The 53,674-nt window shown below is 47.5% G+C and overlaps 2 protein-coding genes and 1 non-coding gene across 5 annotated transcripts in view; all 3 read right to left on the reverse strand.

Annotated features, from left to right (window-relative positions):
- Crhr2 (corticotropin releasing hormone receptor 2) overlaps positions 1 to 1,812 on the reverse strand; it is a 44,772-nt gene extending 42,960 nt beyond the window's left edge. For all 3 annotated transcript variants that reach the window (XM_031381984.1, XM_031381983.1, XM_031381987.1), the window contains exons 1-2: positions 1,751 to 1,812; positions 1,574 to 1,661 (exon numbers count right to left, since the gene is read on the reverse strand). In XM_031381984.1, the coding sequence (XP_031237844.1) occupies positions 1,574 to 1,661; positions 1,751 to 1,782 (120 nt within the window). In that variant the 5' untranslated portion in view covers positions 1,783 to 1,812. The remainder of the gene's footprint in view (positions 1 to 1,573; positions 1,662 to 1,750) is intronic.
- Positions 1,813 to 17,917: 16,105 nt separating this feature from the next.
- On the reverse strand, positions 17,918 to 18,017 carry LOC116100215. Its single transcript, XR_004122537.1, has one exon. It is a non-coding gene; the product is annotated as a small nucleolar RNA U13 (small nucleolar RNA).
- Positions 18,018 to 40,698: 22,681 nt separating this feature from the next.
- Inmt (indolethylamine N-methyltransferase) lies at positions 40,699 to 45,122 on the reverse strand. Its single transcript, XM_031380850.1, has 3 exons — positions 44,914 to 45,122; positions 43,452 to 43,659; positions 40,699 to 41,348 (listed from the first exon to the last, which is right to left on the reverse strand). The coding sequence occupies exons 1-3, from the start codon at positions 45,068 to 45,070 to the stop codon at positions 40,919 to 40,921; spliced, it is 795 nt and encodes a 264-aa protein (XP_031236710.1). The 5' UTR covers positions 45,071 to 45,122; the 3' UTR covers positions 40,699 to 40,918.
- Between the last annotated feature and the right edge of the window lie 8,552 nt (positions 45,123 to 53,674).

The following is a 53,674-nucleotide window of genomic DNA, read 5'->3' on the forward strand; positions in this document are numbered from 1 at the left end:
ACGATGCTGATCTGTCTCCTTCCACCAGAATCCTCTACTTCCTGCTGGGGTCTCTCACACCTTTTTAATCTCTTTCTGCAGACCCAATTTACAAAGGTTATAACACAGCTGTTTCTTTGCTCCTCTTCCCTCCAGGGCCCTTTCTGCCTGGGAATCCACCAGGGCAGACACCCAGGGTGGGCTTGCACAGCCGTGTCCTTACTCTGTGGTAAATGAGAGTGCAGCGAGCCACATGCTCCCTCTGCATTTCCTCCACACTGCTGCCTGCCTCTGAGTTCCCATTTCCCTGGGGACTGAAATCTCAGAATAGTTGGCTGAGCACCCAGAAATCAATCCTATTACCAAGAAGGCCCAGGGCTCGGAAGGTTGAGCTTGGGGGTGAGAAAGATGAAGGTATATTTACTCTCCAGCTGCTGATAAGCTGAGTATCTTTGGGCAAGGTACTAATTTCTGTCTCAGGCTGGGGACCTTGGAGAAGGCAGAGATAGGCCTGGCTGGTCCTGAAGGATGTTGAGTCTCACGACCCCTACCTCAGTCTGGTACCCACCTCCTGGTCTTAGCCGGGCCTCAGGGAGGACAGGAGTCTCATGTCCTCACACCTGGCACCCACAACTAGAGTTTTCTCCACGAAAGCACCGTGTCTTGAGGCTTGACATGTGCCATCTCAGCTCTTCTTCAGGATGACCCTGTTGAGGGACTATCCTCCTTTTCCTGATGAGGTAACTGAGGCTGGGTAAGTTTGAGGAACCTGTCCAAGCTGGCAAAAACCATCGTGCTTCAGATAGCAGATGTTCACTGTGTCTGGAATGGCTGTCTAATGAATCAGTCCTGGCACATCTGGGGATACTGAAGTTTAAGATGCTATCTCTGAGGTTACTCCAGGGCTCTGTCTCTTGGGATGATTTGAATGTAGTTTGTCATGAGAAGTGTGGTCTTAGGAAGGTTACCTTGCTCTCTGGGCCTGTTTCCTCTCATGTAAAATGAAAAGACAGTTGACAGTTGATTGGTTCCACACCTGCTTTTGGAGACCACCCTTTTTTCAGATCTCTCTCTCTCTCTCTCTCTCTCTCTTTCTCTCTCTAGCTGCCCGCGCTCCTCCATACCAACTCCTCAGAGAGACTTTGCTTCTCCTGACCCTCTCTGCTCATGGCTCAATTGATACTGGGGATTAGTAGAGGTGGAGACAGGCAGTGGTGGGTGAGGGGAGCTCTCTCGTGATCTGTTGGGGAAAGGGTGAAGAGAGCTGTGGTGGAAGGAGCTATGAGGGGAGGGGAGGCTTAACAGCAGAGCATTTCCAGAGAATTGTTAGAATATTGCTAACCATGAAGGACAGTCCTGCACAGGATGGTGTCACCTCAGAGCCCAATGCCCATCCTCACAGGACTTCCTCTCTTATCTTAATTGGTGTTAGTCTCCTTGCTTCTTCTCCTGTCCCATCTAGGTATGAGACTCTGTCTCATTTTCAGAGATGTTGATCCCTAGTGCTACCCAGCCACCAAGTCATGACACTCCCCTCCTTCCCTCTGTCAGAGCTGGGAGCTCCCATTCTGATGCCCCCAGCACACCCACTTACCTGGAGCAGTGGGAGCAGAGAAAATAGGCAGAGGAGAAGCTGTGCACTGGGAAGAGAGCCTGGGGTCCCCATGGGACACCAGATCCTGCTGCTCAGGGATAGGGACCAGAAGCGGCCGATTCAGAAGGAGGTCTGTCCAGCCCCTCCCCCAGGCCTGTCCTACCCTGCCCGACCTACCAGCCAAGGTAAAGCCCTGGGCACCAGGGCATTCTTCACCCGCCTCCCCCAGGGTGGCAGTGACACCACCCCACAGATGGCCGCCTCCAGGTTATTTATAGCTGGTTCTGGGCAGCAACTTCTGCAGGCGGCCAGGGGACAAACTCCAGTTCCCAGAGCAGGGCTTAATGTGCATGGTCTTCCCGCCAGCATTGCTGTGGCTATAGTTCCTCAGAGTCAGGAGCCACGAATAGAGAGGCAAGATGGCCCCGAGGATTCATGGGGGTGGGGCGGGTTGGCTGTGACCACCTGGACGTCCTGTTTGAGAGGTCTCAGTTACCCAAGTTGAGATCTGCATGTTGGTATAGCACATATGGGAGAGGCCTGGACAAAGGGGATGTGGGTGTGATCCAATCATGTACAACCTTTCTGTACATTTGAAATTATATCAAAACAACAGCAACAACAAGAAAACCAAAACAGTGAGAGCATGTGGGGGAGGGGAACTCCAAGGGATTTGAACTCTAAAGTTGGGATCCAGATTCAGAGTCCTAGAACCAGGTGGGGCTGAGCATCCCTGCTCTCGATGGTGACAGGGATGGTGACAGGTGCAGATCTTGGGAGCACACAGGCATTGCTCCTGACAAATGGGCCTATTGTTGCAGGGGTTAAAAGCTTAAGCAGTGGCTGTCCCCTGGCTTTGAGGGGAAGGCATTCTAGGAATGTGATTAAGAGGGCCAGGCTTTGCCTGGAGATACAGCCCTACAGTAGAGGCTGTGGAGAACACAAAAGCTCCATTTCCTTTGGTCTTTCTGCCCAGAATAATATGCCTAGCCTTCCGGGGTCTCTCCTTCATCTTTCTGAGCAGCTTTCTCCCCTGCTCCTGCTGGGCCTCCATCTCTTTTTCTACAATCTCAGGGCCTCAGTAAGAACAGCCAAGGCTCACCAATAGGACCTGTTCTCTGATTTCCCTGCCTGGATGAGTATGGTCTTCCCCTCCTGTCTCCTCTTCGCCTTTCTCTCCTTTCTGGCACAAAACTTGGCCCTATGGTTGGTGTGGTGAATAGGTTTGGCCCCCATAGATTCATGAGTTTAAATGCTTGGCCTACTAGGAGGTGTGGCTTTTTTTTTTTTTTTTTTAAGAGGAAATGTGTCATTGTGGAGGAGGGATTTTGAGGTCTAAAATGCTCAAGCTACACTCAGTGTGAAACCAATCCAGCCTCCTTCTGGCTACCTTCAGATCAAGATGTAGAATTCTCTGCTTCTCCAGCACCATGTCTGCCTGCACTCTGCTGTGCTTCCTACCATAATGATAATGAGCTAAGCCTCTAAAACTATAAGCCAGCCCCAATTAAATGCCTTCCTTTATACCAGTTGCCCTGGTCATGATATCTCTTCATGGCTATAAAACCCTAGCTAAGACAGTTGGTACCAGGGAAATCTTCAAGGGAAACGCTGAGGAAGAACAGTGCAGATTTCCTGTTTATTTTGGAGATGACAAGGGGTAGGGGAGGGAACTTCTTTCCCAAGTCCTAGGCAGGAAGTGGCTTTATTGGACTCAGGCAAATGGCCCTGATCAGACAGGGCTCTTGTGAGAGGAAAGGGCTCAAGAATGCTTGGAGATGTAGGATCCCAGACAGTTGACTGGACCGGCAGGAGAGTGTGCAGTTTTGTTGAGTCCTCTTTGTGGAGCATGCCTGGTACCTATCTCCCAGTGGGTGCCAAGGTCAAAGAGGGTGTCTTCAGAACAAACACCACAGCCTGCAAGGGAAGGGAAAGAAGGGAAGGGAAGGGAAGAGAAGGGGAGGGGAGGGGAGGGAAGGTGAGGGCAGGGAAGGGAAGGGAAGGGAAGGGAAGGAAAGGAAAGGGAAGGGAAGGTGAGGGAAGGTGAGGGAAGAGAAGGGAAGGGAAGGAAAGGGAAGGAAAGGGAAGGGAAGGAGAAAGGAGGGAGTGGTGTGGAGAGAAAAGGTGAGCAAGAAAAGAAAAGAGATGAAGGGGATTGTAGGAGCTCTGGACAGTTCCTGGGGTGGGTTTGGGACTTTCTGGGGCAGGTGCTACAAGTACACTTTGAAGAGCTTAGGAGAATGGAAAAGGAAAGACCTCCCGTCAGTTGGAGGATTCAAGGTGAGCAATAGGCAGGAGATGGGCCAGGACAGATGACTAGAGCATAGCCAGAGTCTAGCTGAGGTTAGAATGGTGTGGGTCTAGAGAGTGAAAGACAGGCTGATGTTGATATTCAACACACTTTCCATCCTGGCAGGTTTGCCTGGGTTGCCTGGCCACCATGACACAATGCTACATGCAGGGTGGATCTGAGGGCTGGGGAATCTGAGGCATGGTTGCCATCGCTGTCAGTCTCAGGGAGAAAATTCTTGATTTGTAGATGGCGGCCTTCCTGTGTCTTCTCATGTCCTGCTCTTCTTCTAAGAGAAAGAGCCTTCTCTTGGGGCCACATCTGCATAGCTTCAACTAACCTGAAAACCTCCCAAAGGCTCCACTTCAAAACCATTTGGAATAGGGCCAATCCTTGAATATGGGGAAGGGGCATACACATTTAATCCTTAGAAGTGCTACTCTCTTGGCTTTCCTGCATTTCCAAACGCATGTCCATACCCAGCCTGGAGCCCTACTTGAAGAACTGCATTCAAAAAACTAGATTTCCTTTTTCTTAAGACCAGATCGAATGCCCAAGTATCCAGCAGTTTGTGCCTCCAGGGACAGCCCTAGAATCACTGGCTAATAAGAGGTCCTTTGTCTTGAGGTGTCATTGATTCTCCAGAGCTCCCTAAGGCTGGAGCTTTGACTATGGTTTTTCTGTTGGTTGTCCTGCATCATCTCTTCTCTCTCTCTCTCTCTCTCTCTCCTTCTCTCTCTCATCTTTTTAATACAATTACATCATTTCCCCTTTCTCCATCCTTCCTCCCCTCCAAATCCTACCACATACCTCATCTTGCTCTCCTTCAGAATCATGGCCTCTTTCCCCATTAATTGTTACATACATATATGTACGTATATATACATCCTTAAATATGTAAGCACAACCTGTATAATGTTATTTTTTAACTTTTTATTGATTCTTTGTGAATTTCACATCATGTACCCCAGCCCTGCTCTTCTCCCTCTCATCTCATATCTGCCCTTCATCCTTGCAACCTCCCCCCAAAATAAAACATACACACACACACACACACACACACACACACACACACCAAGGCATAAAGACATCTCATGGAAGCTGTAGTATGTCACAGTGTGTCCCACAGTATATCCCTCTGTGCACACATCTTCACTTGCAAATGTTCATTGCAATGAGTCATTGGTCTGGATGGAGATCTCTGCCTTCTGTGACACCATCAATACAGGATCCTCACCAGGCCTCCTCCAGGTTATCCTGTTGTTGTCCTGTGTCATAGAGTTCCTGCAGCTTTGATTCAGCAGGCCTGGCCCTTTCTGGAGTCCTAAAGGTTCACAGATGATATAGATTTTGGGGTGGGCCAAGTCAGAGTCCCGGATCTGGGCCTGAGTAGTAGCTGAGCCAGCCAGCATGTCAGCTCTCCTTTATCGACACCACCAGGGTAAGCTCTCCAGCACTGCTCTAGCTAGGTGACCCAATGACACCATCAGCATAAGGCAGGGTCAGATCTCCTGCTTTCACAGCCTTGGGGCTAGCTTTCTCAACTACTGCAGGTGTGGGAGTAGGGTAGGAAGGAGCATGCCCCTCACACCCATGCCACTTCACAGCAAGCCAGTGGCAGGGCCAGCTCTTCAGCACTCCACCCTTGAGCTTACCAGCACCCCTGCTACCGTTAGCTCTGCACCTGTGACACTCCATGGCAGACAAATGGCAATGTTAGTTCTCCCACACTCACATCTTGGAGCTGGCTCACCTATACCATCAACAGCAGGGCCAGCTCCACTGTGTTGCCTAGACAAGGCTCAGGGCACACTCTCCCAAGTGCTGTTACTAGTGAGAAATGCGGCTGGCCAGCTCTGCAGAGCGCTGCAGCCAGTGAGGGGCGGCGGGACCAGTTCTGGACATCCATGTGCTCCCCAGAAGCTGCCGGACCAAGGATGTCCCCATGTTCTCTAGTGGTAACATGAGCCACAAAATTAATGCTGACTCCTCCCACTGTGTAGCTGTGGACCCAGATATAGCCCTCAGTGACAGCTTGGGCTGGGACCTCACCATGGATCCTGGTGGCAGGGTTGGCCACTCACAATAGGCTACTCCTCTCCACACTCCATTTCCTTCTCTCTTCACAATGCTCAAGTCTCCAGTTCCATCTCTCTTCACAATGCTCAAGCTGCGCCACTTCTCTTTTTCTCCCATCTGACCCACATACTTGCACACTGTGGTGGCTCCTACTTCAGGCTGGCCACATGGCTGGTGGGGCCCCACGTAACATCCTCCGTCTGCAAAGTATGGCATGGAGGCAATTGGGTGTCTATGGCCCCCCTATGCATTGCACTGGAAGGCAGGTCTGTAAGTGGGATTCAATCTGCTGGTCTCTGTCTTCCTCCCATCCTGCTCTGCATGCTGGCATAAGCCAACCCCAAGTAATGTTGTCCTTTATAAAAGTTGCCTTGGTCATGGTGTCTCTTCACAGCAATGAAACCCTAACTAAGACAGAAGTTGGTACCAGGAGTGGGGTATTGTTGTGATAGGCCTGACCACACTTTTGTTTGGAGGAATGTGAATTTTGAGACTTTGGATTTGGAAAGCAGTGGAATTCTTTAAGATTAGCCTAATGGGCCATCCTAGTAGGAATATGGAAGACATTTGTGCTGAAGGTTATTTTTTGCTGTGGAAGCCTGGTTCAAAAGGTTTCAGATGAGAAGAATGTTAGTATGTGGACTTGAGACTGTTTTGTGATATCTTGGTAAAGAATATGACTGCTTTTGCCCTTGTCTGAAGAGTCTACCTAAGGCTAAAGTGAAGAGATTTAGATTAGTTGCTTTAGCAAAGGAAATCTCAAAACAGCCTGGTATAAATTCTGTTGTGTGGTTACTACAGTAAATTCTTATGAAGAGCATTCTGATGAAAATGAGCAAGCTGAGAAAGGAAAAATACAAAATGTATGATTCAATTATTAAATGGGCACCAGGAAGTAGAATGGAGCTAAATCATATCTTCAAGGAGATAAAGAGATTAAGCTAATGTTGACCTCAGGGGAAGATCCTACCTAGCTAAGCTTATTGTTTATGGATTTGCAGTTGAACAAAGGATAATTGTATCATGTTAGGTGCTATTATGATCTGATTATTGTTTTCATTTGGACATAAGGAGATATGATTGTATGTCAAATTGAGAAGGGATGGATTGTGATGCCTACTCTTGGTTTCAACTTAACTATATTTGGAACCAACTACATCAGTATAGGAAGGCATATGAGTGATCTAGATCTTGAGGCTGGAGGACACAGGCGTCTTGAGGGATAGTGGCCTTGAAAAGCTTAGGTCTAGGCATGGTGGTACAGGCCTTTAATCCCAGGAGACAGAGACAAACAGATCTCTGAGTTCAAGGCCAACCTGGTACAGAGCAAGTTCCAGGTAAAGAAAAGCTTAGGTCCAAATATGGTGGTATGTATCTTTAATCCTAGCACGCAGGAGATAGAGGCATGCAGATCTCTGAGTTCTAGGTCAATCTATAGAGCAAGTTCCAGGACAGCCAAGTTTAGGGATGAATCAGAGACCTACTAATTATCACATTCAGGAATTCCATAAAAGTACTAAACTGAAAACTATATAGGACATATGCAGAGGACTTAGTAAAGACCCCTGTAGACCCTCTGATTACTACTTCAGTCTCTATGAGTCCATATGAGCTTTGATAATTTGTTTTAGCGGGTCTTGTCTTCCTGGTGTCCTCTGTCCCCACTGGTCCTCCATTCCTTCGACCTCCTCTTCTGTGGGGTTTCCTGACCTCTGAGGATTGGAGTTTGATAGAGACATCTCCTTTAACGTTGTGTGTTCCAAGGACTCTCTGTATAATGTACCTCTGTAGGTCTCTATATTTGTTCCCATCCGTTGCATGATGAAGTCTCTCTTTTCAGAGGTCTAAAGTTTTCCTTGTAGAGATCCTCCACTTCTTTGGTTTATTCCTAGGTATTTAATTTCTTTGAGGCCACTGTGAATGATGACTCCTCTTACCTGCCTTTCTTGGAAGCACCCCCTTTACATATCACTGCATGAGAATGCTTGTTTCTGATCTGGAGAATGGTTCCAGGGAACCTGTGTGGTCAGAAAGCAGAAAGGTCTGGGTTTGATGTGTGTAGAATGTGCTAAAATGAAACAAGTCATAGCAGTAGCAAACAAACAACCATGCACTTTCAAGGTTCTCCTGACTGGTCTTAGCCACATTGTCTCAACTTTCTTCATAAAGCAAAGCAGCAAAAAATGAGTAGTGTAGGAGAGGAGGGGTGGAGAGGTGGACTGAGATCTGTGCTCTAGAGAGAAAATGTTAGAATAGGGGCCAGGACTAAAGTCACTTGTAAGGTGCAAAAAGGGGTAGATAGATGCCTGTGGACAGTGCATGTGAGTGAGCATTGATCTTCACTAGCCCTCATGTTTAAAGAAGACTTCTTGATACTCAGTAGCTTGCAGTGGGAGAACTTGGGGAACCAGGAAGAAGCAGTACACTATGCTCATCATGGTGGACACAAGGCCAGCAGAGGATGGAAGTAGGAGGCTGGACTCCATATTGTTTTGTCCCAGAGTGGTGCCTTCCTGGAAGTTCTCCATTACAATTCTTTTCTTAAGATTATTCTCATAAAGATCCTGCAGTGATTTGACTGTATCTCCATCCCAACTTGATGTGTGGAGTTTGGTACTGAAGGTGGCAGTATGGAGACTGGGAGGTGATCAGGTCAGAAAGGGGTAGGCTGATCCATGAGTGGATTTCTGGGCTGGTATTCTTGGTCAGAGGTGGCCTCATTATTATGAACTATTTGACCCTCATGTGATGCCCTCTGCCATGTAATGGTGCCACTGCCAGGCTCCAGTACTTCCCAGACTGTGGAGCTGTTAGTACAATAAACTTCCATCCCTCATCAATTACCCAGACTCAAGTCTTTCTGTTATAGCAATGGAGAGTGGACCAAGACAGGGCTGTTGCAGTAAATCTCCAACCCAAATATGCCCTGGCAATGAAAACACAACTCAATTAATATGAATGCATGCTGTACGCCTAGATTGGGCAGATTTACCACTACACTACCATCTTCCCCATTTATAAGACCCCTTATAACTTGCGGTTTCTCCAGGCCACATGATTCTGCTACGCTTTCCTTCTACCTCCTCCTCTGTCTTTCCTTTTCTCCCAAAACCTTCAGCTCCACCTTTCCCCCCTTCTCTGCACAATCACTGGCTCTCACCGGCCTTTATTTTATCAGTTAAGGTGGGAAGAAGGTTTACAGGAAATCACCTGAGTGCTGATTCATTCCTCCTTTGCAACCCCTCACAGGAGAATGGAATTAACATCAAATATAATTAGCCCCAGGGCTATCTGAAACGCAGGACCTTTTTTTTTCTTCTTCGTCTTCTTTCTTTTCCTCCTCTTTCCCTCTTCCTCATTTTTTCTCCTCATCCTTTTTTCTTCCTCCTTCTCTTCTTCCTCCTCCTTCTCCTTGAGACTGAGCTTTTCCACATAAGCAACTCGGACTGGCTTCAATGTCACAGCCCTCCTGCCCTCCTTAGCCTTCCAAGTGCTGTCTGGTTGTACTCTATGCCCAGCTTAGACAGCTGTTTCTTTCCTTTTCTCCTGTGATATTCTAACACCGCAGATACACTATGTATCTGGCATGCAGTTAGGTTTTGGAGGGGCATGGCCATTATAAATTCTAAGGGCCTCCCGCCTCCCAAGAGCCCATGCTCCTCACTGGGAATGCATATTCTTTTCCAGCCATGTCATCTGACTGGTAGAGGGCTTGCCGTGGTCCTCTCAGAGCACTGATGGGCTGGGATCAGGGAAATGGCTTTCCTCCACCATCCACAATTGGTGAATAGGCAGATGGACAGCTGATCTGATCTGAACTAGTCCCCCCACCCCCACCGATGAGGTCCTGCCTTGGGACTCCAAAGAGAGTGCATTCCCCTCCCCTCCCACACAGAACCAGGGGTTGTGTTACTAATTCGTCAATGTGGATCTCCACACATAGGCCAGAAGAGAAGATAGTGAGGGGGCCATGTGGCTTTCGAATCTCTGGTTTCCTGCTTCTCCCTCAGTGAGGGAACTTTCCAATGAGTTTTCCTGTCTCTGGGGGTAGTTTTGTATATGTTTTAGCTGCCTATCCCCCAGGGAATCCTGAACAATGCAGGGGAATGCTTGGAGAATCCAGTGTACTTGGCTTCCAGGAAGATGTTACCGTACACTGTCCCCAAGCCTTGGAACCCGAGCTTTTAGGATATCACGGGATTTCTGTTAAGAAGACATGGCTGGGTCATTGTATGTAACTGTGGAAGAAAAAGATGGTTTTGAAAACTGGGGGTGGGGCTTCAGGAATTTGGGTAGCACATGCCTTGGAGCAGGGGTTTGGGTAGAGGACAGTATTCAGGACATCTTCAGCTTCAGGGTGGCCTTAGGTTGAAGGTAGTGCCTGAAGTGAAGGAGGGAGACCAGGCTGGTTGGCAGCTCTGGCAGGACATCAGACAGCCCTCCCTATTCAGCCACTTAGGCTTAGGAAAGGCAGGGCCTGTGATAGCCAGAAGCCCCGCCTGCCCTTAAGACACCACACTGGTTCACCTCTTCTCTAGGACCAAGCATCACAGCAGGGTAAGTCACACAGAGGGAGTCCTCCTCACCTTGTCCCCCACCTGCTGCCAGGCAGCATACATGGCTCTATGAAGTGGTTATGCTAGTGGGTGTCACACAAATTTAACATCACATGCAGGTGTTTTGCTGTGAAATTTCAGACATAATTCTATAGCACTGATGACAGAATAGGTATTGATTTTGCTCATTTTTACTTTTATTTTTTTCCCCAAAGATTCTACGGAATATTACCCTCTCTTTCCCCAGACTCCAGTTCAGGCACACCGGCTCTAAACATGAGTTATGGTGCAATTCTGCCAACATCTGTCTTGAAGATGAACCAATCACTGTTTTTGATTAATAGCAATCGATTCAACCTTGGCAGAGGTGTGTACCGGCTCAGAAAGAAGCCTTAGACTTCAGGCCTGGGAACAGCTGCAGGGCTTGTGTTTTCTGGACTGGTTTGTACTCTGGTCTTGGAGTGGCACTCAAGCCTGACTCCAGTTGTCATGTTTGTGGTTTCACAGTTGTCCCCATGTCCCATGTGTAGGCTCCTCCCAGGAGCAGTGCCCAAAGGCAGGGCTTGGCAAAAGCCTGTGGAAGGGATTCCAAGGGCAGTGCAGGACAGGTCGCTACTGGCTCCTGGGAGGAGGTGGTCTGTCCAGGGCCTTCAGGATCCTCTCTGCGGGGACTGCCTCTGCCCCTGTTCCACTGGCTATTGTGATGCTCAGTTTGTTCCTCTCCCCCCCTTTTCTACTTCAGTCCCTTCACCTATAGAGTAAGAAAGGAATATGTCTCCTGGAGGGTACCAAGAGGAGCAGGATGGAACCTGTGCTAAGAAATGTGAAGGAATATAGTTAGTTATGGTCACCTGTTACTTCATGGTGGGAGCATACTCAGAGATGTGTGACAAGGTGACTTTATTGTTGTACAAACATGACAAAGTATGCTAAATTGGCTACAGTGCCTCTAGGGATACACTGGTATGTACGTGGTCCCTACTTGACTGAAACATTAATACGTGTGCAGGGCTATCCCTTTTTTTCTTTTCACAACAATACACACTAGAAACTACTATGCTCAAGACTGCATAGGAAGTATGGCCATGGGTGCCTGGAACAGAATATGTCCTTAGCACATGTTTGCTGAGTCCTGAATGCATGGGCGTCTCAAGGCAAGAGGCATGAGATAGTAAGGGACAGAGGGACTGCAGGGGGACATCACACAGTAGGCCTCTGCTCCCACCTCTTCTAGACTCCTGCAGGAGATTAGACAGTGGAAGACAGCCACAATTGGAATTTTTTTTTAAAAAAGATTTATTTATTTTATGTATATGAGCACACGAGTGTACACACACACACACACACACACACACACACACACAAATGTATGTCTATGGTGTTTTCATGCATTCCAGAAGAGGGCATCAGATCCCTTTACAGATGGTTGTGAGCCACCATGTGCTTGCTGTGAATTGAACTCAGGACCTCTGGAAGAGCAGCCAGTGCTCTTAACCACTGAGCCATCTCTCCAGCCCCCCCAACATTGGAACTTAATACTAATTTATTTATTGAATAACTCTTAAGTGAAGGGTGCAGGGAGAACAAGAAGACACTGCCTGTTACAGCTTGGTGGGGTCACAAGTTACCAGACTAAAAGCAGAATAAGAATAAGAATAAGAATAAGAATAAGAATAAGAATAAGAAGAAGAAGAAGAAGAAGAAGAAGAAGAAGAAGAAGAAGAAGAAGAAGAAGAAGGAGGAGGAGGAGGAGGAGGAGGAGAAGAAGAAGAAGAAAAAGAAGAAGAAGAAGAAGAAGAAGAAGAAGAAGAAGAAGAAGAAGAAGAAGAAGAAGAAGAAGAAGAAGAAGAAGAAGAAGAAGAAGTGAGAGTGATCACCAGGCAGTGGATCAGGAAGTGGGGAGCAGCTGCATGGATCTGCTCCTTGAAGGTGAGGGAGGGCAGTGGGAGGGATGTTGTGATGGAAGAATGGACCCCTGGGGTCAATGGAAAAGGCCAAGACTGGTTTGCCTGAGAGAGATCTCTCTCCTAGAAGGGAGGGCACAGCTGCCTTTGTCAGCTTGATCCAGTAAATCAAAATGCCACTGAGCTTAAACCACAAACATTTAGCTCTCAGTTTTAGAACTAAGAAGGCCAAGATGAAGGTTCCAGCAGATCCTGGCTCTGGACCTACATCTTGATTTGTAGACTGTTCCTCTTGTGTCTTCACATGTAGACAAGCCATAAAGTGCCCATTAAAGGCATTGAACTTCTTGTGAGGATACCATCTATGTGGTATCTTTATCTTCTGGACATTCTGCCTGTAATTCCATTGTGTTGGTAGTTAGAATTTCTACATGTAGACTGTGGCAGGGGGGTTGGTACACATTCAATCCAAAATATTGGTGAAGTGGGTAGTAGACAGAGCCAAGTCCATGAGGCATGTAGCAGTATAAGGCAGTCTTGCTGAGGTCTTGGATTTGGAAGGATATGGCCAAACTGGAATTATAGGAACACGGTGGAGTGTGGCCAGGCTGGGATCAGCTAGAGGCAAGGAGACTCTTTTGAGCCTTGTAAATTAGTATTGCTGTACACTGAATCCTTATCGAGTTGTAACTCCTCAGGAGGCATGAGCTGGAAGGGTCCTTCACAGCCATGCAGTCCTCTCACTGGCTTAGGCTCTTAGCATTTGTGAGTCAGATTGTTCTTGCTGTGTGGTGACTTACTGGGCCTTGGACTTGGGGTCCCCAGAGGGCAGGAACCTGAGACATCAGATTAGCAGAAGTGGGAGTCCTGTGTAGCTGCCAGGGCCTCAGTTTGGTCTTTATTGGGAAAACACCAGACCCAGTGCTTGGGAGCACTTCTGAAAGCTGTTGATTAAAGACTACCTGCAGGCAGTATCCTCCTGGCAAGGCAGGGGGCTGCCTTTTCTAACAGAGTTGCCTGTGTTTAGAAAGCTGCATTCTCCTTGTACTACATGAAGACAAGAAGAGTGTCGTAGGAAACCATGCTGTGGGTTAAATGTACCCCCAAAAGTTCATGCGTTGGAAACTTAATTATGCTGGCTAGTTTTCATGTCAGCTTGACACAAGCTAGGGTCATCTAGAAACAAGGGATCTTAATTGGGGAAAATGCCTTCATAGGATTGGCCTGCAGGCAAGTCTGCAGGGCATTTTCTTGACTGATAATTGAGGTGGGAAGGCTCGGCTTACTGAGAGTGGTACCAGCCCTTGGCAGGTGTGGCTGGGTGCTACCTGAAGCAGACTTAGGAAGTCTTGATGGACAAGCCAACAAGTAGCTTTCCCTAAGGCCTCTGGATCAGTTTCTGCCTCCAGGTTCCTACCTTGACCTGTCTGGATGATGGACACACAGCTGTAAAATGAAATAAACCCTTAAGGTGCTTTTGGCCATAGTGTTCTATCACAGCAATAGAAATACTTGCCAAGGCAATACACAACTGTATGTGTTTATGGTATCTGGAGGGCAGCCTTTGGGAAGTCATTAGAGTTAGGTCATGAGGATAAGCAGTCCCTCCTTGTTGGGACTGGAGGCTTTATGAGAAGAAGAGAGATCTGAGCTTACAAGTTCCCTCACTTTCTCGCATGCAGTGCCCTCTGTATATGAACACAGACGAAAGTCTCTCAGCCTTGGACACTCCGGTTGCCAGAGCCAAGAAATGTCAGTGATCATCATTAATTGCCCAGTCTGGTGTTGAGATGATAGGAGCTAGCATGGCACATCAGTGTGTTGTTCTGGTAGCCGGCGAGACTAAGTAGGGTGGAGGCATAAGGCCAGCAGCTTGGGAGGCTTGTCCCCTGCCTTTTCCACTTGGCCTAGAGCATGGGCCTGAATGAAGGATTCCAATTCATTGAACAGCTTATTTTCTGGAAACCCCGGGAAAGTGACTCCACACATGGAGGCCTCACGTTTGTCAGCTGTCCAATGCCTGCCTTGTAGTATCCTGTGTCCTGGAAGAAGCAGAAGAATTTGGGGTTATTAAGGCTCTGACCTCCAATTCCAGTGTCCTTCTCATTTTCACTCAGCCATACTCTAGCTAGGGGCTAGCTGATGGCCTCTTAGATCCATGGAGCATCACCATGCTCCACAGGCTGGTGGAAGTTGCACTTCACTCCCTTGACCTGAGCCCCCTGCCAGGAAAGAAGAGTGGAATACCCTTCCTTGCACTCTGCTCCCCTCTTCTCCTAGCCCTTAGAATTCTTGAAATAAGACAAATGTACATTTAAGCACATTTAAGGGGTAGGGATGTTATGAGAGGTGGAGCTAATGCATCCTGACACACCTTGCCTACCTTCCCAAGGCAGGCACAAGCATCAACAATGCTGAAGTCAGCCAGGGACAGAGCTCAAAGAAAGGCCTGAGCAGACGGAACACTGTGCCTACACTACATCCAGCCTTCCAAGGTGTGGCTCATGCAAGGGGACTGCCATCCTTGCTTTATGAAGATTTTTTCTCGTAGCTTCTCCCATTTGAGGCTCTTGGAGTGTGGCGGAGACTGTTCTCAAGTTGTGAGCATGCTATCCTGCCTCCCAGGGGAGGGTCAGAGCATCACAAATTCCAGGAAGTCTGTTCTCATGGCCACCTCTGAGCAGAGTTTCAGCTTCTTGATCCCACGTGTATCTCTTCTCTTTGGCTTATATAAGCCTGCACACGGAACCCTCACAACTCCTCAGCCGCAAACAGAGTGCAGCCACTCTTCCTACGCGAAAACTTAGCTATAATCTGAAGGAAGCCGAGCTCCTAGCTTCACTTCATCCCGTGGGAGCTCCACGAACGGGAACTTGAGGTCCTGCAAGTAAATGGGTGATAAGAGAGACAAAGAGACATGGCACCAGGAGAGGTTCTCATCGAGGTGCAACTTTACTTAGTGAACACGGAACATATATACCAGATAAGCACAGGCATGCATTTTACATTCAGGTGAGAACAGACATTCGGCAGGATCAAAGCTAAAACTCTAACACAAAGGATTCCAGGACGGATAGAGAGATCAAAGGTTCACGGCTTCCTAGGGACCTGGTAACTGGTCCTTGAATCATTTACATAGGCTCCAAACCCCCAGCGAGCTAAGTCTCTGGTTTCGGATTTGAGTTCTTTCAAGAACACAGCAGGGCCACCACAATAATCTGTCCTCTTCCTGTTGACTCAATGTCCCATTTCTCCTCACAGACTCCACATTTAGTGTTACCAGTTGGAGATGGGACTGGATGGCTAATTTCAGTAAGTGAGGCTCATGTGTCTATCAATAAACTCTGGACTGTGGAAACCTCCTCACAGGTCCAGTATTTGAACACTTGATCCCTGGCTGATGATTTTGTTTTGGGAGACTATGGAACCTCTGGGGTAGGAAGTATAATGGTAGAGTTGAGTCAGTGGGGCTGGACTTTGAGGAACATAGCTGAGCCCTGATTCTTCTAGACCCACTTCTAGTCTGAACTCTGCTTTGAGCTAAGCTCTGTTTCCTGACCAAGCATTCTGCTTCCTGATTTGTCAAGATGTGAACTAACTGGGCCATGCCCACACATTGTGCTGTAACCCTTAACCATTTGAATTCAAATAACCCTTGTTTAAAATTTTCTTTTAAAGAATTATTTATTTCTTTTAGGTATATGAGTACTCTGCTGCTGTCTTCAGACACACCAGAAGAGGATATCAGATTCCATTACAGATGGTTGTGAGCCACCATGTGGTTGCTGGGAATTGAACTCAGGACCTCTAGAAGAGCAATCAGTGCTCTTAACTGCTGAGCCATCTCTCCAGCCCCCCTTGTTTAAGTTTCTTGTCAGCTACTTGTCAGCTAATACTATCAATGACTTTTTTCATTGCACTTTTAAGGTTTTTTGTCTCAAAATTTAATTTAATTTATTATATATTTTAATATAGATTATTTTGTTTAAAGATGAAAAATAAAAAAAAACCTTTAGAGGGAGAAATTGGTTATTGCTTGATTTGCAGTTTTTCCTCAGCTCCTAGGTGGGAAGGGCTTGGCCAGACGTTTAATAATGGCTCTCAGGGAGAGGCCTACAGGCCTCCTGAGCCTTAGGCCTGGGTAGTTCCTCACCCCAGCTGGGAACTCTGGGGGGTGAGTATTTCCAGGGAAAGTGAGACCAGTGTGTTGATTCTGAACTTGGAGAAGGGAGTACCTGGCTTTTCAGCAGTGCCTGGTGGGAGAGGGGATGCTGGGAAGGCAGAGCAGGAGCAGAGGTCACACAGGAGCTATAGTTATGTGTCTGTGGAACCCTGGCAGGTATCTGAGAATGGTGGAGATCAAGCCTGGGAGATGCTCTGGGGATGGAGTATAGCCACATGCATCCCAGTGTGCGGGCGCAGCTCAGCTCAGGGTCATGTAGGAGGATATGCTAGGACAGGAGGAGAAGCAAAAGGAGCCAGGCTGTGTTCTCAGAGATGCTGGCTTCCCTGTCATCATACAACAGCTGGGCTGGTCAACAGAGGTTACGATCCTGGAACAGTCAGGCATGGATCCCAGGGGATCCTTAGGATGGATGTGATTGGGCTGAGAGAAGGGGGAGTCATCTTGCTGCTTTGTGTCCCGGAAGGCCACCACAACACCATTTTTAGAAACTGGTATGTTTAGTGGGGAAGTGAAATCCCACACTGCTCCATGACTTCTGCATTTCTGAACATCCGGCTTTGTGAGTTATCTGGAGTAGGTGTAGTAATGGCTGGTGAACACAAAGCCTTCTTGCTGGATATGATGCTAGTCCCTGTAGCCATGAAGCCACCTGTGTCTGTGGGTCCTACCTCTATGGACTCAACCAGGATCAGGTCAGTAATATCCACAAAGGGAGCCCCAGCACCAGAAAAAAACAAAATGACAAAAACTGCACCTGTCCTGAGTGTGCCCGGACTTTTATTCTTGTTATCATCCCTCACAGAACAGTGTAACAGCTACTTACGGAACATGCAGTGTCCTTTATAAGTAATCCAAAGATGATTTGAAGTACACAGTAGGATGTGCATGGGTTATATGTAAATACTGTGCCATTTTATGTGAGGCACCTGAAATCCCGTGGAATTTGGTATTCACAGAGGTCCTGGATTCAGTCTTCCTTGCAACTGGAGGGTTACTGCACTGCATGAATTTCTATATTCCTCATACCACCCAGGGAAGAAAGCACAGAGAGATTAGGCACTGGATCGAAGGTTACAGAGCCCATGCATGGTGGCCTTAGGAGTTGAAGCCCAGAAGTTGTGGGCCAGGAATTGGTGCTCTAAAACAGCATGCTTTGGTGTCATTAGAAGCAGCAACCTTGCTTCCCGGGGCTTGCTATGAAATGCGAGCATCAACCCTCCCTGCCCAGCACTCTTGCTGACCTGCCCCCCTCGCTGTACTTACTGAACACTGTGAAGGGAGAATCAGAATCTTACCCAGTGGCACAGCTTTGTCTTTTCACTGAGTCCACAGCAGCCGAGTAACGTGCAGGGATTGTAACGGGGCAGGAGGAACCACACCTCACAATAGACTGAAAACCCAATCAGCATGCTTAGGAACCTCAAAGGATCTAGCTTTTTTTCTTTCCTTAAAAAAGGCACAATGCTCTTGCCCCAAGCCTGGAGCCATTGATTCAGCAATAATAGGACATATTGTGCTGCAAACAGCTTCTCCTTGTACAATCGCAGAATGTTCTCTTTGGCAGGTATAAAGAATATTGACAAAAGAGATTCAAATAGTCCTGTGTTCCCACCCCCGATGGCTTCTGAGAAAAAGAGGAAATTGGTTTTGAACGTAGCATAAATACCATCACATGTGTTCCCAAATACTGATTCTGCGTGATGATTTTTGTCACAAGCACATAGTAGGTCTCAATAGAAGCTGATTGGAGCTGTATTGCCTATGAGCATTCTGGCTGCTTTTTAGCTCAACCTCAAGCGGGTGACTTCAGTCCTCTGGGTCACAATTCCCCCGTGTAGAGTGGAGCTGGTAATATTGTCTATCACAACACAGTGATCGCGTCCAAATAAACCTGTTACAAGTTAAAAACACAAAGCCAGCATGCCTGATCTAGTACACTTACCTAGCTTAGCAACATGTGTTGTGATGTAGCTATTTTCCTCTGTGACTGTGGAGATGGCCAACAACTGCAGTTCCTGCTACTGCCCAGTGTCCCAAGGCACTGGGACACCAATAGCTAGGTTTTGAAAGAGCCTGCCTCAATAGTGAAAGCAAGACATCTAATTACATCTGTGCTTTTTTTTTTTTTTTTTTTTTTTTTTTGTATCATCATGAAGCCTTAGAACGAGCAGAGCCATCCACAGATGGGTAGGGGCTTTATCTACTTTGTTGGCTGGCATTAAGAATTTCATGTGGTAATTCAGGTTTGGTGGTCAGATTGATGGCTGGCCCAAGTCTGCAGCTGGTATGGCAGGCTATCAGTGGGAAAGTGAGGGGAAATGCCTGGAATAGAAGAGGTTGCTCTGGGAAGCGGCTTCTGATGGTCTGAGCTAGAAAAAGCATTGGCCTTTCTTCAATGTTTACACAAGTAATGGAAGCCTAGCGATACTTGGCAAAGTACCAGTGTGTGCATGTGGAAGTCAGAGGACACCTTCTGGGAGCCATTTATTTCCTTCCAACGTGAAGGTCCCAGGGATAGGACTCAGGCTGTCAGGTTTGGCAGTGAGCACTTTTCCCTGTGGAGTCATCTTGCTAGCCTGTGAGTACTTATTGAAGGCCGGCTTAGGTGTATCTGACTGGACAGCTGGACTGCTGTGGTCATTTCTGCAGATTCATTTCTTTCTGCAAGGCTGTGACCCAGGCACAGGTCTGAAGGTCATGGACTCCATAGCTGCTTCTGGGAAAAAAGGCACTTCCATCCCAAGTTAGCAAGCTTGGCTCAGAGGTGCCAGGGTGCATTGTAAGGGAGAGACAGTAGCCATCCATATACTAATTACGCTTCTGAGTGTGCCTGCTTAACCTGGGGCCTCAGGTTCTCACTATGGCTCCTGACCCACTCATTAGTGCCTGAGTTCATAGTCCTATGCATTTGCAGATCTTCAGAATGGCAATGATGACTCTGTGGGAACGAGAATCTTTCTGCCCTCTTCCCAGAGTGGGACAGTGGCTCCAAGAGAAATATTTGCCTCTTGGCTAGTTAGGTATAGACCTAAAAAGAGACCCAGCATTGCTGAATTTCTAGCCAGGAATCTAACCACAGGGAAATAGTGCCCCTAAAAAAAGCCTCTGCTGGGGGCCCTGCTTCAAAATGTTTCAGAAAATCCTCCAACCCTGGCCCTTGTCCAGGACAGTGTCTAATGCCCACCCAGATCCGGTGGCTGTGGGTAGGAAAGGGAAGGAGCTGGCTTGCCGGGGGCAGGGGGGGACGGGGTAAATATTGCTTGTCCTTGTCAGCCTTGTGATAGACCTGAGGATAAAGTAGAGGAGCTAGCCATCCAAAGAGGACGTCTGAAGACACTGCTGGCACGTGAACTTCAGTTAGTACTCTGTAAAAATGTACAGAAGTTAAAAGTAAGCCTGAATCTAATGAATGGGAACTTATTTTGTGTAGACCTATGCATTGTTTCTTTTTTTTCTAGAAATCCTTTGTGTGTGTGTGTGTGTGTGTGGTGTGTGCATGCACGCATACATCTCAGAAACACTGACAGTTACTTAACAATAGAGACTAATAAGGGATCAGGGTCACAGCTCAGTGGTAAGGCTTGCTATGTGTGAGGCTCTGAGTTTAGTTCCCAGCCCTATAAAAACAAACACACAAAGAAAGGGAGAAAATTCTAAAAAGCAAAAACTAAAACTGATCCTTCACTTGGATGAATTTTAGGTGCTCAGCTTCTAGGTCCCCTCTGTTGAGATTTGGATATAGGCATTCCAGGACGCTGAGTGGCTTCCCTGGTCCTAAGAACCCACAGACTAGCAGCATGTACACACGTTGGCCCACTTCAGAGTCTCTAATCAGAAACCCTAGAATGGAGTGACACTTTGAATGTCCCTAATGTCCCCTGATGAGTGCGAGTTTGGGAACTCTTACCCCATACCAAGTTCTGTAAGTCCTGTTTCCTCTCCCAGCATTATATCCTGGCCCAGTGCTAGTCAATACTGGTCAACGCTGGTGAATGCTGGTCAGTGCTGGTCAGTGCTGGTCAATGCTGGTCAGTGCTAGTCAATGCTGGTCGATGCTGGTCAGTGCTGGTCAGTGATGGTCAGTGCTGGTCAATGCTGGTCAGTGCTGTTCAATGCTGGTCAATGCTGGTCAATGCTGGTCAATCCAGTGAGCATCTAGCAGCACAGACAACCATCCAACTACTTCAACTCTCTGCCCTCTGCATCCTCCCTCCCCTCTCCAGGCAAGTGAGCTTCCACCAGAGAGACTCTCCCCTTTCATCTCTGAGAAGACCGCTTCTCCTTCTTTCTTTCTCTGTGGTAAGGAATCCACAAAAGCTTCTAAACTTTAGAGTCTAAAGGTCTGTCCCAATTTGCTGCTCATCCATTCATTTTTCTCTTATCAGTTGAACTTGGAAGACAAAGGTGAAGAGAAGGTGCAGATAAAGTGACATAGGTTTGTGGGAGTGGGCCATCAGCACCTTCCACATCTCACCCCTGGCTTTGCCTCTTAGCTAGACTCCAGAATAAGTCATTTCTCTGCAACTTTCTCTGCAATGGGCAAAGCTTTTTAAAGCCTTTTAGCCATAATGGCTTTGACTTGCAAAGAAGGGCTGGTGCTGAGGCAGAGGCCCTTAGTGAGCTTACAGTGTTATTAGGTGGATATGATGGGTGGGTGTTCTGAAGACATAGAATGCATACTGTGCATAAGATGGATATGAAGTCTGTGTGGCAGGGAGGTGTGTGTGTGTGTGTGTGTGTGTGTGTGTGAGTGTGTGTGTGTATGCAATAATGGACACTCCCCAAGTCCTACATCTCTCATGCCCTGTATCCTAGATGCCTAGCCTCTCAGGCACAACAAACAGGACTTTTCAGTAATTCCAGCAAATAAAACTTGGAGAAGCCAGCCAGGCTAGAATGCTCTCTGAAGTCACCTGATTTCTTTGGGCCAGAAATTCCTGGGGCAGCTGCCTAGCTGCTGGATACTCAGTTTGTGCTTAGCGGGCTTCTCCTCTTCAGGCAATCATATTCCACAGACCTTAGGAGGGAAGACCCCTCTTCCACAGTCCTCCCGTGAGGACTGGTGCCCTTACAGATCGGCCCAGTCCTATGTTGTTCCGGTGTTCTCTCAGCCAGCACTCTCCTCATCTGTCCCTACCAACTTAGAAGCCCACAATTCCTTTTGTAAAATTATTATGTTTTTGTTTTTGTTTTTGTTTTTTTCGAGACAGGGTTTCTCTGTGTAGCCCTGACTGTCCTGGAGCTCACTCTGTAGACCAGGCTGGACTCAAACTCAGAAATCTGCCTGCCTCTGCCTCCCAAGTGCTGGGATTAAAGGTGTGTGTCACCACCACCCAGCTGTAAAATTATTTTTAACAACACAAGAAATACACAATACATTGTTATTACTAAGAAGTCAAAATATAAGAAGCAAATGTTTCCCTTGGTCCAAATATGCGCTGGCCCACTAGAGAACACTTCCCCTGCCCAAGGAATACACTCTATTTATTCTTGTGAGTTTTTTTTATTTTAACCACCATAACATTTGCATTTTCATCTTAAGTTTTGTATTTCATGTTTGTGGAGCTGTTTACATAAATAACATAGTGGGAAAATGCCCCTTTCACTTAGCAGTACATCTTAGAGACTTCTTTGTCTTGTTACGTGTGTCATCTGTTGGACCATAAAAAGCAGGCTGTGTTCTTGGTTGAGCATGGCTTACTCAGGAGACCCAGTAGAGAATTCTACAGGGGACAGAACAGTAAAGCCATGGCCCCAGACATAAGAGGCTGACACCAGGAGCTCTCACTCCATTATCCTGTGGCTAGACAATGCCCCAAACTCCCAGCATTCTACCTCCACAGTCACCTGACCACAGCCAGGTATGCACTGCTCCATAGTTACCTGGGAACAGCAAGGTAGTCCAGCCCACTATAAAAGGAGCTGTTTGATCCCCTCCTCTCTCTCTCTCAGCCTCTTATTCTTGTCTTTACTCTCACCTCTTGTTCCCTCTCTCCCTTTCCCCCTCCTTCCCCCTCCCCCTCTCTACATGACCATGGCCAGCCTCTACTTTTCTATCTCCTCTCTCTCTCTCTCTCTCTCTCTCTCTCTCTCTCTCTCTCTCTCTCTCTCTCTCTCTTAAAGTAAAATGCCTTAAGACCATGGACTGCCTTCTTTTATCTAGACTCTCAGTGTTGGGGCAATGGATTCCAGCTCCAGCCGTGAGACCAGACCAAGGATTCACACCTCATGCTTGCGCCAGAACCACTGGGCACCCTTCCCCTGCCTGCACCTTTGCACCTTTTCTCCCTTCGGCCCTGGAGCCCAGGGACCACCCAGGGTTGTTCCCTCTCCACTCCCTGTGGACTGGGATAGTGGCTCATGACAGCCAGACACCCACCCAGGTGGTGTGGAGAGTGAGTCCGCCTGCCCAGAGCTCTGGTGGGATGTGGGTTTCCCTGTCCCCACCCCCTTTATTTCCCTGCTGCCCAGTGGCAGCACCCAACACAAATCCATGTCCTGGACTAAGAACAGCATAAGATGCTGGTTATTCTAGCAGCTGTCTTGAACAGCAAGGCAGGAAGGTCCTGCCTATTCAGGTATTTGTGTATGATTTATTTATTTATTAAGGCAGGCTCTTGCTATTTAGCCCAGGCTGCTCCTGAGCAGTTTATGTAGTTCATGCTGATCTCAAACTTGGGATCTCCTAGCTCAGCCTCCAAAGAAATGGAATTAAGTTGGATTCAGTTTGTTTCACCCTAACGGAACCTAATTCCTGTGCCACCGAGTCTGGCTTGATGCTCCTTCCTCTTTAGGAGATCCGTTGAAGACTTCCTGTGCTTCCTTCGCTGCTATAGGGATACCACAGAGAATATTTTTGCACACATCTTTTTGTGTATGTACCACATCTGAATATTTCCTTAGGGCATGAACTCCAAAGTAGAATTGCAGCATTGAAGGATACACACATTTTATATTTTCATAGAGAGTGCTAACTAGTCTTCCTTTCGAATTGCTTGCTCTCTGGCTTCTGAGACCCCAGTACACCCCACCCTTGTCTATGGCCGTTGTTATTCATCTTCACTTTCCAATCTGGGAGCAGGAAGGTGGATCTGATTCTTGCTCTGATTTGCATTTCCCTGATTACTCGGGAGATGGTGCATATTTTCATAGCTATTAGCCGCTGTTAGGTGACTGCTCATTGCACAAGCTCCATAAAGGTATTGACAAGAGGAGAAGAGTAGCGTGTCTCTGTGCAGATTGTTCCACGAAGTTCCAGCACTGGGCTAGTTTGTGGATACTGATGGGGTACAGTTGAGGGGGTTAGCTATAATGTAGGGAATGATACAGGGTTCCCAGGAAGAGAGACCAGGTTGGGCCTAGAACCCAGTGGTTGTGTGTAGAGAGGATTGCCTCTCTCTTTGGATTCAGTTTGTTTCACCCTAACTGAACCTAATTCCTATTTACTGCTCCCTAACAAGGCATCTAAGACATAGCTGCAAACACAATGACAGCCACCTATTCATCAGTGTGTCTGAAGTCTGTGGAGGGATCAGTGGAGACAGTTCAGCTGCCAATGGACGACTCTATGAGTTGTCTTCCATGGCCGAGACATTCAAGAAAGAGTGTTTTTTCACATGTTTGCAGAATGGACTGGGATGGCTGGGCCAGCTGAGGCCTGGGTGGGAACCTCTCTAGTACCTTCTCCACATAACTCCACTCAGGCTTCCTCAGAGCATGGAAGTCTCAGGAAAGTGACATTTCTTATAGAGCAGCTAGATCCCTTAGGGCATAAAGTAGAAGTGTATTAGGTCTTCCTAATGTTCAAGCTTGGAAGTCGCAGAAATCCCACCATGCCTCACTTCACTGGTTGAGTCAGTCTCAGGACCAGAAGAGGGGAAGTGGATTCCATTTCTTGGGGGAAATGGTTGGGAGGCACTTTTGCAAAAAGCCCATGGGGGCTGGGAGCCACAGTCTACATATAGTGGAAATCCCTCCACAACCAATGGAGCAAAAGGAGGAAAGTGTATTATAAGCATATGGGTGTCTTAGAGAACCATAGGTCAGGAAATGCAGCCATGGAAAGGTCTGGAATAGGAAGATCCATCAGTAACCCAGTTTGCATCTCACTGGCCCCCTCTTGCTCTTCTTCTTTCTCTTCCTGCTTGACAACAGAAGCACTTGGAAGAGCAAAATCCTGGACTCCATTCTGGAAAGTGGGGTGGGGTCAGAGACACAGAGACAGAGAGACAGAGAGACAGACAGAGAGGCAGAAAGACAGAAAGACAGAATGAGAGAGAGGGAAGGAGGGAGGGATGGAGGAAGGGGAGGACAGGAAGAGAGACCTGGCTCCCAGAACACTCCAAAGACCCAGAATGCTCCCCATAAACCCCATCTGTCTTAGCAGTTCCACTGCCTCCCAGTAGTAGCATGGTTTGCTGGTTTGCTTTTCCAAGTATTCAGTGAGCTTGTCCCAGAGAAGCGCCTTAATTCTCAAATTCGTAGCCATGGCAAGTTTTTCTGAATCTCAATTCAAACCCCAAATGTACCCAAGCCTGAACCAGTTGTTCCCTTAGTGAAGAAAAGGAGGCTCAGAGATGTGGAAAGTGTTGTCAAAAATCCTGCACAGACAAGGAAGAGAGCCCAGTCTCAAGCTTAGGTGCTCATCAGACTCCTGAGCCAATGCTTTCTCTAGGCTTCCCTTTGGAGGGCAGGCCTGTGAACAGGTTCTACCTTTGGTTGGATGCCTTTCTCCTTCCAACTGTTATCATTGGAATTTTGGAGCCAGGCAGCATGGCCCAGCAGGTCACATGATGCACCATTTATTCATCGGTAATTCTTTGTGGAAGGTCTACTCTGCTCAGATTCTGTCACAGCACACAGACCAGAAGCTATGAAACTCACTGCTGTCCTAGACCTAGGCTTTGCTGTGGGAGGCAGGCAATAAGCAAAGATGAGTAAGTCAAGCACACAATGAGTCATGTGCAGGTGCTGTTGGGTGAAAGGATGCAAGGAAGCAAGATTAGAGTATAAGGATGTTGTGTTAAAATATCCTGACAAAAAGCAACTTAGGAGAGAGAGGGTTTATTTTATTTTATAATTCCATGCCATCATTATGGGAAAGTCAGTGTCAGAATCTTGAAGCAGGTAATCACATCTCTTCCACAGTCAAGAGCATCACAAAGTGAGCTCAGACATGTTTACTTGTTTGCTTGTTTGTGCTCAGATCAGTTTCTCTATTCTAATACAATTCAGGACCCCTTTCCTAGGGAATAGTGCTGCCCATAGTGGGCTGGGTCTTTCCACATCAATTAACTTAAAACCATACTCCATAGACATGCCCTCATGTTAATTCAATGTAGACCTTATTAAGACTATTTTCTCAAGTGGTTACAGATTGCATCAGTTTGACAATTAAAGCTAACTATTACATATTAGGATGGTACAATTTCAGAGGGGAAGAAGGCCTTTCTTGAAGGAGACATTCAAGCAAAGATTTACAAACCTTCATGATAAAGTAAAATGAGGGGTGAAAATGAGATTCTCTGGGGAGAAGCCTGCCAGAGAGTGGGTTCCAAGGGTCTGGATGAAAACTATGTTTAGTATGGTCAGGCAGAGAAAGGGGGAAGGGGAAGGAAGGGGAGGGGAGAGAGAAAGAGAGAGAGAGAGAGAGAGAGAGAGAGAGAGAGAGAGAGAGAGAAAGGAAGGAAGAGGAAGAGGAGAAGGAGAGAAGAGATGAGAAGGCAGAAGATGGGGCAATAAGGAAATGAGGCCTTAAGGGCCACTGTAAGAGCACTTGCTTTTATACTGAGATGTGGCAACTTAAGAGGAGGAAGTTATCATTGTTATATTACTATTACTAACAAAGAAAACTGTGTAGGAAGCAATGTGAAATGAAATTATTACTAGTAACTTTAATTCTTTCTGATTACTAAGCACTTGTTAGTATTAAGCACTTGTAATCGTATAGTTACCTCTTGAGTTTGTACATTATTCTCATAAGGAAATTCAGACTCAGGGTAGTTTAGTAACTTTTACAAGGTCACACAGCAATAAAGTAATTGTGGTGATTTGAATGAAAAATGTACCTCCATAGACTCAAGTATTTAAATATTTGGTCCTCAGTTGGTAGTTCAGTGAGCTTACAAAGCCTTTAGGAGATGTAGACTTACTAGAGGAAGTACATCACTGAGGGGGGCGGATTTAAGGATTCATAGCTTCGCCCCACTTTTTCTCTTTCTCTCTGCTTCCTGTGTGCAGATGAAATGTGATCTCTCTGTCTCCTGACTGAAGGCTGACTTACGCTTCTGCCAGTGGGCCGTTCTTCCCTGCCTTGCTGGACTCTGTTTCTCTGGAGCAGTAAGCCAAAATAAATCCTTTCTTCACAAAGTTTCCTTTGGCCATGATATTTCATCACAGCAACAGAAAAGTAATGAATAGCCATCGAATAGGAATTTGAATAGGAGTTCAGGCAGACTGAACCCTAAGGAGAAGAGAAGGATACCAAGGAGACTCAAGATCCAGGCACCAAGGGTTACCTTGGAATTTCCGAGGCTCTTCCATTCTTGTCTGTTTACTGCAGTGCTGGGGGTTGAACCAAGGGTCTTACAACATGTAAAGCAAGTGCTCTACTGCTGAATGACATCCCAACCTAAATTCTACGTTTTAAATTTTGTTACATATGTACATGCAGCCCATTTAAATTTAATATCATTCAAAATAATTTCAAGTTGTAGAAAAGCTGGCTCTCACTCAGGTTAATCGATCAGTATCATTTTGTCATATTTAAAGTATCGATCATTCTCTCTGTGTATCTCACATCTATATGCTATATATTTTTATACCTTGGATACTTCAGGGTTTAAAATAGCTTCTAACAGCTGTTGCTATGTAGCCCAAGTTGTCCTTGAACTCTTATGCTCCTGCCTCTGCCTGCAGAGGGCTGGGATTGCAAAGCCTGTGCTAACAGGTTTGGCAAGGCTGTCTGTGGCAATGACTGAAGCTAGTAATTACAACTGTAACACCAACATTACCATTGGCTCATCTGTGTGTCCTGTATTCATCAGTTGTCCCAAGAGTGCACTTTCTGTCAGCTTGTCTCTTGCCTGTGCTCAGACATTTAGTTGTCATGCCATTTTAATCAGGGCTGTTGTAACTTGGCATTCTCTACTCTGCCATGACCAATGCTTTAGCTCAGCTGCAAGCATTATTCTGGAGAAACTCCCACCATTTGGAGCAGTCTGATACTTCCTTGTGACTGGATTGAGCAAGAATATTATAAGGTCGAGCAATGTGGTGGTGGTGCATGCCTTTAATCCCAAAATTTTCGAGGCAGAGGCAGGTAGATCCCTGTGAGTTCAAGGCCAGCCTTGTCTACCGAGCAAGTTCCAGATGGCCAAGGCTACACAGAGAAACCCTGTCTTAAACACCTCCCCCCACAAAAGAAAGACTATTATAAGTCCAATGTACTCTTGAGGTCAAGGACTTTAGGAAATGGAGGAGGCTCACACAAGAGGACTTGAATTTGCTGGCCAGTGTTGGATCTACTCCATACCCATATACTCATTCATCTATCTGGGATATGCTTGTTGGCTGGGGGTGTATTCAGTGGCCAAACACTTGCCTAGCATGGAAGATACCCTACGTTCAATCCGAATCCTGCAAAAAAGAAAAGTATTTGTTGGACATTGGCTATTAATCACACAGTGTTGGTAATTTCTAGAACATGTCCCTGAGATGTGAGGAAATCAAACACCCTACCCCCTCTTTTCCTGGGCCCTCAGAGGATGGCATTATTTGTCAGTGGGATCTTTGTGATGTGAGGCATAGATATTCTTGCATTATTAGGGTGGATCGTGTAAGAGACAAATATAAAGCAGAGACACGGCAGGGGTGGGACATGTAGGGAGGGCAGGGAAAGTCATGTAGAGGTGGGGAAGAGGCTGAAATAATGACCCTACAAGCTGGTAGGAGATGGGCATCTGCCTTCTTAAAATAGGCTGAAAGTGATTATTGCCAACAGAAACCACTTAAATGTTGATCTTCAAAAATGGCCACTTGCCTGGCTTTCCCATGTGCAGAAAGCCACATGATTCTTCATGGGGGGTTACCCTCATATACTAATGCTAAAATAACCTTCATTACCGGAGCCTGAGAAGCGTTGCTGCCGCTAACCCTAAGGACAGACTCTTGACACGAACTTTACCCTTCATCAACTTCTACAGTCTCCACCATGTCTCAGAAAGTTCTCTGGGATTCATGATCCAAGAGCAGAGAGCAATCCTTTCTGCCATTCTTTCCCAAAAAGGTTTGCTGCTCCTTTTCTAGCCCACTTCAGTGGTGTATATCAGCCATCACATTTTAGAGTCCGCTCATAGGGTGAGGAGCTACCCTGCTTTTTCATGGTTGCTAAGCCTTTATACTGACTTGGATTCTAGATTCAGCTGAAGAGCCTACATAAGCAGTAAGGGCCATGAGAGGCAGAAGCCAAGGCCCTGCAGATGCCTTTACTCTGGAGCCTGCCCAGTTAACACCCCACTCTGTTAAGCTATCTGGTTTGGTTTGTTCCTGGAGCCTCAAGATACTACACACCGATGACGGGAACAGGACCCTCTGTCATTGGCTCTGTAGCAAATCTCTGAATTCCACCAGTGTTTCTTTACTTTCCATGCAGTCAAGGTAACTGGTATCTTGCCTAACTCAAGGGAGTTAACAGACAAAAGGAAGTGCTTGGTACTTTGTATGGCATCTCATGATTGACAGCTGTGACCACTACAGCCTAATTTTGTCAGCTAATGAGTCTCTGATAATCTTTCCCCAGACAGGAATCTGGGGTTTATTCTATCTGATCAAGGCCCCAGATCCATGGGGGCATGCAGCAGGCATGGGAGTCTAGAAAGTTCTCTCTCTGCAAACACATAAGAAGGGGATAAACATACCTCTGTAGCATCCTGTCTCAGTAGGCCTAAACCAATACCAGTCTATGTTGTCATGCTGACCTGAGGATCCTAGTGGTCCTGTTTGCCTGGGCACTCCTCACTAAAAATCTAGGGTAAAAGGCAGTTTGGGCTACTGAGTTGGGAGGTCCCAGAAACCCTGGAGCCTTTGTGTTGGCTGTGTCCTTGCCCTGGAACTAATACACACACACACACACACACACACACACACACACACACACACACACACACACACTTTTGACTCCATATGTTTATACCTTTGCCAGGACACTATGGGGAACATTGTTGTTGACAAGGTGTGACCTGTGGCTTCACAGCAGGTTAATCTGTCCCTACTAGTCAGCAAGCAGGCAGGTGAAACTAGGTTGCTGCACCCATGATCTTTGAGGCCCCAGTTTATCTCCTGGCTCCTTAAGGTAGTGGCAATAGTGCCCTGTTCATGTGCCGGCCTGGAAAAGAGGGGATGTGCCATCCAAGGCCTCTCACAGGCTTTACCAAAAGGATCTTACCAGAAGGGTTCCTAAGAAAAATATTACCAAAGGACAATAAATGCTAGTCTTCGATTACAGTTTCCCTGCTGCCCGGAAGCAGGGCTCAGCTGGAATCCATGGATATTTTTAGGTTGCATAATGCAGCTCTACCTTGAATTTGCATAGCCATTTTCCCCCCTATTGAAGCCCTGTCATTTCAACCCGCTGAATGCCAGTACATTTTGCTGCAATGCAAATCTGCCAAAATCATCTTCCAATTTCGTAAATGGTAAACTGAGGCTCTGAGAGGTAAATCAGTGGGTCAGGAAAGCTGGAAAGACAGAGGAGTCCCAATATGCAATGCTCTCTCAGCAGCTTGTCCCAGCTATCGGTGATGGAAGGGGGCCTAATTCTTGGCTAATCTCTTTTGCCTCCACTGCATGGATAAGCTGAAGCCACTCTGAGCAGAGCAGGGAGCCTGCCCCAGTGCATGGATGATGCCCAGGGCCTGGCTGTGCTATATTAGCATAACCATAGCATTCAGTTTTCTGGCAGCTCCCCTGGCCTGTAGCTTGAGTCATGTAAATTGTTAGATTTGGTTTTAATTTATTTGCTGATGAATATCCCTCTCCAGAGGCTGGGAGGTGGGACAGCAAGTCTCTTTTTAATTATTTGGGGGTATTATTTCTAAAGCCCTTTGAGCCAGGCTGGGACCAGAGGAAGCTTCTGCCTCTCTAGCGAATGCCCAGGTTCCTCTACCACTGTGTGCCCGATAAATCACCCAAGAGCCAGGCTGAGCCCACTGGCTCTCTCCCAGTCCTCCCCTCCTCTTTTGCACCTGCTTCTCTTGCCTCAGATAAAAGAGCTGATGGGCCCCTCTGCCTGCAGGCCTGGGTGGGATGGGAGTAGGGGGTGAAGTTGCCCACCGAGGAGCAGTACCCCTGGGGACACAGCTTTCTAGTCACCTGCATCAACTTGATATCTTGACCATGTCATCCCTCAGCTGAAGTGTCTTCAGTGGCTTTTAACTCTCCCAGAGTAAGATGATGAGCCTTGCAGCAACACACAGGGCTGTGCATGAACACATCCTACTGTCCCCCAAATCCCGCCCCCTTCATTCTACTCTCAGGCATTAATCTGCCAGATGCTATTTCAGTGACCTCAGGGCTCTTGCACTGGCCATTGGCCATTCTCCCAATGATACTTTGCTAGATACTTCTTGAACTTCTTTTTTCCTCTCCTTCCTCAAAGATCGCTTCATAGAGATACTCTCCAGCCATACTGGGCACTCCTTACACTTGCTCCCCTCTATTCCTATGCATTGTTTTATGGAAGGACAACTGCTTTGCTGGGAGAATCCACTTTCTTCCTGTTCCAGGTCTAGACAGCCCACGGCCGCCAGTTGACTAACGCAGGGCTGTAGAAGCTTTGAGATACGTCCTTTGCTCATATGGGGTTCTTGTGACACTGAGTAAATTGGTATTCTAATTATGATTAATGAGATCATGCTTTGACAGCACCAACTCCATCTTGAACTTCTAACCAAAGCTCTAACCAAGCCAAATGGGTCACCCTGACAACTGGCTAACAGCCACATTGACAACTGGGCATCCATATAGAATGACACTGTTGGTACCTGAGCCTTTCCTCTGAAATGGACATGCAAAAGCTCAGACAATACTTTCTATGACTATACACACAAACACCATCAGACTGAGTGTCCACTGTGACCTGGCTCCAGTGATCTTCTTTGTCTCTATCCTTGCCGCCATGGCGGCACTCTTACTCACATGAATCACCTTGAAGGGTGGTCTCTTGGGCCATTTTGGCAGTTTCCTTTATGGGCTCAAACTGTTATTTTCCTTGCTAGTGTTCTGTTCTCAGGTGACTTTTTACCACCTGTTTTGTCTGGCATTTTTCATCTACTCCTGTTTTATTTTTGCTTCTTCCGGTTTTATGTGCAGTGCAATAAGCCAGTTCAGTTAGAAACCGTCTTTGCCTGGCCTGGCTCTCATCCAATTAAGGGGTGAGAGGAGCTTCGTCTTTTGGAGAAAATCATTCTTAAGGTTACTAGATTGGGGAGCAGGATACCCTAGTAGGTGCAGTGTGACAGAAGGTTTCAAGGCAGAATATGTGTGTAGCCAGTGCCCAGAGCTCCAGAACCGACCAGGCTGAGTAAAGATGGTTCCTCCCACTCCCTTGCCTGTTCTAGGGCAAATCCTCAAAACCTCATCTCTGCTCTGCTTCCAGGAACTGACAAACCCACAGGACTTACGATCAGTAACAGCAGCTTGTCTCACACCCCTCAACTACCCTTTGTCTTATTGTGTGTCCTACTTAAGACCCGCCAACTACTCCTTTGGTTTTGTTTCTTCTAACAGAGATGTCTCACCTGGTTTGTTCCCGGTGTTCAATGCCTGCAAACAATAGGTCTCCTACAGAGAACATGTTTTGTGATTCACCATTTACTATTTGTGCAGCAAGTGTTGCTGTACTGTGAGTTTTGTAGAAAGCCTGGGCTGGGCTCCAGTAGAGATAGGAGAGAGACAGGAAAGAAGGCTGGTGGGGACCAGCATCAGGAGAAGAAACAGGAGGACTCAGCTGAGAAGCAGCTAAGAGGGCAGGGGCCTAGGATGGCTGGTATGCTGAATGATCCTGACGCTGTGGTACCACTCCTCTGGGGGTAGTCATGAGTAGATGGCTCATGTGCTCTGTGCACAGGACAGAGTGGCCAGCAAGGTGGATCCTAGGGGCTGTACAGACAGACATACTGACAGGAACTTCAGCTCTGTCTCATGGATATCAGCACGGACCCTCAAGTCTCCATCTTTGTGGCGAGCAGGGGAGAGCTCCCCTGGGGATGGGGTGTATATGGGAAAGACTTCTTCCAGGAAGTGTGTGTCCTAGCACAGAGCCCTTCCTAGAGCTGGTGGCTTCACTCCTGGGGCCATCAGATCCATTTTGTGGCAAGTTCTTCATGCTGTAAAAACACAGGACAGTTTATCAAAAAGGTTGCCACTATGATGCTGGTGGTGACAGCAATTGGAGTCCTCCAAAGCAAGAGGGTGTTTTCCTAGAAGGGAGGGAAGACAGGTTCCTAGAGCAGAGCTCTGACAGGCCCAGGAATGAAGTCACCTGCCCCATTGAGGACCCTGTGCCAGGCCACACACTTCCCAGATGAATCTTGTGCTAAATACACCCCAGCGCCAGGGGAGCTCTCCTCTGCTCATCACTAGAGATGCAGACTCCAGGCTCTGTGCCTCCATGAGACAGAGCCAGAGTCCCTTTCAGTCTGTCTGTTGATGAAGATTGTGCAGCCCCTGGGATCCACCTTGTTGGCCTCTCTGCCCTGGGCGCAGAGCACATGAGGCACCTAATTTCATCATCTATTCATTCCCTTTGGCAGCCAGACACAGATAGGATGGAAGCCCAGGCTAACCCTTACTTACCCAAGACAGGACCTTAAGTTCTCTGAGCTCCACTTTATGCATCTGCAAAATGTAGGGTATGGTTGGTAATCTTGGTTGTTAATTTTACTACATCTGGGATCGACTAAAACCCAAGCAACTGGGCATGCCTGTGAGCAGTTTTCTTTATTGGATCATTTGAAGTGGAAAGACCTACCCTAAACCTGAGCCACATCTTCCAGTGGGAGCCCACATAAACGATATAAGGGAAGGAAGCTTTTGCTTTTTTGCCTGCTCGCTCTCACAGTTACTGGAAAGTTTATCTAGCCTGATGCTAAGGGTTTTTTGTTTGTTTGTTTGTTTTTGTTTTTACTAGTATTAGAACCTTCATCTTTGGGATATATTCTAAAGATTAGCAGAAACATCTAGCCTCAAGAACAGTAACAACAACTGAATTTGTAGCCTTTCCATTGGGAGACAGCTAATCACTGGACAAGCCAGACCACAGTCTATAGTAAAAGCCACTCTGATAAATCCTAAGCTGAGAATGGTGGTACGTGCCTTTATACCCAGTACTTGGGAGGCAGAAGAAGGTGGGTCTCAGAATTCAAGGCCACTCTGGTCTACTAGAGGGAGTTCTAGGACAGCCAGCATTGCACAAAGAAACCCTGTCTTAAAAAGCCAAAATGAATGAACGAATGAATGAATAAATAAATAAATCTTCATATTAGTGTGTGTGTGTGTGTGTGTGTGTGTGTGTGTGTGTATGTGTGTGTGTTTATATATAGTATGGTGGTTTGAATGAAAAAGATCCCACATAAATTCATATATTTAGTCAGCACTTAGTCACCAGGAAATAGGACTGTCTGAAAGCTTTAGAAGGATCAGGAAGTGTGTCCTTATTGGAGGAAGTGTATCACTAAGGATGGACTCTGGAGTTTCAAAAGCCCATGCCAGGTCCAGTGTTTCCTTCTCTGCTGGCTGCCTTTGGATCAGGATGCAAAGCTCTCAGCTCTTGCTCCAGTATCATGTATGCTGTCATGTTCCCTGCTTTGATGGTCATGGACTACCCTCTGAAACTGTAAGCAAGCCCCTAGTTAAAGGCTTTCTTTTGTAAGTGTTGCCTTGGTCATGGTGTCTCTTTACAACAATAGAACAGTGACTAAGACATATAATCATTCTGTCAGTTCTTTTCCTCTAGAGAACCCTGACTAATATGGGGGTTATTTTAATTACTCTGCAATTATTTATTGCACACCTAGTCTATGTGGCTTGGGAGCACAACCTCACACAGTGACTATTTATGTACTCATGGAGGCCATGCATAAGCCTTCCAAGCAGCTAATCCCTGCCCTATGCTTGCTTTCTGAAGTGCATGGCCTTGGGGAGAAGTGGTGAGCCCACAGGAGGACCTTGATAAATTCTCTTTTGCAAACCTGTCCCTTGAAACAGGGAAGCTATCAACAAGAGAAGAATGGATACAGAGAATGTGGTATGTTTGTTTGTAGGAAAATAGTGTAACCGGACATAATAATATTAAGACAATTATACCACTTTCAGAAAGACAAAACACCATGCTTTGCTCATAAGCTCCGCTGGTTGGTTTTAATGTTAGCTTGAAACAAACTAGGGTTACCTAGAAAAGGAAACCTCATTCAAGGTATAGCCTCCAGTCAGATTGGCCTGTGAGTGTATCTGCTGAACGTTGTCTTGATTTTTGACTTATGTCAGAGGTGGGGGCTTGGGGGGTAGCCTACCATGGGCAGTATCATCCCTAGGCAGGTTGACCTAGGCTGTATAAGAAAGGAAGATGAATATGAGTCTGGAGGTGGCTTTCCTCCAGGTTCCTGCCTCTGCTTCTGCCTAAGTCCCTGTTCTGACTTCCCTCAGTGACTGACTGTGATCAGGATGTGTAAACCAAAGGAAGCCTTTCCTCACCAAGTTGCTTTTGGTCATAATGTTAATCATGGCAACAGAAGCTTAACTGAAACATATGAGGTATCTAGATTTTATATCAGAATGTTGAATTATGTATGAAGATAGAAATGAAACTGTTTAGGAGAACAAAGGGAACTAATGAGAGAAGGCAAAGGGGGGGGGGAATATGCTCAGTGTATCATATGCTTTGTGTGGCAATGCCTCACACACCACAGTAAAATGCACAGAGAATCTATACAGTGAGAGAAAACAGAGAGGTGTAGAGTCAAGTAAAGAGGCAGAGACCCAGCTCCAAAAGGAGACGAAAGACCCAAAATGACAGCACCAGGTAACGGCACAGCTTGAAGGATGATGTCCTGCCTCTTCCTACAGTTTGTTTCTGATGAAGCCCAGGTTTTCTAGCTGCCTGCCTATATTCTTTCCTTGGTAGAACTTGGGAAACTGAGGCCAACAAGTACCCAGGTCTAACTCACCACTGGGCTGATCTCTGGCCTTCCCAACTTTTGCACCATTGTCAGGTTATGGTTCATGCCCCAGATGACTGCAACTTCCTTTGCCACCTAGAACCTTAGGGCGAGAGTCAAGACACACTCCTGAGTTCAGAAGAGCTGCTTGAGCCCAGAGCCTGGAATGGGAAAGGAAACTTAGCACTCATCCAAGGCTGGTATGTAGATGCACCTCAGATGCTGAAATCAGATTCTAGAACCCAGGCTTCCTGGCTGCTGACCCAGTCCTTCACTGCGCCTGTGCGGGACGCTGCTTTTCCTGTATGCCCCCAGCACAGATGAATATAGTGGGCACTGTCAGTAGTCCCTTACTCCTGAAGACATTTGGATTCCCTACACAGCTGCCTGTCCTTCCAAGGATCTGTGTGTGGGTTCATTTGCCTGGAAGCCAAATGTCTGGACTCTCTAACATCTTCTAGAAACTGCTTTCTTGCTGCTTGACTGGTCTGTGGTTTTAAAGGAAAGCCATGACTTCTGAAATCAAAAGACACAGTAGTCCTGGGGGTGAGGCTGAACACAGCAGAAAAGGTTGCTTACATCCATCCCTCTCTGATCCCAAAGTTATTACAAACTAAAAGGTACAACCTTCTTCCAACACACAGGGAAGTCAGTTTCCAGTCTAACAACAGTGAGTATAACGGAGTTCTCACTTAATTACACAAGGGACTTGCTCTGTTTGCAACACTGTGGTGGAAGGAATCTCAGTGGGCTGATCATGGCAGCGTGAATCATTATAAGGTTTTTCAGGTAATGTTCACCCTAGGAGGTCCCCACCAGTTCTGGCCACTATACTCTTATCTACCTACCTATGCTTGGGCCTCTGCTGCCTCAAAGTACCTCTTGTAACCTTCTTAGGCTTCTGGATCTTGCCTACTGGCTCTCACCCTCTAAGAGGCATGAGAGTCCCAGTCTCCACTTCATCCAACCCTCATCACCTAGTCCCTCTACACTGTGCTCAGTCTCAGCTGACAGCCCTGGAAGCTAGCAAGTCGGTACATAGCAGTTCTACCCACCCCTCTTGCCTTTGACCACAGCCCCTGACAGGGCTGCCTGCCCCTTTCCAGCCTTCAACACCTCACTTAGCTGGTGACACTTGATTCCCCACCAGCCAATAGGACTCTCCCAGACTCTTATTTTTTTTTTTTCTGAGACAGGGTTTCTCTGTGTAGCCCTGGCTGTCCTGGAATTCACTCTGTAGACCAGGCTGGCCTCGAACTCAGAAATCTGCCTGCCTCTGCCTCCCGAGTGCTGGGATTAAAGGTGTGCACCACTGCCCAGCTCTCCTAGACTCTTGCAGTGGGTGGATTCCTTTTCTTTTTGCCAGGGGCAGCCAACCACCACACGATTGCAGCTCCATTCCCAACACAGGAATACTGAACTTTAGATCACAGAGAGGCTCGGCAGTGATCTTTGGACCAGTTCCTATTGAATACTGGCCTGTAGGAGTCTTTATCTTCACCCAGACAGGAAGTGGCTCATCTTCTGGATCCATACCTCATGGTGATGGGGGATCTCTTTAGGACACAGCCTTCCCTAGCCTCTCCCTAGGCATCCTTGCTACTGAAGGTCTCATTTGATACTATCCTTCCTTGCACCTAGTCTTCATGACCCTGCCTAGAAATGATTCTTGAGCTTGGGGCCCCATGCTCCTCAGAAACCTGATACTGGTCCTGGTCAAGGAGAGGGCTGCTGGCAGGTGGTCTGCCACCTAGGGAAGGGTTCCAGGTACATCTTTCCCATAGCCCTTTGCTCAGACTGCAGCGGCCCGATATGCTCTGAGCCCCAGGGAGCCTGCATTTCTCCACTGAGTCAGAGCTCAGTGCCTGTGTGGTCTTTAGTGTTTGTCAACTTAACAAAGGCTAGAGTCACCTGAGAAGAATAACCCTCCATGAAAAAAATGTCCCCATCAGACTGGCTGATAGACCTGACTGATGTGGGATGGTCCAGCCCACTATGGGTGGTACCATCCCTGGGCAGGTGATCTTGAGTGGTACAAGAAAGCAGGCCAAGCAAGCCACGGGAGAAAAGCCAGTAAGCCTCATTCCTCCATGACTTCTGCTCTAGTCTCTGCTTTCTGGTTCCTGCACTGACTTCCCTTCATGGTAGACTATAAACTGTCAGCTGAACTACATCCTGTCCTCCCCAAGTTGCTTTGGGTCCTGGCAACTTATTGCAGCTATAGAAATCAAACTAAGACACCCTGAGAGCAGAGTTTAGTTCCTTTTCTGGAGCTTCCCAGCACCACCAGGTACCTGGGAAAGGAGTTACCCTACCGTCTTCCTCATTTCTGCTGTCCCCAGAAGACTCTGAAAGCAGATTGCTTGCTGGTCTGCTCTACAAAGGTTTTATTTGGAGAAACTCAACCAAGACTCCCCGTTAGCTAGTTGGATTCTCAGACTCTGCTGCCTGGATTGCCCTGCGTTGTCTCTGGACACTCCCCCTCCCCTTCTCTTGCCTGCAGGCAAATGGGAAGAGGAGCACAGTGTCACACCCTACCTGTCATACCCTACCTGTCATACCCTACATGCTGTGTTTACTGATGGTGCCAATGGCCGGTGCAGACACTGAGACAGGGGCCCAAACCCTCCTGCTTGGTGCTGCCAACTTCAAGACACCCCACCCACCAGTCATCCTATATCCCCAGCCCTACTGGACTTGCCCCAACTCAAGCCTCAGCTTCCTCTCCAGCTGTCTCCAGGCCTAGATGTACTGAGTCTGGGACCACACAGACAAGGAGTCGGTCCTGATTTCAGAGTGACCTGGCCCATTGAAAGTTGTTTTTCTTTTTGTTGTTTGTTTCTTCTTTGCCTGAAAGGGCAGGAAAAATATACTTCAGGATGTCAAAAAGTTGAGCAAACAAATCTCTCTCCTAAAAAAACCCGCCAGAATTCTGCTGATGCTCTGCCCTACACTGCCTTCTCATGGCCATATGGAATCATTGCAGCCTCACGTTGCTGTAGCTCTAAAGCAAGGAACAGAGACCTTGCCACAGGAAGAAGGACTCCCTTGTTGTTGCTCTTTAACCTAAATCTCGGGATTACCCCTCACACAGAATGACACCCCAGATGCAAATAGTATGTAAACACAAAGAGGGTTTTATCCTTCACAAGTCCAGCATGATGTGTTTATAAAAAGATAAAGGGAGGAAGGATATACATAATGGAGGTGTGGTGAGGTATGGGGGAAGGGGAATGCCTCAGCAGGCCCATGCCAAGGCATCCCTTCCCCCTAAAGACCAGCCACATGACAGTATAGTATAGAATAGAGTTTATTCAGGGCATAGGGAGGGGAGTTAAGAGGTGGTAGAGGCAGAGAAAAGCAGAGAGAGAGAGAGAGTAGAGAAGGAGAGGCCAGCCATGAACACGTGGAGAGAGAGGGAAAGGAATAGGGAAGGGAGGGGACAGGGAGCAAGAAGGAAAGAGCCCAAAAGAGTGAGAGAACAAGAGAGGGAGGAGGGGGCAAGCAGCCCCTTTTATAGCGGGTCAGGCCTACCTGGCTGTTGCCAGGTAACTGTGGGGTGGAGTTTAGACAGAATGCTAACACGGCCTGCTGGGATCTCCCATTACCAACCAAATGAGCTTCCAGGCCTGATTTCAAGCACATTAGGGAATTCCAGGGTAGGTAACCTCTATGTTAATTTGTTGAGTCCATCTCTATGAACATTCTGTTACCAGTGGGGGCTCGAAACTTGCTGAGGAAGTAGCTGAAGAAGTCTGGGAACTGCTGCTGACCCATTATTCTTACCTCAGGCAGCTTCTGAGGCTTGGACTTACCTGAAATTGCTCAGTTCTTGGAAACAGAGATTTAGGCCTAGTCTCCTTAGCTGCCCATTTGAAGCCTGTCATGGAATCAGCCTGGCCTTCTCACTTTTTTTTTTTTCAGATTTATTTATTGTATGTGAAGACACTGTCACTGTCTCAGACACACCAGAAGAGGGCATCAGATCCCATTACAGATGGTCTGAGCCACCATATGGTTGCTGGGAATTGAACTCAGGACCTCTGGAAGAGCAGTCAGTGCTCTTAACCGCTGAGCCCTCTCTCCAGTCTTCCACGTGGTTCTTATTGCCAGTCTCTAGTTCCAACGCATCTCCTTCAGTGTTTTGCTTCTCTCTGCTTCTCCCAAGTCTCTGCCTACCCTTTCTTTCTTTCTTTCTTTCTTTCTTTCTTTCTTTCTTTCTTTCTTTCTTTCTTTCTTTCTTTCTTTCTTTCTGCCCCAGCTCCAACTCTTTATTGTGCAAAAAGCCACACTCCTTACTCAACTAGTAGGCTAGGGAAAGTCACCTTCCCCATGGAAGCTGGTACAGGTGAGAAAGTGACATTCACATATCCTGCTAACCGGTTATTGCTGGCTTTAAATAACCGTCAAAAACACAAGCACACATTTCTTCATAGCTGGGAAATCCAGTATTTCTGGGTCACCCGAACAGTCTTCCACTCCTGTCATAGAAAGGCCCGGGAACCTGGAAGCTGTCCACTCCAGCTAGCACCTTGTACACATTGGCATCCCTTTTCTGAACCAGGGCATGGTGACCAGACTAACTGTGGTTGGCACCTGCAAGTCTGCTGAAGCTGCTGAGACAAGAGACCCTCAAGAGCTGCCTTTGGCCACTGTGAGGGAAGCTGGTAGGCCTGGCTAGCTCCCTCAGTAGGTAACACCACCTGCAGGCCCCAACATTGGCCCCAGCTCCAACTGCTTCATTGAAAGCTTTGTGCTACCTGCAGCACCATCTGCCGGGCTTTTCTCCTCCTTTCTGACCTATGCCTGCATGTGTGCTCACAGTATCGGCTCTTAGATAAATGTTTGGCAGCCAAACACTTGTCTGTTGTTGGAAGAAGACATTCCAAGACAGAATCCAGAGAAACAACTTTATTTTAACGAGCTTTGATCAGGGTACAAAAGGAGCAAAGGGGGTGGATTTTGGTGCTGAAAATAGAGAACCTTCGATTTTCCCTTGTGACTGTGACCAGGTAATAGAAACAACAAGGTCAGGGTTAGAAAGCTGTGGAGCAAGGCTTTACAAATGATTGCTGTAACTTCCTCGGGAAAGGAAGGTGATTCTCTGCCAGTGGCCTCAGACACTGGGACCCTTTCGGGCAACCACGAAGCATAAACCATCATTGATGCAGTAGGCCTCTGAGTAGCTGAGGGGGACGCAGTTACACCTCAGCACCTGGCAACCGGCATCTTGAATGGCCTTCTCCACCGTCTCCTTCTCCAGGTAGACCCCAGAGAACTTCTTGGGGCCCACCATATAGTGCTGGAAGCGCAGAGTAACCAAGGTCACCAGGTGCCCTCCTGGCTTCAGCAGGCCAGCCAGTCTGCGCAAGGCTGCCCGGTAGGTATCTACATCAGGACAGGCACACTCCATGGCCAGAAAGGTCAGCACACAGTCAGCCAGAGGCACTTGAGCTGACCCCAGCGGGGGTGTCTTGGTCACATCACACCTCAGTACACGAGTGACTGTCCTTCGGAGCTTGGCCTCCTTCTCCTGCCACCTGCTTCTGGGAGAGGGCCAGAGAGATGCTGTGATGATTATCACGGAGAGCATGACCGCAATGAGCCCATATGATAAGTGATAAAGTTCATACTTAGAAAAAACAGCTTTTGTGGTGCTTACGATTTTTTTCTGGCCCCACAACCATCCTGCTATTTAATCTAATTGGCAATATGCCATGCAGCTGGAAACAGAGACACAAAGCTGCTCACAGCCACCAGGGATGGAGGATTTGGCATCTGATTTTGTCTTCCTCTTTCACACATTCCCTTCCTTCTTAAAATCATTCAGTCTCTTTGGAGTATTTCACTGTTATTATTATTTTTTCACTATTATTATTTTTGTTTTTATATGTGTGTGGGGGTGCACATGTGTGGAAAAGTGCATGCAAATGTTTGTGCGTGCGTGTGGAGGCCAGAGTAACCTCAGCTGTCATTCCTCTGGAGCAGTCTCTGTTTTCTTCTTTTATTGACACAGTGGCTGAGGAGACCCACAGGGTTGCTACAGACTCGAGCATCCTCCAAGCTCCTCCGTGGGATTTCTCTGGTTATTGTCACTGCTAGAGTAGCTCTGCCACCTGCTGCCCCGACTGGGTTTGACACTCTCGTCGGCTTGGTATACTGAATAGTTCTTTTAAAGACACAGGTCCTGAACTAATGAGACTATTCAGTGGGTAAAGGAGCCGGCTGCCAAGCAAGCCTCATAAGCTGAGTTCTACCCTCATGTTGAAAAGAGAGAGCCAGTTCCCACAGGTTAGCCTCTAACCTCCACACATCCATTGTGGAATTCATGCCAACACACACACACACACACACACACACACACACACACACAAACATGCACACACCAGATATACATGTATACCGACACTGCATTGTATACACACATATATATATACACATATATGAACACATATACACACACATATACATATGCACATTAACATACAAATATATAATCTCAAAAAGACATACACACATTCACATACACATATTCATGCTACATCCACACGTAGTACAAACACAAATACACATGTGCACATTCATACACACGTGCATACACGCTGTATCATTATGTCACTTTTGTCACAGTGTGTGGCCTTGGTGGCCCTCCCTGAAGCCTGACCATGTCCTCTTCATACATGGGTCTGAAGCCCTTGCTGTATGGCTCATGTCACTTGCATGGCCTTCCTGAGATGCATCCATCCCTGTTCTCTCACTGCAGCTACAGGAGAGGTCACCTCTAGCCCAGAACCTTGCTCTCCTGTCCCTGCTGAAGCCTCTCTCCGACCCTGCACTATCTCTCTCTGTCTAGCATGATGGTAGCTATCTTCCTGTATAACAGGAGCTCCATGGGGCTCCCTCCTCCTGGCTGTGTGTGTGCTTGACTCATGACACCAGATGGGACTATCTCCAAGGTACCTATAATTAGCGTCCCTCTAACCATGACCTGCAGACTGTTCTGTACTGTAACAGTCAGTTCTCTGTTCCAATATTTCAGGACAGAAATATTAATCTGTTTCTACTCTGTTCTGAGGATGGCTAGAGGACCCTCTCTAAGCCAGGGCCTCAATTTCCCCATTTGTAGGATAAGGTCAGAATCACTGACCCTTGAAGCTCCAGTTGGGACATATACCTTCTATGAACCAAAATGACACAGGACCTGCTACAGAAGGTCACTGTCATTGGTCTCTGTGCTTTGTCACAACACTGAGGGGACAAGTGTAGGGTGTACTCCACAGCCTGGCTTTCCACAACAAGTGTGCCCCTCCAACATCAAAGGAGACACTGAACCAGTTTCCAGAGCAGAATAGGTGTGGTGTGAGCTGGGACTGTCAGCAGGACTTCCTGAAGGAGGTGACATAGAAGCTGGTGTCACAGCTGGGTTGAACAGGTACAGAGAAAGAGAGAGTAGGGCCAGATGGTTGTGGGCAGCATTAGGGCTGGAGGTGGGACTGACCCAGAGGGAATGTTATAGGTTCATGAGGTTAAGGCGGGCCAGGAGGAAAGTGAGGTGGGTGGTGGGTTCATGTGCTGTCTGAGCACCAGAGGGGCCTTGTCTGAGAAGGACAAGGTGGGTGGACAACATAGAACCATTTGCAGGTAGATACCTGTCTCCTTCTAGCTCACACACATGTTGCACTACGGAGGACCAGTCGTAGGCTCCTGGCTCCTTCTTCAGCCATTTCTGCAGTTCCTGCAGGTTCTGCGGGGTGTAATCAGTGGCAATGATCTCCCGGAAGACCTCACATGCTGAAAGCAGCTGGTAGATGGTGGGGCCAGAGCCAATGTCAATCAGGACATCGCCCCCTACACCTCCTGTGGAGAGAGATAGTGTGGCAGGTCTGGGTACCCTGACTTCACATCCTGCTGAGCAGCTCCAAACCACCTTAGGATGCTCCAGCTGGGAAGGGCAGCAGCTCCTTGCCTCTGGGCTGTGTGTTGACAGGACTGGGGAGCAATGCTGGGGGTGGGGTACAGCTGACATTCTCAATTGCCTCCCCATTACCCCAGGATACTCGTGGAGGCCTGGGAGGTATGTCTGGCCTTCTGGATAAATTTAGGATTTCTCTCTCTCTCTCTCTCTCTCTCTCTCTCTCTCTCTCTCTCTCTCTCACACACACACACACACACACACACACACACACACACACATCAGTTGACACAGGCTTATTTTGAAGAACTGGGGGAATTGATAGAGTGGCAGGGTCTGGGATAAAGGCTGAGAAGGACACCAGCCAGTTCTCAAGAGCCCTTTTGGTTTGCTCGGAAAGGCAGCCACACATAAGAAAGTGAGGCAGCCTAGGGTATGCCTTCTTAGCCTGCTCTCTCCCATCTGCAGTCTCCTTTTATACCTACTATGCTTCTGCCAAGGACCGATGCCTGTACTCTGCCCCAGCTTTCTCCAGGAGCACTGGACTTCCTTTCCTCTCTATTCTGAGGTTGCTCCTTGCTATTGCTTTCTTGGCACTGAATGTCTGGTTAAGAAGGTTTTCGGAGGGTATACTGAGCAATCCCCAGAGTCACATAGAACACACTTTCCCCATTAGTGCTGGGCCACCTCAAGTATTATGTTTTCTTCTTGCTGGTATTACTATTAGCTCTCTGACTTTGGCCACCTCTCTCCCTCCTCAGCCTTAGTTTCCCCTTAGACTTTGGGGGCAAATTATGGAAACTTGTATGAATGTTTGTGGGGAAGAATTTTCATAAGGATTTTTTTTTTTTCAGAGAGATTCAAGGTCCCAGAAAGGCTGCTTTCTGGAAGGCCTCTCTCTGGCAGAAGGGGAAGGAGGAGCAGCCTTGGTGCCCAGTCCCATGTCACTTCTCTCAGCGTGGGCCTAGGAGCTTCACAAATCTGGGTGTACCCCTCAAAGTTTACGAGTGAAGCACCTGAAACTGATTATGGTTGCAAGCCAAGTTCTTTGTTCCTGAAGCATGGCTCCTCTGGATCCATAAACATTGCCGTCTGTGGGCTCTGCTGGTTGGTCACCTCGGTAGCATCTGTATGTACAGAATGAGCTCTTCCTGTTCGTGCGGCTCCAGCCCCTCCCCAGGGAGACCTCGGCCACTCACCTGTAGAGAAGGTCTGGTGGAGATTCTGCAGGCTAAACTTTACAATTTCCTGTTCTGCCACGGTGCCAGAGTCGAAGCTGTAGAAGGTGGTCAGGTAGTCTTTGGGAGTGAACTCTCTTTCATAGTCCTCACCTCCCATGTACACCTTGCCCTCCATTCTAGTCAGCCTACAGAGCTCTCTGGACTCCTTTGCCCCTGAAGAGTGCTCATCCCTTCCCACCATGCCTTTTATAATCTCTTTAGTAGACTTTCCTTCTCAGGGAGGAGCTAGGGTCCCTGCAGATGGTGTCGAGAGTGCTGGTGTCAGATTTCTGGCTGGATTTGATTTTTGTGATGAAGCAAGAGAATGTGAGAGAGCTCCCAGTCCTGTTCTGGGTCATTGGGTCTTGAAGCACTCATACCTGGTCCTCTTGGGTGGTGTGTGGACAACGGGGATCGGGAAAGAGAGAATTACAGAGGGACCGAGGTACACAAACAGACAAAGAGAAAGAGGCAGAGACCAAAGAGATGAGGGTCTTCTCAGGGGTGTTTCACTCCTGGGTTGAGAGTAGAGGGTGGGGACACAGGGCCAGGCCCCCAGCCAGCACATTCACGGGCCCTTGGGCTTCATCTCTGATATGTCAAACAAAACAAGAACCAGAAGTGCTCCTTGGGCTGGGGAAGTAGGAGGATCAGAGATTGTTAAAATCTCTCTGCTATTCTACACTCAGTGAACTTGCCTTAGTAAACAGCTTGCCTTTAACGGAGTTAATGATTCCCTAGTGGTTTAAGTCTTGTTTTCTCATTTGGCTTAATGTTTTCTTTTCTTTTTTTTTTATGAGCTCAGGGGTAAACTTTGACAGCACCTCCCCAAATACTAGGCCTGTGTGTTTGACCAACCCCTATACTTGGACAAACAATTGAAAACATGTCATGACACTGCATAGAGTGCCACACATCCACACACACGTGTGTACACACGTGCATGTTGTCCTCCACCCCCAGAATCATCATCAGCTTACATAGATCTGGTGTGGTCTGGTCTGGTTGCTTTGAAAGATGATGCCCCGGTTTGCCTTCTATTGCTTTGGTAAACACCATGACCAAAAGCAACCTGGGAAGGAAAGGGTTTCTCTGGCTTGTACCTCCTGATCACAGTCTGTCACTGAGGAAGGGCAGGGCAAGAAAACTCAAGCAGGAGCAGAGGCAGGGACATTGAAAGAATACTGCTTTCTTATATAACCCAGAACCACTGGCCAAGGGGGTGGCACCACAAGGAATCACCCCATGGACCAGCCTGATGGAGGCCATTACTCACTTGAAGTTCTCTCTTCCCAGGTGACTCTAGCTTGTGTCAGGTTGGAAAATAACTAACCAACACAGTTGCTACCACAAAGGGAAAATGGACAGAGGCTGTGTAGACTCTTACTCTGCTGTAGGGAAGTCTGCAGTGGTCATACACACACACACTCATACACATACATACACACATACACACTCATACACACACACTCACACACACAGACACACACATACTCACACACAGACACACACAGACACACACACTCACACACACTCACACACACAGACACACACATACTCACACACACACACACTCACACACACATACACTCACACACACTCACACACACACACTCACACACACTCACACACACTCACACACACATATACACACTCACACACAGAGACACACACTCACACACACACTCACACACAGACACACACATAGACACACACGTTCACACTCACACATTCACACACACACACTCACACATACACTTACACACATACACACATGCATATACTCACACATACAGACACACACACTCACAACTCACACACACACACACTCACACACACTCACACACACTCACACACACATATACACACTCACACACAGAGACACACACTCACACACACACTCACACACAGACACACACATAGACACACACGTTCACACTCACACATTCACACACACACACTCACACATACACTTACACACATACACACATGCATATACTCACACATACAGACACACACACTCACAACTCACACACACACAGACACACACTCACACACAGACACACACTCACATACACACACTCTCTCTCTCTCTCACACACACTCACACACATACACACATGCACACACTCACACACAGACACACACACTCACAACTCACACACACACAGACACACACACACAGACACACACACTCACATACACACTCTCTCTCTCTCTCTCTCTCACACACACACACTCACACACATACACACATGCACACACTCACACACAGACACACACACTCACACACACACTCACACACAGACACACACATTCACATACACACTCTCTCTCTCTCTCTCTCTCTCTCTCTCTCTCTCTCTCTCTCTCACACACACACACACACACACACACACACACGATTGCCTCATCTCTTTCCAAAAGTCATCCAAGGGTGAGAGCTCCTGGGTAGCCAACTTCAGAGTGGGTTCCCAGGGGGCAAGCATGGGGAGGATGGGCATCCCATTATGGGGAAAGTTCATGACATTGATTGCCTACTATGTGGCAGGGGTCTCCTGGCTTTTTCACAACAACCTGCAAGGTATTTGCCCCCTCAACAGCAAGGAAGTGGGGAATGTGATGCCCCAGGTCACCCTGTCAGCAGCAGAGGCTCCAGATTCGTGTTCAAGGCCCTATGTCCAAAGTGGAAACACAGTCTCACCCAATCCTCACCCTGTTGATCATCCATTAGGCTCTTTGACCTTCAACTGGGTGGTTCATGGACTTGCTCGCAAGCTGCCTAGTAAACTCAAGGAATCAATCACTTGGGGACTCAGTGATTGATCTTGTCCCTGGACCTCCATCATGCCCTCAGACGCTTTGTTTCCAGCCAGAAGAATGAGCCCTGCCATCCAGAATGGAAGGTGATTATTTTCTCTCAGGCTTTCTGGAGCTTGGGGAAACATCTCCACAGGATATAAACCCATCTGTCATTGGCATTGTCGTCCTTTCATTGTGGAAGGCACAACTGCTCCCCTCTCCTGGAACTCACAGAGCCTGATCTGCTGTTTCGACTTCATGACAATGGTGCTGTATAGCCGTCTATGCAGTTATAGAAAATACAACTAGTCATCTACTCAACTTATTTAAAAGGGATTGAAGCTAAGATCTGAGGAAGCTAAATCTTAGTGGGTTAGCATGAGTGGAGACACTGAAGGTGTGACATTTATCTAGGGTTTCTCACATCTGCCCCGATACTTGCGACTGAGCTTTTGTGCAAAGATCCATTCCTCCCTGTGCCCACAACTGCCTGGGCAGCTACCTGAATATGTTAGTGGTGCCCCCTGGTGTCCAACAATTGAAATTCTTACAGTTACTGTAATTTTAATAGAATCGGTGATTTTGGTCTGGCTTTTGATTGCATTTTTACATATGTGAGTTTCAAGTCAAGGCTTGAAAACTTTCAGTACAGATAATTTAGGCAAAGAATTTCCATGTTGTTTTATTTTAATCTTTGATTTTGTATTTTTAATTTTTTTTGGGGGGGGGATAAGTATCTGCTTAATTTCCTTGTAGAAATCATGAAAAAGGTAAGTTTTTCCTTTCTCTTTGGGATGATTTCCTTCCATCCAGGGTTTGGGAAACTGTTCAGGGTGATGGTATGTGAGAAGATACTGAGCCGTATGAGACCAGGGCACTAATGGCCCTTTGATCCTGACCCCCATTTTTGTGATGTTCCTTTTATGTGTCAACTGGGCTGGGCCATGGTGTTTTGGATGAGATTAATTTTTTTAGTGGCAGAGTAACTAACGTGGTGGGCCTTATCCAATCAGATGAAAGCATGTATAGGATAGCAGACTGATGGCCTCTTGCTTGGATCTCTAGCCTGCCAGCTCCACACTGAATGTTAGGACTTGCTAGTCTCCACAGTCACGTGCATTAAGAGCCTAAAACAAATCTCTTCCTATGTACAGTTCTTGGACCATCTGGAGAACCCTGACTAATACAGGCGCCTCAAGACCTCAGTCAATGCCCTTGGATAGTACTGCCTGTTTTAGAGTGCCTAGTGCTGTGATGAAACACCACGAGCAGAAGCAACTTGGGGAAGAAAGGGTTTATTTTGCTTAAGTTTCCATATCACTATTCATCACTTAAGGAAGTCAGAGCAGGATCTCAAAGGGCAGAAGCCTGGAGGCAAGGGCTGATGCAGAGGCCATGGAGGAGTGCTGCTTACTGACTTGCTCTTCATAGCTGATCAGCTTGCTTTTTATAGAACCCAGGATCACCAGCCCAGGGGTGACTTCACCCACAATTGGCTGGGCTCTCCCCAATTGATCACAACTAAGAAATGCCTTATAGGCGTGTCTACAGCCCCATCTTACAGAGGCATTTTCTTTTACTGAGGTTCTCTCCTCTCAGACGATGCTAGCCTGTGTCAAGTAGACATAGAATTAGCTAGCACAATTAGCTAATTATTAATTAGCTCTTTATTAAACACCCCCTTGAACTATGAAACATGAGCATAGCAGTTTCCTGCCTCCTGGGAAGCTGCATGGGTGACTGCCGGGTGACCCTGCTTTAGCGGAGACCTGGGGCTGTTCGGTTTTACAGAGTCAGAACTGTTTGTTTATGTAAACTCCAGCCAAACATTCCTGTCCTCTAGGGGCAGCAAGCCTGAACCTCCACATGGCTGATGCATTTCTGCTCCATTTGTGGCCAAGTTAGAGCCATTTCCTGGCCTAAAGGAGGCCAAGTTTTTCTGACTGGGGGAGGTCATCCCATACTCTCGTTTTACAGGGAAGGATACTGAAGTCCACAGTTGACTTAACCAGGGTCCATGGCAAGCTACTGGCTGGGAAGTCAGACTCCTCTGGCTGAGGTTGGCATTTATGGTAGGCCACCATAGTCCTCATTCCTGCAGATGGTGTGGCGAGAAGCCTGCATGGTATTGCTGGCTGAGCCACCCAGCTTTGTCCCCAGGTCTCAACTCTAATCCTAGCCCAGTCTATAGAGAGCCATTTGACTCCAGTGACAAGCAGGGACCAGATGGGGACATGTCTAGGCACTCAAGCCCATTACACTTGTGACCCAGGGATGTGGCTTTAGGCCTCGCAGTGCATGCAGGTGCTGGCACTCCTCATTAGTACTTTTCCAGGTCACACACAGAGGAGAAGCACACCTGGAGCATGGGCATCAGTTGGCCCTGAAGCCACCAGTCCATTTCCAGAGGAAACAAGGCAGGGGAGTTTATAGCTGATGTTAGCCCAGCTCTACAGCTCTATCCTCTACAGTTATAGGAGTCTCAGGCAAGCTGTGTTAGTATGGTGGTGTGATGTGGTCCAGAGACCTTTTGGATCCTTGAAGGAGGAGAACCTTAAGGATCAGTCAGCATGGGAGGAGCAAGAAAACTGTGCGAAGTACTCTGAAGGGATAAATTGTGGTACTCCAAGTGAGCCCTAGAAAGACTTGATCTGCAAAGGCAGAGGGGTCAGACCTCAGAGCCATGGCAGAGGGAGGTTTCACAGGCGATAGGAGATCAAAGTTCCTCAGGCATAGGGGCTGTAAAGATGGACCAGCAATGCTTGCAGGGACCCTGGGAAGAGTATGTGTGTGTGTATTTGGGGTGGGGGGAGATGGATGATAGAGGAGCCTGTTCTTCAGAGGCCTGGATCTCAGGACACAGTTGGAGGACCCAGCACTCTGTAGTCCTCAAACTGATCTCATGGGACCTTGGATAGCTAGGGTGGACCGGGGAGTCTCTCTAGTTATCCCTTTAGCCCTTTCTAAGGCTGCAGGTAAATAGCAAGGTTGTGGTGGGCTTAGGATACCTGCTTTTGGCTTATAGACAATCCCACTAGGCTCCGCCCAACTGCTACCTAAGTAGGGAATGTACAGCCATCCTAACTCTTTCTCTCTCTCTCTCCCTCCCCTCCCCCTCTCCCTCCTCTCCTCTCTATCTCCTACTCTTTCTTTTCCCCTTCTTTCACTCTCTCCCCTTGTGTTTCCGACCAGCCAGCTTCTTCCTCTCTTCTCTCTTTCTTTTTCTCCCTTCTCTCTGTCTCTACCCATTTCCAGCTCCCCTTCTCTCCCCTTCCTTCCTTTCCTTTTCCTTCCCTTCCATCCCTCTCCCTTCCCTTCTCCCAATAAACTTCCTTTGACACTAGGCCATGAGGATGCAGCAGCATGGGCCCAGCGAGATGCTCCCTCCAGTCCACATTATATCACTGTTTTGTAAAACACACTACCCCCACCCCCACCCCTGAAAAGATGAGATGGTGACTGGGCCTGAAAAGCTGATGGGAAGAGCAAATTCCTGTTGGAAAGGTAAGTCTAGTTGGTAGACTGACTGTCAGACACACCTCATGATCTTCTGTGTTTGCTTTGAGCACGCTGCTTTAAGGTCACGTGTCCAAGTACTCTCTGCAGTCAGTGTATGCATCTAGCCAGTGTTTATTCCTTGCCTGTCCCCTACTTGGGGTTCTTTATGCTTCCTGGGGATCAAGGAAAGGGAACTCAGTTGGAATCAGGGTGGAAGATTCCAAAATTGCTCTGGTCCACTCATCATGGCCATTTTCCTGCTGTGGAAACTGAAGCCCAGAGTAGGGAAGAACTGTCCCAGGTCACACATCGATTCAGAACTGTGGGACAGTGGACATGCCATGAAACCCTGGTACCTGGATACCCACCTGAGGCAGTAGGCACCTCTCTGCTCCCTCCTAGATTCCTGGCCTGGAATATGTGTCCATACTCCTCACATCAGTCACAAAACAGAGTTCTCCATGCTAATAAGGTCTCTAGAGGCCCTGAGAGTTTAGCCAATAAGCTTCCCTTCATGGACATTCCTCCCTGCAAAAGGTATTTAATTTCTGGTCCACACTGAGGAGGCAGTATGCATCAATGAACAGTCAATAAACAGTATGGATAAACATGGACTGTCTCTTCCATCAAAACCACCATGGGAGCATGGAGAAGACCTTTGTCTACAGAGCTGCAGTCTAAGTCTCCCATAGGCCTCTTTGCATGTCCAGACAACTGACACCAAGCTAGGGAAAATCACTAATGATTTAAGTCAAAGCTCCCATTTCCCCTGGCTCTGGGCTAGTCGCTGTTCTTAGCTCATGACCCCAACTCTGCTCCCAACTCCTCGTGATTCAGCAGTGCCTGGATGTCCAAGAGTTTGGGAGTGCCTGGTCCGGGCCTTGCCTCAGACTGTGGACCCCTGATCCTTCATTCCCAACTCCTCTGTGTGGCACTCCAATGGCGACTGGATGTCGGGAACCCCAACTACCGCTTCCTACATCTTAGACTATGTTTTCCCATCCCCTGAGCAGTGTCTTGGTGCTTCCCTAAAGCCCAGCACCCAACATCAGTGGGGCAGGATCAAATCTAGTGCTTCCTGCATTTCGCCTTCCCAATGGTGTGTCCCACACCCCAGTGGTGAGGCAGAACGCAGACCCACAACTGACATCTCCATGTTCTGCCCACTCAGCAGCATGTCCCATACACCAACAGTGCAGACCCACACAGAACAGTGACATTTTGAGGAGGCTGAGGCCATCCATGGTGCATCACGGCAGATAGAGCAGTCCCTTCTCAGCCTCTATCCATGGTCCCTGAGCCCTGCCATCCAGAAGAAGTCTGGCTCTGGTGAAACAGGTAGTCAAGTGTGATGCCAGCTGTGGTGATTTGAATATGCTTGGGCCAGGGAGTGGCACTATTAGGAGATGTGGCCTTGTTGGAGGAGGTGTGGCCTTGTTGGAGGAAGAGCGTCACTAATGGACATGGGCTTTGAGACCCTTCTCCTAGATTCCTGAAAACAGTTTTCTCCTGGCTTCCTTTTCATGAAGATATAGAACCCTCAGCTCCTCCAGCACCATGCCTACCTGGATGTTGCCATGCTCCCGTCTTGATGATAATGGACTGGACCTCTGAACTTGTAAGCCAGCCCCAATTAAATGTTGTCCTTTATGAGAGTTGCCTTGGTCATGGTGTCTCTTCACAGCAGTAAACCCTCACTAAGACAGCAGCCTAGGCTGGTGGTGCTGACTGCTGGTCGCCCTGCTGGTTTGTGCATACTTGCTACAGCCCACAGGGTCCCTGCCACAACCCAGCTGTAATGTGTATCTGCCACAGCCTGGGGCCCACCTGCCATAGCTTTGCTGCCTCTCACACCTCACTCTGAAGCCTTTCTTTTCAGCTCAGGCCAGTTACCATGACATGACCACAGCTACATGCATCTCTTCTTCTACCTGGTAGGCAGGCCTGAGGTTCCCTGTGAAATGCTAATGTAGGACATGCCCTTGACAATGGGCCACTCAGGCACAGACACCACTGTCATCCAACCACTGCTGCCATCACTGGGCTCAACGTAGTGGCCTCTCAGGACCTGAGCCTAGAGAGCTGGCCAGAAGCCTGCCATATTCTGAGGCCTCACTCATCTGGGTATTCAAGGTGGTTTGGGAATGACTAGTTTTCTGTCTGCCCTATTTAACTTAGTTAATGTTCCCAGTATCCATCCCTGTCAGTGCCCTGTTTTTTTAAGGCCTAATAATTTTCCACTGAATGGAAATACTATGACTGTTTTGTTTGTTCACTCACGTGTTGACGGATTCTTGGGTATTTCCATCCTCAGAATTTTGTGAGTACTACTGCCATGCAGCCAGCCATATTTAAGAACACGGTAAACTCATTTTATTTATTTATTTATTTATTTATTTATTTATTTATTTATTGTGTATGCTTTTTGCATGTGTTTTTC

Source organism: Mastomys coucha, unplaced genomic scaffold (assembly GCF_008632895.1).
Source record: "Mastomys coucha isolate ucsf_1 unplaced genomic scaffold, UCSF_Mcou_1 pScaffold20, whole genome shotgun sequence".
NCBI classification, from domain to species: domain Eukaryota; kingdom Metazoa; phylum Chordata; class Mammalia; order Rodentia; family Muridae; genus Mastomys; species Mastomys coucha.

What these genes read in the sequence shown, in the direction of transcription:
- Inmt (XM_031380850.1), bottom strand. Translation starts at nt 45,070, where the DNA reads ATGGAGGGCAAGGTGTACATGGGAGGTGAGGACTATGAAAGAGAGTTC. An exon ending in CCACCAGACCTTCTCTACAG is followed by an intron (nt 43,660 to 44,913) that starts GTGAGTGGCCGA and finishes CTCTCTCCACAG; the next exon opens with GAGGTGTAGGGGGCGATGTC. An exon ending in TGTGAGCTAGAAGGAGACAG is followed by an intron (nt 41,349 to 43,451) that starts GTATCTACCTGC and finishes GCCCTCTCCCAG; the next exon opens with AAGCAGGTGGCAGGAGAAGG.